The sequence below is a fragment of the Gastrolobium bilobum genome, unplaced genomic scaffold (genome assembly GCF_033153095.1).
Source record: "Gastrolobium bilobum isolate Gb01-03AN ecotype WA unplaced genomic scaffold, APGP_CSIRO_Gbil_v1 utg77129, whole genome shotgun sequence".
Classification (NCBI taxonomy): domain Eukaryota; kingdom Viridiplantae; phylum Streptophyta; class Magnoliopsida; order Fabales; family Fabaceae; genus Gastrolobium; species Gastrolobium bilobum.
Genome location: NW_026895139.1, coordinates 10,626 through 82,714, shown reverse-complemented (window position 1 = coordinate 82,714; position 72,089 = coordinate 10,626). Strand labels below are relative to the sequence as shown.

The 72,089-nt window shown below is 34.2% G+C and overlaps 6 protein-coding genes across 10 annotated transcripts in view; 4 read left to right on the top strand and 2 right to left on the bottom strand.

Moving 5' to 3' along the window:
• LOC133293107 (molybdenum cofactor sulfurase-like) overlaps nucleotides 1-1,720 on the top strand; it is a 2,082-nt gene extending 362 nt beyond the window's left edge. The window contains exons 1-2 of one of the 2 annotated variants that reach the window (XM_061491725.1): nucleotides 1-766; nucleotides 953-1,720. The exon at nucleotides 1-766 is cut by the window's left edge and continues 362 nt beyond it. In XM_061491725.1, coding sequence (XP_061347709.1) covers nucleotides 1-766; nucleotides 953-1,606 — 1,420 coding nt within the window. In that variant the 3' untranslated portion in view covers nucleotides 1,607-1,720. The other variant, XM_061491673.1, reaches the window with a different exon arrangement.
• A 1,605-nt stretch (nucleotides 1,721-3,325) lies between these two features.
• LOC133293317 (pentatricopeptide repeat-containing protein At4g38010) lies at nucleotides 3,326-5,439 on the bottom strand. The gene is made up of 2 exons (XM_061491897.1): nucleotides 3,629-5,439; nucleotides 3,326-3,504 (listed from the first exon to the last, which is right to left on the bottom strand). The coding sequence occupies exon 1, from the start codon at nucleotides 5,425-5,427 to the stop codon at nucleotides 3,637-3,639; it is 1,791 nt and encodes a 596-aa protein (XP_061347881.1). The 5' UTR covers nucleotides 5,428-5,439; the 3' UTR covers nucleotides 3,326-3,504; nucleotides 3,629-3,636.
• A 6,413-nt stretch (nucleotides 5,440-11,852) lies between these two features.
• On the top strand, nucleotides 11,853-13,705 carry LOC133292453 (transcription factor TCP19). 2 transcript variants are annotated; one of them, XM_061490900.1, is made up of 3 exons: nucleotides 11,871-12,089; nucleotides 12,209-12,296; nucleotides 12,446-13,705. In XM_061490900.1, exon 3 carries the CDS (start codon nucleotides 12,447-12,449, stop codon nucleotides 13,542-13,544), a length of 1,098 nt encoding a protein of 365 aa, XP_061346884.1. In that variant the 5' UTR covers nucleotides 11,871-12,089; nucleotides 12,209-12,296; nucleotide 12,446; the 3' UTR covers nucleotides 13,545-13,705. The 2 variants fall into 2 exon arrangements, with proteins under 2 accessions (XP_061346933.1, XP_061346884.1); XM_061490949.1 differs by having other exon boundaries at nucleotides 11,853-13,260; nucleotides 13,408-13,705.
• A 3,965-nt stretch (nucleotides 13,706-17,670) lies between these two features.
• LOC133293243 (peroxidase 66) lies at nucleotides 17,671-19,201 on the top strand. The gene is made up of 3 exons (XM_061491805.1): nucleotides 17,671-17,905; nucleotides 18,027-18,215; nucleotides 18,613-19,201. Exons 1-3 carry the CDS (start codon nucleotides 17,690-17,692, stop codon nucleotides 19,174-19,176), a joined length of 969 nt encoding a protein of 322 aa, XP_061347789.1. The 5' UTR covers nucleotides 17,671-17,689; the 3' UTR covers nucleotides 19,177-19,201.
• Nucleotides 19,202-19,764: 563 nt separating this feature from the next.
• On the bottom strand, nucleotides 19,765-22,725 carry LOC133292964 (uncharacterized). 2 transcript variants are annotated; one of them, XM_061491568.1, is made up of 5 exons: nucleotides 22,574-22,725; nucleotides 21,465-21,712; nucleotides 21,030-21,252; nucleotides 20,731-20,885; nucleotides 19,765-19,889 (listed from the first exon to the last, which is right to left on the bottom strand). In XM_061491568.1, the coding sequence occupies exons 1-4, from the start codon at nucleotides 22,712-22,714 to the stop codon at nucleotides 20,763-20,765; spliced, it is 735 nt and encodes a 244-aa protein (XP_061347552.1). In that variant the 5' UTR covers nucleotides 22,715-22,725; the 3' UTR covers nucleotides 19,765-19,889; nucleotides 20,731-20,762. The 2 variants fall into 2 exon arrangements, with proteins under 2 accessions (XP_061347552.1, XP_061347481.1); XM_061491497.1 differs by lacking the exon at nucleotides 19,765-19,889 and having other exon boundaries at nucleotides 20,261-20,885.
• A 4,039-nt stretch (nucleotides 22,726-26,764) lies between these two features.
• LOC133292592 (MADS-box protein AGL42-like) lies at nucleotides 26,765-64,381 on the top strand. 2 transcript variants are annotated; one of them, XM_061491043.1, is made up of 8 exons: nucleotides 26,765-26,893; nucleotides 27,018-27,068; nucleotides 27,236-27,420; nucleotides 40,955-41,033; nucleotides 63,546-63,607; nucleotides 63,796-63,895; nucleotides 63,978-64,019; nucleotides 64,116-64,381. In XM_061491043.1, the coding sequence occupies exons 3-8, from the start codon at nucleotides 27,239-27,241 to the stop codon at nucleotides 64,167-64,169; spliced, it is 519 nt and encodes a 172-aa protein (XP_061347027.1). In that variant the 5' UTR covers nucleotides 26,765-26,893; nucleotides 27,018-27,068; nucleotides 27,236-27,238; the 3' UTR covers nucleotides 64,170-64,381. The 2 variants fall into 2 exon arrangements, with proteins under 2 accessions (XP_061347027.1, XP_061347101.1); XM_061491117.1 differs by lacking the exons at nucleotides 63,546-63,607; nucleotides 63,796-63,895; nucleotides 63,978-64,019; nucleotides 64,116-64,381 and adding an exon at nucleotides 48,778-49,124.
• Nucleotides 64,382-72,089: the final 7,708 nt, after the last annotated feature.

The following is a 72,089-nucleotide window of genomic DNA, read 5'->3' as shown; positions in this document are numbered from 1 at the left end:
TGGCCTCTTCTCCTACTATCAACGTCAACACCATGATACTTCAAAAACCCAACTTGCTTCTTCTTCAACTCCTCAAACACCTCAATCTCCACCTTTATATTCGGATATTCCCTTCTTTAGCATATCCTATAAGACTGGGAATCTGAAGAATTTATTGCTTCATGGAGGGCAGGGGTCAGAGTTTGAGTCTGCAATGAGGAGAAGATTAATGAGGTTCCATAACATTTCTGAAAATGATTACTCTATGGTTTTCACAGCAAACAGAACATCAGCTTTCAAACTTGTGGCAGATTCATATCCATTCCAATCTAGTAAGAAGCTTCTGACAGTTTATGACTATGAGAGTGAGGCGGTGGAAGCAATGATTAGTTGCTCAGAGAAGAGAGGAGCGAGGGCCATGTCAGCAGAGTTCTCATGGCCAAGACTCAGGATTCAATCAGCGAAGTTGAGGAAGATGATTGTTAATAAAAGGAAGAAGAAAAAAAAGAGGGGTCTTTTTGTGTTCCCACTTCATTCAAGGGTAACAGGAGCCAGATACCCTTATCTGTGGATGAGCATAGCACAGGAGAATGGGTGGCATGTGTTGATTGATGCTTGTGCATTGGGACCCAAAGACATGGATAGCTTCGGCCTCTCTCTCTTTCGCCCAGACTTTCTCATTTGTTCTTTCTATAAGGTTCTGGGAGAAAACCCATCTGGGTTTGGATGCCTTTTTGTCAAGAAATCTGCCATTTCAATTCTGGAATCCTCTTCTTGTGCAGGAGTTGTCAACCTTGTACCAGAAAGGCAGCTACTTCAGCTATCAGAGGATTCTTCTGGTAATGACATAGCAATTGAACAAAAATCAATTCCTAGCTTACAAGAAAAAGAATTATCTTCTTTGAGTTCTTTCTCTGGTCGGATAGAGACCACACAATCTGTAAAAATTGAAGGAGAACCATCTGAGCTTCAGATCACAGTGGTACCTGAAGATTCTGTAACTGTGGAAGAACAAAGGCCAGTTGAGAGACTTCAGAATGAAAATGAACAAGATAGTGAAAACGGGAGCTTTAATATTGAATGCAGGTGTTTGGATCAAGTGGACTCTTTAGGATTGATATTGGTCACCAACAGAGCAAGGTACCTGATAAATTGGCTGGTGAACTCAATGCTGAAGCTAAAGCACCCTAACGCAGAAGGGGTTCCCCTAGTCAAGATTTATGGCCCAAAGATAAAATTTGACAGGGGTCCTGCTTTGGCATTCAATGTGTTTGATTGGAAAGGTGAAAAGGTTGAGCCTGTCCTTGTACAGAAACTTGCTGATAGAAGCAATATTTCTCTCAGCTATGGATTTCTACATCATATCTGGTTTGCAGATAAGTATGCAGCAGAGAAGGGAAGGGTCCTACAAACCAAAGAAGGAAGAGGCCAGGGAATGAATACCAACAAGAAGAAAGATCGAGATAACCTAGGAGTAACAGTGGTTACTGCTGCATTGAGTTTCCTGGCTAATTTTGAAGACATGTATAAACTATGGGCTTTTGTTGCTCGGTTCCTTGATGCAGACTTTGTGGAGAAGGAGAGATGGAGATACACAGCTCTCAATCAGAAAACAGTTGAAGTTTAATCATATATATTTCATTTATTCTTCTGGATTGTGGATCATAGAAGACTCAAGAGTGTGAATTCGGATGAAGATTTTATATAGATTCTCCAATTAATATAGTCAACTTATCGAATCATTTGTCTGATAAGTTCACAAACTATATAGACAAATATATTATTTCCTTTTACTTGTTTCCTGTATTTTGTCACTGCATGCACATTCAGACAGCTCCATAACTCTACACTGGACATTGAAACAAATTACAGCTAGAGAGTGAAATATATAATCTAATTCAAGGAAAAAAAGTCAGGATACCCATATAACTTATCACAGAAGTGTAAGTTCCAGTACTAGTAACTGTGCTTTAATGATACTTCTGGTTGTTTGAGAAAAATCAATCTACGAATAATTAACATCAGTGGCAGAGTCAGGAAAAAGACTCCATCAGCGTCAAAAGAATCAACTAGTAAAATTCAGCTAGTACTAATATTATATTATTTTTAAAAACCTAACCAATACCAAAGCTATACCATAAATTTTAAAGAAAATATGTACCAATTTTTAAAATCAGCCTGTGCCCGTACTAGGAACTAAGTGGCTCCGCCACTGATTAACATGATTTTCAACTATTCCTAACAGGACTAGGCTCTCTGCTAATTTTCCAATGTTACATGTTATTTGAAAGCCCTATTCTGAGCCGAAGATAAGAGTTTTTCTGGGTACTGGAAATAGAGTTATCTGAAAATGATTTGGGCTGCTGTAACCGAGAAGAGCATTACTCCATTGATCACCAAAAATATCGATATTAGCCATACTTGTTCGCTCAAAGAGGTTTGAAATCAATGTTGTATTGGTTGTCTCGGAGAAATTTAAAAAACATTTGACCACGCAAGGAGGTTTTGAAAGGACCAGTCTAGAAAAAAAAGTCATGTCTTTCTGTGTTGTATAAATGCAATGCATGTCTTGTTTGAAAGGTTTGAGTTTGACCAGAAAATCGTTTTTTTTTTAATTGCAATTTGCAAACATCGGAATTTTGATCCTACTAAGATATATGTAAAATAATTCATAACCTTTTTAGCTTGAACACATTGCAAGATCCAGGAATTCAAATATGAGGATACGGTTCTGTTGGTATATTAAATCTACTGTTTAGGAATCTCAATATAATAAACGCGAATTAAATAAAAAAATGAAGCATAAATTGATCGTCATTTCAAAACCCATAATAAGAACAAAATTCTAAATATTATTCTGACAATACCAAATATGGGATTAAGATTGACTTTGATATGTTAGCCTGTTTTTTTCTGACTGGGACTTTGATATCTTAACATTGATTCAAGTCTTGTGTTCCACTTCCCATTATTCAAACACGTGGTATGCAGAAGATTAAGAAGTTTATTCAAACAAGTCCTATTTCTCCACATGAAGTGCTAACCTATAAGAGGTTCACATCATTACTGTTTTTTATTTTCTCGCGTACACATACGAAGAGGCTTTTCATGCTTATTTGATTTCAATGTGAGTAGTAGTCATAAACTCATAATATATATGTAATTGTATAAAAAAATTTAAAGTTATTTCAATGAAAGCAAGACTTTCGGAAAATGACAATGCCAGAGCTTGAGGCACGGTAACTACTCAAAGTTCAGATGACCAATTATCGACCTCGTAATCATAAATATGAAACTTTATTACTGTTACACAAATGCAAGATAAAAATTTTCCCTAGCCCCGAAAAAAAGCACTTATCTACTAAAAAAAAGGCACCTATCTATCCACCCTGTTCCTGAACTGCTTCTCAATGCATAAGCTTTTAATTTGATAAAGAGTGACCCCGGTGCTTTACCCGGAAAAGGGGTGGTCTCTAGTAGTAGTAACTATTAAGCCTATTATGAAACTTTATAACGCATCCCAATCTGTCCATTAATGGAACATCAAAAACAAGTCTAAAATCAATTAGGGGCACAATTTATAGAAAGCGCCATTAGAAATGGTTTAAATCCAAAGACAAACAACGATTGAGCTTAAGGTCAGTCGTACCTATTTGATCAAGAAAGGGTATCAAGATGCCCCTCGAGGTAGATTTGATTGGCAAGGATGTTTAATAGTACGTGAATATCCTCACTTTGGGGATGGCTATTATTATCTCCAACTAAAAATTCATGACTCTTACCATCCACCCTTATAAGGCTAGAACCTGGAGTCTTGCTTATTCCTTTCTCCTTCATCAATCTCCTAACGCTCCTCACTTCAGCCCATTTCTTATTAGTTGCATACAGATTAGATAGAAGCACGTATATGCCACTATCTTGGTATTCAAAATTCTCAAGTGATTTCAACATTTCTTGGGAGAATCCAACATTTCCATATGTATTGCAGGCACTCAAAAGAGCCCCTAGGATCTGCACATCAGGTGGCATGGGCATTGTCTTTATCAACTCCATAGCTTCCCCAACCAATCCAGCCCTGCAAAGTAAATCAACCATACATCCATAGTGTTCTAACCAGGGAGTAAGATTGTAGCGGGGACTTGTCATCTGATTGAAATACCTACGGCCTTCATCAACCAAGCCAGAATGGCTGCAAGCCGTAAAAACAGCTAGAAATGTCACCTCATTAGGCCTTGTGCCAGATTCAATCAATTCTCCAAATTGTTTCAATGCTTCTTGCCCATGTCCATTTATTGCCAAACCACCTATATAGGCATTCCAAGAACGGATATTCTTAGAAGGCATTTCATTGAAGATATGCTGCGCCATCTCTATACAACCACATTTTGCATACATGTCAACCAATGCTGTTCCAATATGAACATCCCATTTGATGCGGCTACTATCAATGTATTCATGGACCCATCTGCCAAAATCAAGAAGCCCAAGACTGGCACAAGCAGAAAGCACACTGGTCAGTATAATCCCATCAGGCACAAAACCTAAGCCCTGCATTTCACAGAACAAGTCCAGTGATTCCTTGGGACACTCACATTGCACTAATCCGCCTATAATACTAGTCCAAGAAATAATGTCTTTTTCAGGGATCTCATCAAACATTTTCCTTGCATCAGTCACAGACTCACACTTCATATACATATCCAACACTGCATTGCTTACCACCAACTCCACCCCATACGGACATTTTAAAGCCAACCCATGAATCCCCTTCCCTAAATTTAGATAACACAATTTCCCACAAGCCCCAAGTATGCTAACGAAAGTTGCAACATTAGGCTCCACATCCATTCTCAAAAACAATGCAATGGCATCATGAAACAACCCTGCCTTCACATACCCAGATATCAAACCAGTCCAAGAGACCACGTCTCTCACAAGTATGTCATCAAACACCTTACCCGCACCAACATTGTCCCCAGAAATGCTATAAACATGGACAAGAGTATTTTGCACATAAATGTCACACCACAAGCCAGTCTTAACAGCAACCGAATGAAACTGTCTAACCTCTGCAATCCCAGAAAACTTAGAACATGATTTCAAAACAGCTGGGACAGTGTACACATCAGGCACAAACCCATTCCTTATAGCCCATCTATAAATCAGGATTGCAGCCCAGGGTAACTGGCCAGCAGCATAGCCAGAAATCAGCAAATTACAAGGGAAAGAGCTCAAGCTCCAATCAAATTGCTTCAAGAAATTGCAAGGGTAATGAACATCAGTGACATGTTTCCCAAAAAAGCTTGCAGCTTTGGTGACGACCAAATCATTGGCAACAAGGGCTGAAGTCAATAGATGTGCATGAATTTGCTTGAAGGATCTCAAGTCATTGCACCTATGAATGAAATCCAAGAGAACCCATTTCAGAGAATCTCTAGCCTTATTCATGCCAGGGACCAAATGCTCAAAAATCCATGCAAAATATTTGATTATTTATTTCTGGGCATCGCCACGTAAAAAAACATATAATGAGTCTGGTGAAGTGTAGCTCTAATCATAGCCATAGAGACCAAAACGAAGAGTGAAATGAGTCGCATTTGCCAAGTGTAGTGTTTGCGGGTAAACTAAAAAGAAACTTGAGGTCACCACCCCAAAAGCCGCCTCAAGAGGGAGAGTCCAAGACCTTATAAACTCCACATTAATTGTTCATACAACCAATGTGAGACTATATTCTCAACACGCCCCCTCACACGAGAGCTCATTGGGCTTGAAGAGTGGACAATGCAACAGACCCAGTCTATCTGTGCTAAGAAACGCCACAAGAGAAAGTGGGGGGCGGCGAGGCTTTGATACTATGTTAAGAACCTTGAGGTCACCACCCAAAAGCTAGCTCAAGAGGTGGTGGGAGTGCCCAAGGCCTTATAAAAGTCATATTAGTTGTCTATCCAATCAATGCGGGACTATATATTTCAACACTTGGGATACACCACCCCAAAAGCTAGCTCAAAGGGTGGGAGTGCCCAAGACCTTATAAACTCCACATTAGTTGCACATACAACTAATGTGGGACTATATTCTCAACAAATCCATCCATATATTGTAATCTTCTATTTTCAAATCAAATCATTTTTTTTATTAGTTTTTCATTGAAAGGAATTTCTTTTCTTAATTTCCTTAAGCAATGCTTAAATTTTTTATTTTTTGGTAATCTAAGGGGGTTAACAACAACATCCCAAAGAGATCAATTCAATAAAATCGTTCTGAAATTAAAAGACAAAGATAAATCAGCCCAATACAAAGGCCAAATACCAGGGAGAAGGTTTGAAAAAACAAAGATTATTCTCAACAGTATAGTCTAAAGGAAATTTAGAGAGTTAATCTGCACAACTATTTCCTTCTCTAAAAAACATGAACCAGGTGAACTTTCCAATTCTCTTGTAACCATGTTCGAATCCGAGTCACTAAGAGAGACTCTCGAGCTGCTCTTCCATTGCTAGAGAGCAAAGTGATAACAGAGCTTGAATCACTTTATAGGATGCAGCGTCTCCAACTTCTAGTCCAAGCAAATTCGAGACCCTTGAGGACGCTTCATAATTCTGCAAAACAATGGCCAATATAGTAAGCAAACCCTTCTTTTCAATAACCATTTTCATCTCTTATAATTCCTCCACAAGCATCCCTGCCATCACTCCTGGCTGCACCATCCGTGTTTAATTTCATTCAACCTGTGTCCGGACGTAACCATCTAATAGGAACAGAAAAGTAATTCTTGTTCAGCTTTGTCCCCTTGGAAGTTATCCAGGCTTAAGTATACTCACGGACCAGACTCTCAACGGACTGCACCTTATATGCTTTCCCGTTATTTTACACACCATGCACCTGATTGATTCTCCACTGCCAAGCTAACCAAACAGTAACAGCAAAAACCAACGACCAGGGGCATCAAAGCACAAAATAAATACATTTTGAATATTCAAGGAAAGCTAAGAATCTAAATCAGTATCAAAGAAATCATTTATCAAATTTGGCCTCAAAAGATCAGAGTAAACTTTTTTAATCTTAGGACAGTCACGTGCCATATGAATAATGGATTCTTCATGAAAATTACAAATAGAACAACTAGGAGGACACAATTTAAACTTAGCTAGGAAGCTCCTAGTTGATAGAAGATGATGAACAGTCTTCCAAAGGAACAAACTTATCCGATTGGGCCCTTTTAAATTCCAAATGGGTGACTAGAATTTTCTATCAATACCATTAGAACTATTCTGATTTAACAATGTAAAATAAATATTTTTCACAGAAACTTCATCTGATCCAGCTAAATTCCACCATTTTTTATCCATACCATTAGATTCATGAAGAGGCAACATGCTTCTAATAATTTGAACACAATCATCAGGAAGAAAATTAGATATATTCTCGCAATCCCAAGTTCCATCACGAGTAACATAATCAATTACTCTCTTACCAGCCTCTATTGGGAAAATTTGAACAATAGTTCTATTTGCAAGTTTATCTTTTGCCCAGTGGTCCTCCAAAAATTTCTTTAATCAATTAGATATTTACAAATAAAAAATCATTTCTATTTTTATTACTGAAAAAAAAAAATCGCACTCAGAAGTGAGTGAGTGAGTTTCAATGTAAAGAAAAAAAAATATTGATATGACTCGTTCGCTTTTAGGTGAGTGTGTCAAAGGAATTTTTTCTACAAAAACACTAAATTATAAAAAAAATTATAAAGATTAAATCATTTTTTTTTAAATTAAAATTTTCACACGTCTGTATATTTTTATTTAATTTTTTATTACCAATAAAATAATATTTTTTCAATTGAATTAATTTTTTATTGATTTCTAAATTTATGGTTTAATATTTTATTTTTACTTAAAAATATTTAAATTATGAATGAGACATTTATTAGTATAATATTAAGGATTTAATATTTTTTCCTATAAGAAGTAATTAACTTTTTCTTTTTTATTTCCTCACACGAATCCACCCACACTTAAATATACATAGAAGAAATATTAATTCCAAATTAATTACTAACTATTAATAAATTACAATGGTCAAATGCACAAAAACCAATAATTGGGATAGAGAATAATTTTTTTTTATTCCTCTTTCATTAGAGACAGACACATTCTTGACGTTGTAGCTTCGGCCATTGAGACATGCGGTGTTTAAGAATATACAATGATAATGCCTTCTTCATTACGAATCATCGCTGTTATTCCCCAAGAACCATCTGGAAAAATTGCAGTATCTTATAAGTATCTATAGGTCGAAGCTGCAATGAATTTCTTACATATATGTTTGAATTCGGTTCTCAAATACAGTTTTTTAATGTTTAAAAATAGAAAAAAAAAGTATGTTTTGATAACGGTCTTTTGTAAAAATAGTTTTAAGAATTGAGAAAGGATATTGTAACAACCAACTACTGTTACTACCAATCAATTTTATCGTTAGATCGATTATGTTGATTCAACGGTTATATTTATTTCTATTTTTGTATGATTATGATTCTCCGAATTTAATATTTTATATTTATTTTCATCTTTGTATAGTTATGATTTCCCATATTTAATGATTTCACATTAAATTTGGTGAATCATAACCATACAAAGATTGAAATAAATATAATCGTTGGATCAACATAATCGATCTAACGGTAAAATTAATTGATAGTAACATTGATAGTAACATTGATAGTAACATTAGTTGGTTGTTACAATATCTTATCCCTTAAAAATTATATCTATCTTTTAGATTTTAGAATCAAATTTAAAAAACATGTTTCGATTTCTATTTTCTATTTTGACTGTTAACTGTCCAAACCAAAAAAATAAAAATAAAAAATAAATTTTTTATTAAATATTAGTCTATTATACACCAATTTTATTAACTGCCCTATGTTTCTATCTAAACTGTTGTTAGGCATGTTATCCAAAAATAAAAGAAACTGTTGTTAGGCAGTACGTAGAAAGTGCTCGTGCCACCGATTTAATGAGAACGTCACGACCTTTTGGCCCGAAATATGTTACAATATATAAGATTATAAGTGATGTCTTATTATTGTTGATTCAATAATTTAATTGAACCGAGCTGACCTAGCCCAAAACCGTTCTGCCTGGTAAGGCCCATTTGGCCCTTTCACATAGCAATAAAATTATTAACTTTTTTCCAATAATTTAATAAATTAATTGATTATTAATTCGTAATAAATTATAATGATAAGATATACAAAAATTAATGGTTATTTTTTAGACTAAAGTCAAAAGATCCTTCTCAATTTTAGTTTTCATTGTATTTCCAAAAAAAAAAAAAGATCCTTCTCAATTTTAAATTAATACTTTTAAATTGTACTAAATTAACTATGCATATGTCTTTTATTTATATTTTAAAATTTATTTTAATATAAAATACTCATACAATACGCGAAATACTTTCTAATAGTATAAATTAATTGTTTGTTGCTAATATAAAATTCTTTTTATACTAACAATCTTCCATATTACCTCTTCATATTCAGTGACATGTATAATTATTATGTAAAGCACAAACTGCAAGTTTACCAAAAAAAAAAAAAGTACAAACTACACGAGTGGAACTACTTAACTTCCCTGGTTAACATTTTGTTCCAAGAGAATGATTTGAGAACGTCCGTTTAACAATTTGATTTGTTTTGTTCTAAGCATTGATAAGTAGTAATTGCTCACACAAAATTAATCTTCCAATTGTTGATGGAGGTATTGTTATTAAAATCGGACTGGCCCCTATCGATTGATCCGGTTCCAACAACAAATACAACACTTATCACTACGTTATATCTAATTGGGGATCGAATCCTTGTTTGGAGAATATAAATTATAACACTTACCATCAGGCTACAATGAGTTATTGATTATATTACACTATTAAAAATATTTATTATATATTTGAGTATAAATTATAAATTTATATACATTTATCTGGATCATACGGTTGAATCAGTGACTCACTAACTCGATATCCTGATCGAGTCGACGACCGGTCCGGGTTTAATAATATTGGGTGGAGGTATTCTAATTATAAATTATTAATGGGAGAAAAAAGAATATACCACTCAATTCCAATGTAATTTCTTTTTTTATATATATAAAAAAATGGGCATCTTTATTATAATTATAATTTTTTTTTTGGTAATCTTATTATAATTATAATTTACTATGGCTTAATATGAACAGATTTTAAAACTTCAGTTCAAGTCTCCATTGTAGGACAAAAATGATGTACTGTCTTTTGAATTTAAACATGTTTATTCATGCAACTCAGAACCGCATAATGACATTTAAACATTTCGTCGTTATATAATGAAATGCACCTAATGACAAATTTTATTTAATAGGAATAACTTCATGTTGACAATTTATAGAACACCAAAATAAATAATTAAATTGGTCACTATTCAACTCAATCGCTATTAATTAAGTTAGTATAAAAAATACTAAATAGTTTATGAAAATTATTAGAATTGGTGTTAATACAAATAAGTATTATTAATAATTTCATGATAAATAAGTAACTTTTATCTATTTAACTTAGAAATACATTTGAGTTTTGACAAATATGTTATTTTTTTTATTTTTTTTTTGAATTACGTTAGTGTGACCCTTATTTTATCTTTTATGGATAAATTATATTTATTTTTATCTTTTATGAACAATTTATCTTTATCAACCACCAAGTCAAGAGAAAAAAAAAAAAAGACTTTATAAGTGATTATGAGAAAGTTTAATTAATAACATTTATCAAAATGCTTTGGGTAGACATAAAATTAAAGACATAGACTCATGTGTAAAGATTTTTTATCAATATAATTCTTAACAAATCACCTTTACCATTTGATCAGCTATACAATGATCCGGTGGTAGAATTTGTTTCTTCGTATTCACAGCACTCTCATTCCTACTAGATAGAGCATTGGTATATTTGCTCCACTAGCTACCACCAACATCTAGAGAACAAAACAGATAGGATTGACTGAGAATATTCCACAGCACATATAATCTCCTTTCCTCTTTAGCCAATAAAAGAGCTCAACTCAAATATTAAATAAAAAATAAAAAATTCACCATCCTTCATTCTTAATTTCTTATGGCTTCCATAAAAAAATGTTTATATATAATATTCATTGCATAGCTACTACTCTAGTGCTTTAACACTACTCATCTGCAATATTTAATATTTAGATGAGAACTCAATAAATTAAAGAACTAAGCTCAAATGAAAAAGAATTCACCATTCTCCACTCTTATTACTTCCTTACCTTTTTACCAAACAAATGCATTTTACACATAAAAAATACTTATTTAATATATTTTTCAAAAGATATTTTAAACTGACACAATCAATTCTGCACATTAATTGTACGAGACAAGTTTTTCTTATCAATAATATGAGACTTAATGTTAGTACGTAAGTCTTGCATATTTGCCATATAGGACTGTCGCGTTAGTATTAAGTCCTATAAGATCGATATACGAGACTAAAAAAATTTCAAACAGTCAACATATGAAATTTTCACATTAATATTAAGTCTTGTATTGTTGATATGCAGAATTTATCCAATATGATTAATATACGGAATTGATCACATTGATTTGAAATATCTTTTAAAAAATAAATTAAATAAGTAGTGTTGGTTGCCAAAGTTTTATACTTCACCGACGTTTATCATTAACATACTCTTAAATAAAAAAGGGATTTATAATTAAAAAACAACTTTTTAGATATGAATGTTTCTTTCTTCTTAAAAACTTTTCAACTAATAAAATATTAATTATCATTAAAAAGTGTAATAACTTTCCCCGTTACCTAGCAACACATTTGGAAATTTTTTTTTTTTTTTTTTTATGGAATATGGCAAATTGTTATCAATTAGGCAAAAAATCTACAAGAGGAACAGTAATCCGCACTAAAGATGGGGCTCACATCCTAGTGGCCCATCTGATGTGTAGAGTGTATCCAGCCGTTGATTCTATTTAACCGTGCAAATAAATACAGACCTGAGCCTGAGGGACCCTCTCATCTAATGCGGTTAAGTGGGGCTCTCTTCCATTGTTAGGGTTTGTTTCTCTGTGTTTCTTGTTGTCTCCTATTTTATTTTATTTTTACGTATAATTTTTTAATTAGAATAACCACTCTTCCAATTCTCAATTAGTCTTTCTAATCCTTTGGAGTGCAGGAAAGCTTCATTGCTTCAAAGCACAGTCAACGTATCAAAACTCTGCTTCTCTGTTGTTCTTGATTTCTGCCCCTGCAAAACACACACAGTAGCCCCTCCAAAATAGATTTGAATTTTTACTGCTTCTTAAATTCATAAATTTAAAATCTTTTCCCTGTTTATTATATGGGTTTTGATCATACTTTTCTGGGTCTTTTTTAATTTAAGAATTTCTGGGAATTTTTTTTTTTCACTAAGGATGGAAGCGAATCCTACCCGTGATGGCCATTTCAGCGAAGAAGAGGACACCCACAGTGTCGATGTCTCTCCCTCCGAGACGGCGACGCCAATGGTGGTGGAGCCGCCGGAGCAACCGCCGATGGCTGCACTGAAAGAAGAGGTCACGGACACGGAGCAAAGCCTGGAAGAGCCTCTTCCGGTGAGCGTTATTCCGATGCCGTTGACTACGTCAACGCTGGCGGTGGCGAGGAAACCGTCGAAGGACCGCCACACGAAGGTGGAGGGCCGCGGCCGGAGAATCCGAATGCCGGCGACGTGCGCCGCCAGGATCTTCCAGCTGACCCGGGAGCTGGGCCACAAGTCCGACGGGGAAACAATCCGGTGGTTGCTTGAGCAAGCTGAACCGGCGATTATAGAAGCCACCGGTACCGGAACGATCCCGGCCATCGCTGTGTCCGTCGGCGGCACCCTAAAGATTCCAACATCATCGCCAGCGAGGCCAGATGGAGAAGATACCCCGAGGAAGCGAAGGAGAAGAGCATCGAACAGTGAGTTCATTGATGTGAACGATCAAGTTTCAGTGTCTTCAGGGCTTGCACCAATTGCACAAACCGCATACGGTGGTGGTGGTGGTAATGGTGGCGGCGGCGCACTAGTCCCTTTGTGGCCTGTGGGTGGCGGCGGTGGGTCTAATGGTACAGGGCCTTTCTTAATGTTCCCGAATGGTGGAAACCAGCCTCAGTACTGGGCCATTCCTGCAACTGCAGCACCGTTTTTTAATGTACAAGCAAGACCCATTTCGGATTTTGTTTCTGCTATGCAGATGCAACATGGTGACCAATTAGGTCAGGTGATGGTGAAGCCTTCTTCCGGGTCCACTTCAAATGGTGCCTCTGCCTCTGCCTCTGCATTGGGTTCTGCTAACTCTTCATCCACTTTGGCTCCTAGTTTGAGCTCAGGAACTACTACTAGTACTACAGTTACCTCATCCTCCAGTGCTACCACCACTCAGACGCTCAGGGATTTCTCTTTGGAAATCTATGACAAGAAAGAGCTTCAATTCTTGGGTCGCTCTGCTTCAAATTCAGAACCACTACCTCCCACTTCAAAGGCTTGAGAATTGTAGCACTAGCAGCATGTGGGAGGAAAAAGGTTTTGACTTTAGGGTTTTTTTTTTTTTTTTTTTTTTTTTAATATTTGGGAACTAAAGGACAGAGATAGTTTCTGCCATCTGTGTTTTGTTTGTTTTTGGTTAATGCTTAGGAACATATTTCAAGACTCTTTATTTAGGCCTCCTTTGTCTCCAAACTCTTGATTTGCATTAATTTCCATTTTTATTTTTATTCTTTTATCTTTTAATCTTGTTATTGGGAATAAATAACTGGACGAGAAGCGAAAGAAAATTGGACTTTTGAGCTCAAAAAAGTGGGGTCGTGCGGGGTCGAGTATGCACGTGCTAGGTGGGTTAAGTGTTAACCGATAACTCGTGGGAGGGTGAGGTTAGCGGTGTGGGGGTACTAGCTGACCCTTAAGTATATGCATCAACGAGAGAAGTGGGGTCCATGAAGTGGTTTTGATGTTGTTTGTGCACGTGTTATGCAGTGGGGCCCATAAATGTGGATGGGAAAAGTAAGGTGGTCCGTGTAGCATGGTGAGTGGTTGAAGTTGGGCCACGAGATTCGGTCATGTGATTGTTATTTTTGAGGCACGTGTCCCTAGGATTTTGTGGGACCCTCTCTTATGGGTAGAATAGGATGCCCCTCTACACGTGTCGATCTGTGGGGGGAGTTTAGTGGTTGGTCCACACGTGTACCCACGCTTTACTGACCACAACGCGTCCTTCTCAAGGTACCTATTATGAATGAAAATTTTTTGTTATAAAAAAAGGGACTGAATTAGATCCGAAATGATAATAAAGGTATACCGTGACCATCGTATAGTATAAGTTTATATAGTAGGATCTCTTTATACATTAAAATGATGTATAACTTAATCAAGTCTAAGGGTGTAGAGTTAGGCCTGATAAGGGGTTGATGTATTAATGTTGCTTAAAAGTGCAATTTTCAAGAACTAATATATCATTTCAATATTAATATATCAAAATAATTTTTTTTAATATATTAATTTTTAAAATATTGAAGGATATTATCTTATACAATACCATACTAAATGTAGGATAGTATTAAAATTTAATCAAGTCTTATACTATGAAACTTTATTCTGTACTATGTACCAAACATGCCCTGAGAACCAAATTGAATGAACATGCGATAGAATGAAAAATAAAATATCACGCGAGTGTGAATATAGAAAATATTCGTAAGAGCAAAAAATAGGAAATAACAGTTCAAAACAACTAATTTAGCAGTTCAAAAAATGCTAACTGCACGATTTGTAACATTTGGTTGAAGAAATCCACCTTCTATGGACCAACTAAAGAACTGATTTATTAAATACTAGGGGTTTGTTCTGAATATTTTGCGATTCCTTTGTACAAATATTTCACATGGGAGTTGATGTGAACGAAGCTAAAATGGAGTATTTAAATTTACAAAAAAAAAAATTGGAGTATTTAATGTTGACGGAGGGTAAATCACATTTTGTATTTAAAGAGATTTAAATTACACTGTATTTCTTTGAAAATTACACTCGTTTAATCTTTGCTATACTTTAGTTTATGGGTTTTATTATTATAATGTTACATGATATAAGAACATTTTTCTATCCTTACAATAAAAAAAAGAGAGAAGGTGGAATCATGAAAGAGAACAAAAAAATATGTGGACCTCACCTCTTAATTGTGTGTGTAGAAAAATTTTCTTAGATTATGTAACATGATAATAATAAAACCCTTAGCTTATTATACTGTAAACGAACCTATTAATAACGGAGAGTAATTATAAACTAGTTTCACTTGTGTAATTTTTCTTTCTACAGAATTACCAGTGTCACTAACAGTTATTTTTGAACACCTTAATATCAACTTTAAATCTCTACTATTGACTTTAGGACTTTATCCTAAAAACTGTATTTTATTTTCGAAAGTCCCAAAATCGATATTAAACATTTAATACTAGCCATGGATGACACTGAAATTTGCAAACAAATAAAAATTATCCCTAAGTTCATTTAGTTAAAATAAACTAAGGGTTTTGATTTTATCATGCAGTAGGAGATAGATATCTCATGCTATAATACTTTTTATGGGGGGCCACATTTATTAAAAAAATAAAAAAACAAAAAAAATATTGCACAAAAATCGAAGGGTAGCTGATAAGAGAGAACAACTCTTCTATAACATGAGAAAATATTATATATATAAATATTATATATATATATATATATATATATATATATATATATATATATATGAGGCAGGATCCTTTGACACCGGTGTAAAATTTGAAGTTTGACACCTCATCTGATAACCGTTAGATCAAAAAATATCAATGGTGTCACATGATTACAAATAAGAGTCGTTGATCTTTTTTTTATCTAACGGCTCTCAAATGAGGTGTCAAAGGATCCCGCCTATATATGAGGTAGGATCCTTTGACACCAGTGTCAAATTTGAAATGTGACACCTCATCTGAGAGCCATTAGATAAAAAAATATCAATGGTGTCACATGCTTACAAATCAGAGTCGTTAATCATTTTTGATCCAACGACTCTTAGATGAGTGTCAAACTTCAAATTTGACACCGGTGTCAAAGGATCCTGCCTCTATATATATATATATATATATATATATATATATATATATATATATATATATGATGTGGACCGGGCCTGGGTTGGGCTTATTTTTGGTCGGGTTGGACTCAGTCAACAATTAAAATTGCTGCTTTGTTATTGGGCTACACGACCACGAAACTTTTTTTTAGAGTTCTGTCGGTGCTTTTTGATAATAAAATTTTTAGTTTTTCATCACAATTTTTTCACATGAAGCTCTCTTTTATTCTCGGATTTAATTTATTTTTTTAAAAAAACTCATCTTTAGAAATTTTATTTTTTATTTTTACTGTGTTAATAATTTCAATTAAAAACAAAGTTTATGTAAGTTATTTTATCAAATGATTCATTTTAAATTTAAATTTTAAATAATGTTTACCTACAATTTTTATAAAATCACCGAATAGCTTTGAGTTTTAATCTTTGAGCTTTTATCTACTGTTAACTTTTAGCTTTAAAAAAAATATTGCGCTAAACATGATCATATCTATTTATTAAAAAGTCATATATAGGTTGGATAACTTTAATAATTTTTTATACATCTTAATGAATTAATAATGTTTTTATCATCCCTTGTGATCCAATTTGAAGTTCATCCTTTCTATATATTTGTCAGTCCTACAATATCTTATAATAATCCTTCCATCCTTGTGCTACTTATAGACTTTTCCATCAACCTGCTTTACTAAGATCAACTTTTTATTAACGCAAGCCGAATGAAGATTTTGATTTTCCTAGTACTAACATGATACAAATTTAATAGTTCAAATATTGAATAATATACATAATTTAAATAAATTTTTTTGAGTGTTGTACATTTTCAAATACCAAAAATAACCATATTATTTAAAAAACTATATGTTTAAATAACTGAGCTAAACCAAATAATCAACGGCAAAACAATATATTTGCATAATTTTTTTTTAATTCATTGCTGTTATTAGCATGTCATTTATAACTAAGAATAGTCTCAATATCTTCAATGATTCAAGCGGAAAAATGAATGTTCAAAAAATATTCCTTTCGATTAATTCTGATTTCCTTTGTAATTACCCGAACATCAGATAAAAGGAAACTTCCCGCATAAAGGAGGCAATTTGTTAGTGCAGAATTTTGTACTCCATCTCTCATCAACTTTATAGCTTAACTGAACTAACCTGAAAGGTATACACCAACAGAACAACTAAGGAAGTAGTATGTTACCTAACAATGATGTACTTTCATGCGGTACACCTGAATAAGGAAAAACCTATTCTTACAAGGAAAACAAAACCATAACATCCCCTTAATCAATTATCAAAGATGTGTCTAGGTGGATTGATATACTAGTCTTAAAGCAGAACAAAAGGTGAGTCAAAAGTCTGTACTTCTAGGCTAATATTCCAACCTTGAGTGGCTTCAAAGTAGAATAATTCAGAAATAAGCATGTGTTTGCTAAAATCGTTCACTTCTATTCTATATATATCTTTTCATGAAGTTCTCATCTAATCAACATTTTCTAATTCTCGAGTTCTAATCTGATTTATCATATGGCTCCTCTGCCAGCAAAAAACATCTTTCCAATCGTTTTCCTCCTCTTGACAATATTTTCTGTATCCAAAGCTGAACTTCATGCTCATTACTATGACCAAACATGTCCACAATTGGAAAAAGTAATTTCAGAGACGGTTCTCAATGCTTCTATGCATGACCCAAAAGTCCCAGCTCGTATCTTGAGGATGTTCTTCCATGACTGTTTCATAAGGGTATGATCTCTCAATCTCAAAAACACACACACACATACACACAATGTTCATGCTGGTTAAGTATTTTGATGGCCAATGGGTGTGTAATCATCCTCTTGTTATGATTAATGTTCAATGATAGGGATGTGATGCATCAATATTGCTGGACTCAACTGCCACTAACCAAGCAGAGAAAGACGGCCCTCCTAATATCTCAGTTCGATCGTTCTATGTGATTGATGATGCTAAAGCTAAGCTTGAATTGGCTTGCCCACGCACTGTTTCTTGTGCTGATATAATTGCCATTTCAGCTAGAGATGTAGTAGCCATGGTAACACACCCAAGTCTCCAAACTAGTTTAGACCTGCTATAATCTTGGTATTTTTTTATGAGTCATTTTATCCAATAACTGTATCTTAGATGCCCGACTAAGAATACACATATTTGGTGGTCTCATAAAATATTCCATTAAAAGAATCCAAGTCACTTAATAATTTTGGATAATACCCAAAGGCATGCTGCATGAAATATCAGAAATTTCTATATGTACTCTGATCACTCGTTCAGAATCTTGAATAGCATATAAATTATAATCCAAGATATTCAGCATGTTAGATATTGATCTCTATTTTTGCATAATAATCCCTCCATGGAACATTAGCATATCTTGAGACAAGTGAATGTAAGTTACTTATTACAAGGTCAATTTTTCTTATTTACTTTGACAGTCTGGAGGTCCATATTGGAATGTACTAAAAGGAAGGAAAGATGGAAGGGTGTCAATGGCATCTGATACCATCAACTTACCCGGTCCAACCTCCAATGTGAGCCAACTCATTCAGAGCTTCGCCAAGAGAGGGTTGGGAGTTAAAGATATGGTTACTTTATCTGGAGGTCACACTCTAGGCTTTTCACATTGTTCTTCCTTTGAGGCTCGTCTTCGTAATTTTAGTTCATTGCATGACAGTGATCCAAGTATGAAAACTGAGTTTGCACTAGACCTAAGAAAGAAATGTCCAAAACCGAACAACAACCACAGCGCAGGACAGTTCCTCGACTCAACAGCATCAGTGTTTGACAATGACTATTACAAACAACTGTTGGTCGGAAAAGGTGTGTTTTCTTCTGATCAATCACTTTTTGGTGATTACAGAACTAGGTGGATTGTTGAAGCATTTGCAAAAGACCAGAGTTTGTTCTTCAAAGAGTTTGCAACTTCAATGATTAAACTTGGAAATTTGAGAGGCTCTGAAGATGGAGAAGTGAGAGTTAATTGCAGGATTGCGAATTGAGAGAAACAGAGATTAGAGACTAATTTGCCCTGATTTTCCCCTACTTTGTCACCATTTTCGTCATTATACTACTCATGTTTAAATAAATGTCATTATGCTTATATACCTCATTTTATGAATGGCAAAAGAAAAATGTTTATTGTGCACACAAGCACGAGGTTGTCTAATGATATCTTTTGATAATTACACGTACATCCAATTTATGATACTTTTTTATGCTTAATAGGGGTTGTAATCTTGTAACTAAGCCTTCCGTTCCATGTTGATGGACCCCAAGCCTCTTTCATTCTACATATGCTTAAGGTGTACAACGTACAGACAAATTTTTAGTCCAAAAGCTAAAAGAATATGCAGCAATCATACAAAATGTGAATTTCAAACCGCAAACAAGATCATGAGAAGCACTAGTTAAGGCTCAGCTTAATGATGTCTTACACTCAATAAGTCTGATTAAAAATGTTTGCAATGGTTTAAAATTTTACAGGAATTTCATGTCGGAAAATGTCTTCTAGTATTTAGGATATGATAACAACACAAAAACGTGCATCAACTTTAACCTAAACAGAACACAAGAGGCACCATCTTTAGAAATTTAACCTAAACATCTCAAAAGATCATCAGGAAAATGCTTCCCCAGGCCCACTACTAAACAGTGCAGTCACATTAAAGAACCAGAAATCGTGGATTGGATAGATCAACAGAAGCCAAAAAAACTACAAACAGATATCCAGAAATTAGGAATTATCATCAGAATTCTTCAATGGGGTAAAAAATATAATACTTTCCCATAATATTCAACTTCAAGTATCCAAAAAATTATTCCTCATTTCTGGAAAAACATATAGATAATCATATAGTATTCCAGTAGCAGAAGCTTTATAATATAGTACCAGGCTGCCCTTTTTTTATAAGGTTCTGAGTAGGTAGCTGATTTAATTAACCATATTTTCCCACCTCTATGACTTTTTCAAAATGATTTTGATAAGGACTTCTACTCAAATACAGAAATAACACAAAGAACAATGACTTTGGTATGAATAATCAGATTTTTTATATAATAAGCAAAAGACAATTACAGAGACACTGAGCAAGACACATTACAGAGACAAACAGTAAAGGATAATTCTAGAGGAATTCTAGAGCCCCAAATCTCTCCCAAATCACCCTAAGGTGTCCAAGGTTCCAAATCCCAAAAGATACTTCCATCCACCTACTATCTCCTATTTATTCTAACAGCTCAGCAGTAACAACTTGACCACGTTTACTAACCAATTCCCACTCACAAATTTGGGAATATTCTCCCATAACTGATTTGATGACTCAGCATGTATTGATCCAAGCATGAATTGATCCCCTGTATATACTTCTAGAATTCAACCATAAGTTTGGTATCGTATTTCCCTAGATTTCCCTATTTTGTTCACATTTGACAATAAATTATATGTGGCATAAGTTTCCATATACAGAAAATATTACCAACATTGAAAATCAAAATAATACAAAAAAATTTAAGTGATAACTAACGAAGAGAAAGCCTACAGGAGAAGAATATACCAGATTATTTGGTACAATACATGAACCATTCTTCAAACAAACACTACATCCGAACGAAGCACATATTTGACACCCTTAGTGACATTTCTGGCTTCATGCAACAAGCATTTATCTCCATGAAGATGCAGGAGTGCCATCCCCTCAGTAGGAGCCACCTGTAAAATTGATATTTTAGCAACCCCAAAGCAATAGCATATAGCCAAATTCCAAAATTTGCATTAAGTAAAAATTCAAACTTATTTTAAAGAAAATGAAATATTATCAACCCATATTTCACTAAAATTAAATCAATAATCCACCTCAGCTACAGTGCTATTTCTTGGACCATAGAAGACTGTTTCTCCTCCAACTAAAGGATCAAAAGAAGAATCTGTGGGGTTGCTGGAATCATTTTTGGGCTTTGATTTAAGTTCACCAGGACCACCACTTAAATACACTAGCAAAGTATAGTAAGTGTGTTTTCCATCTCCAAGATCAACACTTTCATCAATATGTCGTCCAAAGCGTTGACCAACCTTGTACCTGAAAATGCAGAAGTGCAAAGTCATTAGTGAAGGTAATGCATTTGAAGCATCTACATTTTTCTCAGAACCAAATTTAAAGAAATCAGAGGTGTTTTCCATTAGCATGAATGAAAATGCAATGTCACAAGAACAGCTTTAGCAAAATGAAAAATTATACTAACTTCTCTGCAAGAAACTTTTGTCTAAGAGATAGAGGGAAAAAAAACCAACCTATAGAATCTAATATTTGGATTCAGACCTACAGCAGCCTTCCCTCGAATTCTTATATCAGAGAATAGTTTGCTAAGTCCAGACTCCCAAATTGCATCTGCAAGGACAGCATCATTCACTGAGATTCGATCATTATCTCTGTAAGCTTCACCTTTAGCTGGACCCAGACTCCCTTGATGAGCAAAACCAATTGCCTCAGCTGTTTTAATGAATGCCTTTGATTCAGCAGAGGTAAAAAAATTCTGGACCTGAATTCTTAAATCAAAAAGTTATTAAAATAAGAATTATTGGAGAATAATATAAAGCACATGTCTACATTTCAAATAAGCAGACATTACCTATTGTGACACAGTATAATTTTTGTTTTGGAACATTAAAATATTGTCAATCCACCTTAGTTAAAAACTTCAGGAGCATAAGCAAGATAGATCCCTCAGTTAACAAAGAATTAAGAATCCCTATTTCATCTATGCCCAATCTTACCGTCACACTCTACCAAGCTGCGTGCTAGTAAACAAATTTTCTTACAATATGTCATGTTATACATACTACATCTAATGAGATTTTCCTCCTTCTTGAGACTTTCCTTAAGCCAATTTAAGTTTTATAACTGAGACTTCTCCAATTTGAGTTCCTAAAGAGTCCGCAAAAAAATTTAAAAATTTCAACTGACTTCGAATCAATCATCAATAATCTGAATCTACGGTGAAAACCCCATGTTAAAATTAGCTTTAAAGAAAGCATCTGTTAACACTTTTCATTTGAAGGCCACAAAAAAATAAAAAATGGGTAGTGCACTTTCTAGAGTATAGGTTAGAACAAACAACAAAATAAAGTGGAAGCAAGGCATTTATTTACCCTTACAAGTTACAATTACTCCATTATAGATAAGGTTGATAGAAGTCATGCATCGAACATAACTAAGCCAAAACTTTTAATTTCTTATGAAGAGTCAAAGTGGGTATCTTTTCAAAACTGAATTGGAAGAAGCACAGTTCACATTTCACCATTGTTTCATTGCAATCCAATCAAATGATAATAATCCCGTTATCAAGTTAGAGATTTATTAAAAAAAAAAAAAACCAGAAAGAGAGGGATGGAATTGGAACCGTGAAGAGATCGATATCTCGGAAGCGGGTAGTCTGAAGATTCTTTTTGGGTTTGATTTGAGGCCATTTTGTCGCAGGTTTCTTTGGAATTTTCTCCTTTCTGTCCCCCATTTTTCTCTTCCTCGTTGACCCCTCGATCATTGGTGCCCCAATGTTTCTGTTACAACTTTATATGTTGAAGTATAGGTTCCGGGAGTATATACTTACTGCCCCTTTTTTATACAATTAAATTTTAATCGTTAATTTTTGTTAATCAATAGTTATAATTTATGGATCATATTTATTAATTAATTATTAATTTTTAAGAAATTATGACTATTAGATTGTCAAAAATTAATGGTTAAGATTTGAGAGTAAGAGGTAGTAAAAAAATAAAGTAGTAAGTATAACCTTTCCCGGGTTCCGGGGAGGTTATACTTACTACCTCTTACTACTAAATCTTAACTTCCCCCGTAATCATACATGAGATAGGATCTTATAACAACCAATTAGAGTTATATTTATTTTTATTTTTGTATGATTATATTTATGTTACAACCAATCAATTTTACCGTTAGATCGATTATATTGATCCAACAGATATATTTATTTTCAATTTTGTATGTTTATGATTTCTCATATTTAATGTGAAAGCATTAAATATGGAAAATTATAGCTATACAAAGGTAAAAATAAATATAAAGTATTAAATGTGGGGAATCATAACCATATAAAGATGGAAATAAATATAACCGTTGAATCAATATAATCGTTCTAACGGTGAAATTAATTGGTAGTAAGTAGTAACCCTAATTGGTTGTTACAATATCTTCCTCCATTATATATTACAGAGTAGTATATAATTATAGGGATATGATATTGTTACTACCAAATAATGTTATTATCAATGTTAGTATCATATCTTAACCGTTAATTTTCACCAATCAACGGTTATTATTTTCACAAATTAAACTCATTAATTAATTATTAATTCGTAATAAATGATAACCGCTTATTGACAGAATCAACGGTTAAGATATTGTAATAACATTGGTAGTAACATTATTTGGTAGTAACAATATCTTATCTCATAGTTCCTGTTTTTGCAGTCACTGCAGATAAGTTATCTGCAGTAAGTCCAATACGACGTCGTTTTGGGACGAAAATCTTGATATCTTTGTAATTTTATTTTATTTCAGGGTTATTCTAGTTCTTATAATTATAAATTTTTAATATTTTAATACCCAAACGACGTCGTTTTGGGAGTAAATACAAATAACTTATCTGCAGTAACTGCAGGAATATTTTTCTGTAATTATAATGGTAAAATTATTATTTTTTCTCTGTCACCTGACTGATAATTGAGGAGAGATATTTTTTTTAATATTATAACTATGTATTACACGGGAGAGATTTCTTCCCGTAACATATAATAATGATTTCCCTTATGTATAAGGCGAAAATAATTTGGTTCGTCGGGAGCACGATATTCTTTTTTATTAAGAAATAATTGTTTTTCTCTCTTTTTTCGTATGTATTTTTTTATATTTTCCTTGAAGTCTTAAATTTTTTCATTTTTAGTAAAAGAAAACACCCTGGTGCACCAAATTTTTTCCTCGTAAACCCAATTTCTGTTCATACCATGGCTTATGTGTTTGATTGTATTTGGATTTTTTTTTATTAAAATTGTTTTTCAGAATAGTTATGGAATCAAGTATTTTTTGTATTTTAAAATTTAAAAAGTCAAAATACAAAACAAAAATAATTTAGACTTGATCTTTAAATTTGATTTTAAAAAATAAAAGTAATTATAATTTTTAGAACTATTTTTAAAAAACAAACTTTATCAAACATATTTTTTATTCTAAAAAAATTATTTTTGAAAATAGAATTCGACCTTAATTCCACTTCACGTAATTCCAGTTTGGAACACAAATATTAATTTATTTTATGACAAGTAACAAAATAATTTAGTTTAATTATTGATGGTGAGATTTTATTGAGGGGTGTTTGGTAGGGGAAATTTTTAGAAATTCCCAATAAAGTAGTAGTGGCAATCCTATTTATTCAAGTTTGGTATAAAATTTCTGAATTTTTTTTTGGAATTTTGTTTTGTGTACAATTTTTTTTTCAAAATGTCTCCTAAAGGGATGGTATTTTTGGAAAAAAAATTCCCCTAATATTTTTGCTTATCAAATAATTTTTTGATACCATTTTTAAAAATATAACTTTCTCGCTATATTTTTGAAAATCATGATTTACGGGCATGAATAAATTCATCTCTATTAAACGTCCCGCGGAGAAAATTGCTCAAAATAAGTTATCCATTTTATTATTTTTTGTCTCCCCACGAGGGTTAATTTACACTCTTTAAGAAGAATAAAAAACATAAATTTAATTTCTATTTTAGGCCAATCACATAAAGGTGATACAATTGAGTAGACTTAACGCAAGAATCATGTCCCCTCTCAGCCCGATTCTAAAAGAATAATAAAATAAAATCATTTATTTTTCTCGTAAAGATGATAGAATGCAATCATTCACCTCCATATATTCGATCATGCAATCACATGCATCTAATTTCTCTCGGTTCTCATGCATTATCAAAGGTGCATTCTTGCACCGTTAGTACCGAATAAGCACCGCCACTTCACTTGCATGGGTTAAAAAATTATGTATAATGATAACTTATTTGATGTATGAGAGCTAAATAAGTGAGGTGAGTATGTATTCAATTTTCTTTAGGAGAGATTTAAAGTCTTAATTATGAAACTGTCCTAAACAATATTACTTCCTGTGAAAGATATCGGTAGTTTATCAAAAAAATAAATAAATTACATACATTAGTATTTTAAATTAGGTAAAATTTAACAAGTATATATTAAAGACAAGTTATTTGAAATTATAAAGGATATATATATATATATATATATAATTCAAGTAGAAGTCAATAAAGAAGCAATGGATAATTAATTTTCAGAAAGTTTGAATTTAAAATTTAAAAGAATTTAAAAATGCTATGTATCAATGTTTAAAGGGGAGTAAAATAAATGATCAAGTTGGTTCTAAGATAATCTATTCAAATTTATTATACAGAAGTGGAGCAAATAAATTCGAGGAGAAAAAAATTGAAGCGAATAAATTTGAGAGAATTACATTGAGATTTGGAAAAAAATTCAAAGTGATTATTTTAAGAATATAAATAATGAGAAAAATGTGTTTTATTTTAAAGAACACAAAGTTGTGTCATTTTAAGTAAGAGAAAGAGATAGATTATGGGAGAGAGTGTGTGTGAATTTTCTTTTAATGATATGAGTCCCATCTTTTTGTGAGAGTGAAAAATATAAAATGTGTCATTTAAAATAATACATATTTTTTCCGTAAATAATTTCTGAAGAATTATTTTAATATAAAATTAAACGATGACAAAATAATTTATCCCAAGAAGAAAAATAGTATATAGGTACTTTCCAAAAAAATATAGTGCAAAGATATCCCACTCTTTTTTTTTTATTATATTAAAGTAAATGATGTGATTGTTTACAGAAAAAGAAACAGTAGATGATGTGATTTATATAAAATAAGAGAAAGTAATGAATCAATAACGAACTGCTGGCTAAATAAATTAATTTAATTAATTTTAAACTTAACTAATTATGAACTAATCACAATAGGTGGAAATAGCCTTCAAGAAATTGTAGATGAGTTTGATGTATTAAATTTGATATTATTCATGTTATTAGAGATAATTTTATCTCCAACACATACATAAAAATATACGAGTCATGTAGAGTCATATAAAGAGAAAAAAAAAATGTGGAACTTACACATTTTTATGTGTAAGTAAGAAATAATTTTATCTCCTATAACCTAAGAAACATTAACCACAGAAAGAGACGGGGTGATGTTTATGTCATTGTTGCTAATTGTTTTATGAAATTTTATTCTTTATGTTATTGGAAATAAATATCTCTTACCATATACACATGATGTAATAAGTACCTATTAAAAAAAAGTGATGGCTTTATCTAACAAAAACACAAAATAATTATTTTTATGTAAAATGAAATAATAATTTCTCTTCTTTTATTCAAATACAAAAAAAAGGAAGAACTTAGAACAAATTATTTTGCCATAAATAATTGTTTCTCAATTTTACCAAAACAAGACAGACACTCAGGTGTTAAGAGCATTTTAAAACAAAGATTCTTTCTCCAATATACTTGACCTGTGCTGAAAGCTTGAAACACCGTACGTGATCTCTCTCTCTCTCTGTTCGTACGTGAGCTCTCTCTCTCTCTGTTCGCACCCGATTGTTAAGCTCTTCAACCATTCTGAGTGGTGAATATTTACAACCAGATTTGATCTTTAAGCTTATTTCTAATATAAGTGAATCTTCTTTTATGTTCTTCTATTGCTAGTTCTGCTAGATTATGGGCTAACTGTTTGTTTCAAAATCTTACAGTACTTCTAGCTTTAGATAGAGCACAAAGGAAGCGTTTCTTGCTAATTTCTGGTAATATTTTGTTTCGTACCCTTTATTTTTGTTTTTGTTCCTCTCGTAGTATCAGTGCTTCTTTGTTTTTGTTCCATCTAGGGCTTGACTAAAATTTTAACCTTTCTCCTTTTTTTTTTCTTTTTTTTTTTTTAAAAAAAAAACGTTTTGTTGACTTTTATGTATAGGAGATGGGTAGGGGAAAGATTCAAATGAAAAAAATTGAGAAAGAAAGCAGCCGTCAAGTTACCTTTTCAAAGCGTCGAGGTGGTCTTCTGAAGAAAGCTTCCGAGCTATCTGTTCTTTGTGACGCCCAAGTAGCCGTGATAATCTTCTCACAGAAAGGAAGGCTCTATGAATTCTCAAGTTCTGAGTACGTTGTCCTTGACTCTCCATTAGCTCTTCAATACTTTATTGCTTTGCTTAAGAAGTAGTCCAATAATAATATTGATAAATAATATTGATACCTCAATTGATCTTAGGGAATTGAACAGCTAAGAGCGAGAGTATGTGTTTGATTTTCTCCATTGTTATTTTAGGAGAAGTTTAAAGACTTAATCTCAAAATCTATTCCGAATCAGACTAATCGCAAAGCGACGTATTTATTAAAATATCTCAAAAAACAAGAAAAGAAAAAAATAGTCTGATAGATATGATATGGAAAAAAAGGGTACTATAACCTGCTTTTCTAGAGACTAGCTATTGTACGATCAATGCGTTTTCTGGCTGGTTCCATGGGTAATCTTTGTTTTTCTACGGGAGTATCAACTATTTATATATTTTTTATCAAATATGTTCATTTACATTATTTTTCATTTTTATGGTTATTTCTTTTCATATATATATATATTTTTTAGTAAAGTAGTAGATACATCCCTAGCATTAAAAATGTACTCGTATATATGGCTTCCACTGTGGGGTTCTTCTAGTGCTCTCTAATCCAGTACATAAACAATAATTGAAGATTTCACTTGAGATTGCATGACCAGAATTTCAAGTCATAACTGGCGTACGGACTATATAAAGTGTTTTAAAACCTGACTCGGACCGGCCGGGTTGACTCGGTGACCCGGTGGGTTACCTGGTTTGAGTGGGTAGTTGGATCGCTTCTGCAGTCAACCCGGATTGGATCGGTTGACCCGGCCGAAACCCGGCGACCAGGTGACCCGGTTGACCCGGGTTAGACCGGTTATTCTTATTTTTTTTGTTAATTTTTTTTTATTGTTGTTAAGAACCCTTGAATTAAATCATATTCATATTTTATGATAATATGATTAAAAGTAAGGTGAAAATAATAAGGTATTTTAGATTAGTGCAGTTCGTTTATGTAATTTAGTTGCATCTTATAATGATCTCATGAAGTTAAGTGATGATAAACACTGATGGTCTCATGATCTCATCTCAAAGGTGGACATCTTTTTTAGTGTATATTTCATGCATACTATTTGTTATCATGATAACGGTGACACTTTTTTCTTAGTGTATATTTCATGCATACTATTTGTTATCATGATTTAATTTATCCGTATCATGTCAAGCACAAAAGGTGCATTTAACTTATATTACAATTTTAATCCAATATTAGGATATGGTCTAGAGCTAGAAGCTTACAAGTATATAATATTTGCTATCATTGAAAATCAATTTATTTTTTGAAGCTCATTGATAGTTTTCTTATGTGAATTTTTATTAATATAAGTAATATTTTTATATTTTTAATACGTGAACAGTAAATCCGGTTCAACCCGGTTGAACCAGTGATCCAGTGACCCAGTACCTCGACCGGTTCGATGACCAATCCGAGTTTTAAAACACTGACTATATATCATTAAGCCTAACTAGCACAACGAAATTTTTTAACAACAATAACTTAAATTATAATAAAATATAAGATTTATCAAGTTTACAACTGCTTCCAAAAATAATGAAGTAACTACAACTTAATAAGCATTCAAAGTGCATAATAATAACTTAGGGTAAAATGTGTATCATTTTAAAGGATGTAAAGTTGTGTCATTTTAAGTGAGAGAAAAAGATAGATAAATGAAGAAAGAGAATGGACAAAAAAATATAAAGGTGTGGGTCCCACCTCTTTGTGAGAGTGAAATGACATAAGTTGTGTCATTTAAAAGGACAAACACTTTTCCCAATAACTTATTACTTAAACTTTTGTCTACATGAACAAAGTTTAGGCTCACCATTGGTTAGCAATAAAATTTGCTTGATCAATATAGATGAGTGGACTCAAAAGTTATCTCTTTGTCTTTATCTGAAAATATAAAACCATAATTTGGATGAGTTGCAATGCAATCCAGTGAGCAAATAATGATAACTATACCATGCGGGACTTGAAAACATAGCATATCTCAAAAACATAAATCATAGTATATACATTTCTTAAGGCTAAATCAACTATAGACATATCTCAATTTCATAAATCAATTCATTAATATTGCAATGTTTCTCAAGTATTCAAACACAAAATTATATAAAATTCACAAAATCCGTAATATACTTTCATAGCATTTCTCAATACCATATAAATCAAGATATTTATCAAATATTACCATAACCAATATAAATGTTATAAAAACCATTAAACAAAGTAAGTGTTGTGCAATTCGCAATCAAAATAATAATCACACAAATATGCAAGTGCATATGTCACAAGTATTAAGGGGATGTGTGAGTCAAGTATCGTTCCTGCGGAGATGATTTCTAAAGCCAGATTACTCAAGCAAAGAAATTTGAAAAGGAATAATCTTTATGGGTGGTTTTGTAAAATAAGAGACAATTAAAGTAAACTAATTAATTGTCTCCCGAAAATAGCAAACTAAACTAATTGATTGAAGTGATGCATGTGAAACAATTTAGGTTCAATTTTCCTGATGCAGCAATCCTGTAGCGATGTTATAACTATGCTCTATCAATGCTTAATTAGTAACTGAACACTAATGTATGTTGGGACTCTCGCCAACCTAACATATCTATCCAATAACTAATTACCACATTTCTATGGCTAAATTAATTAGTGAATTTATTAAGTTCAAGTTCTAAGGTTACGTGGTGTGAATAATCTCTCTACCCATAACTTAATTAAGTTACTTTCTTTTCACCTAATTAACCCAATTAAGTTACTTTCTTTTTATCTAATCGATCCACACAATTAACAAGGGTCTGGATTCAGAAATCTCCAGGCCCTAGCCTTCTCTATATTATATATGCATCTCTTGATATGCACACATGAATAAGAATAAGCAAATTCGTTGAATAACTAATTAAACATTCATAAAACAAAGTTTAGACACCTATTACAGTGTTACAACTTCGGCAAGTGCACCGATCGTAAAAGTAATAAAGTACATTGAGTAGTGAGTACAAGATCGTTACCACGAGGATTAAAATTTCAATCACTAATTCGCTATTTATGCTTAAGTTGGACAATCAATTAAGAGAGTTGAATGAAATTTGATCACAAATATTGTACGAAAACCAAACTAAATAACAAGGCAAGAAGGTAAAATTTGGATTACTTGTCAATCAAGAAATGTAGTTAGGATTTCGATTTCCCCCAATCTCCCCTTTATGTTCTGAATTAAAACCTTAATTAATCGCCCTTTTTATATTACCCATCAATTCCTCTAAATTAGTTAAAACGCAATCCCTTGACATTCTAACCCTTTACTCCCTTAAGAGAACCCTAATTCCTTAGTGTTTCTAAAAAAGATTTAAGCATTAATATCAAGAATCATAAAACCCAATGCATATGTCTATTCCTAAAGTCATACAACTTGATGATGAATGAGTCAAACCAAATTCATATACAACCATCCCTATTGTCATATACGAATCCTATTTCAATATACAAGAACAACTCATAGAAGGCATTAAGGAAAGACACATTCATTCAATATAAAAAGGGAAAGTTATATTAAAGATTAATCCAGAAACATAAAGATTCAATTGAATTCCATAAAGCCCTAACTACAAAGAAAATATAGCCTAACATGGTGGAATCAAGAACACACGAAAACAAGAAATATTTCCCAAACTCTATTAATGTGATGACACGGTGAATTTTTAATGTTTCCAGCGTAATCCTGACTCTCAAAGCATGAAAGACTCGCTCCTCCGATGAAAAATACCCTCCCGGTGTCAAGTTTTGTCAAAGATTCATGAAGAATAGTTTAAATAGGTGTAGGAATCCTTGTTTTAGGTGAAAACCACGTAATGGGCCTTAATTGGGTCACAACTGGGAATCAAACGTGTTGGAAATCGACAATCACACACAAATCGCAAGCGAAAAGAGAAAGAAAGAGAGAATTGACACTGTGAATTATCCTGGTTCACCCAATGTAGGCTACGTTTAGTTTCTCTGTACTATATTCACCTCATTGCCACTCGTTACTAGTCACTCGGGACCCCAGTTGCCTTTCTTCTGACCCCGACAACAAGGGCTCTCATCAGCATGCGCAATATGAGTCATACCCAACATTCTCCCACTTGGTGAATGCTTCGTATGTTTCTTCAATCCCAATGCGCTCTGTACACCATTCAAACTTCTCTGAAGTCACTGCCTTGGTCAGAAAATCAACACTGTTGACCTTTATGTTAACCTTTTCCAGCAATACAACCTTGTATTCAATCTTTTCTCTGATGAAATGGTACTGTATTCCGATATGCTTAGTCCTCGCATGGAAACCTGGGTTCTTAGCCAAGAAAATAGCGCCTTGACTGTCACACCCAACGATCATCTCTCCTTGTGCAAAGCCAAGCTCTTTGCACAATCTCTGCAACCAAATAGCTTTTTTAACAGTATGTGTCAAGGCCATGTGCTCAACCTTTATGGTAGATAAAGTAGCAGTGCTCTGTCTTTTACTCATCCAAGTGATAGCTCCACCGAATGAGGAAATAATATATCCACTTGTAGATCTTCTACTATCAATGTCACCTCCCCAATCAGCATCTACAAAGTATCTCAGCTCTAATAATGCCTGTCCCCTTGAGCCCTTCATGCCTTCATAGCATAACCCAAGGTTAGACGTACCATGAAGATAGTGGAACACAACACACGCTTCACCGCCTTCCAATGCTTTTTTCCTGGCTTGGACATATACCTGCTCAATACTCCCACTGCTTGAGCGATATCAGGCCGAGTACAAATCATGGCATACATCAGACTCCTAACTGCACTAGCATAAGGAACTGACGCCATCTCCTCCTCTTCTTCTTCAGTCTTGGGACACTGGTAAGCCGATAACTTAGAACCAATAGACATAGGAGTCAAAACAGGTTTGTAGTCAATCATCTTGAATTTCTTCAGAACATCCTCTATATACTTCTGCTAACTCAACCATAATCTTCCTTTGTCACGCTCCCTCTTAATTTGCATACCCAACATCATATTTGCAGCGCCTAGATCTTTAATTTCAAACTGCTTTGCCAGCAGTCCTTTCACAGTGATGATCATCTTCAAACTGTTTCCAATGAGTAACATGTCGTCAACATACAAAGTTATAATAACAAAGTCACTTTCTAATCTTTTCACATGAATACAGTGATTAGCATCACAGCGGTCAAAGCCAAGCTTCACCACATAAGTGTCGAACTTCATGTACCGCATCCTGGGGAACTGCTTTAGGTCATGCAGAGATTTATTCAGCTTGCAAACTAGATCCTTTTTGCCTCTTACTATGAACCCCTCTAGTTGCTTCACGTAAATAACCTCCTCCAAATCACCATGAAGGAAAGTCATCTTCACATCCAACTGCTCCGCCTCTAGGTCATATGCAGCTGCTATAAACAAAACCAGCCTTATGAAATTTAATTTTACAACAGGTGAAAACACCTCACCATAATCAACCCCTTCTGTCTGTGAATATCCCTTCGCAACCAACCGAGCCTTGTAGCGCTGAATCTCCCCATTGGCACCAACCTTTTTCTTAAACACCCCACTTGCAACTAACGTCTTTCGGTCTGCAATAGTTTCTCCAAACTCCAAGTTTGATTTTTCATCAGAGACTTTATGTCATCTTTTATTGCTTCCTACCACTATTTGGCATTCTCCGAGTTCATAGCTTGTCTTATAGTGATTGGATCATCACCTATAATATTTAGGGCACAACTATTATCACTAGCACATGGAATATAGTTTTCCGGTGTATACCTCTAAGATGGTTTTCTTTCCCTTGTGGACCTTCTCGGCATTGGTGCTTCAACTTCAGCCTCAGTTTCAGAATCTTCATCTTGAACCTCATTATGTTCAGCAGCTTCAGAATTTGAACTTTCAACACCAACCTATGAATTTACTGCATCCTCTTTCAAACCCACATCTAACTCCACAGTATGTGGCTCTTTAGGAGCTTTTGGAAAAATCTCATTCGGCCTAGATGCCCTGAACACAACGTCTCTGCTATAAGTTATACTTCGAGTATCAGGATTCCATATCTTGTACTCTTTGATGCCATCCTTGTTCCCAATAAAGATACACTTTTTAACCTGTCATGTGGGTTCTGGAGGAGCCCGTGGCGGGGGACTACCACCAATGGGCTAAGCTAGGCGAACCACACCAAGTGGGTTCGACACCATGCCTCAACTCAAAACCTTAAGGCATTGGGTTCATGGATTCATTCACTTATATTCGCTTCACTTAGCCCATTACCAACCCATGTGAGACTCATCACACTTGAATAACCTAACAATCTCCCTCTCAATTGAGTTCCCAGGCTCAAAGTACTCAACCCGCCTCCTAGCCAAATACCTGGCTAGACTGAGCACAACCCGGCTCTGATACCACTGTCAGGCTGGTTCCGGAGGAGCCCGTGGCGGGGGACCACCACCAATGGACTAAGCTAGGCGAACCACATTAAGTGGGTCCAATACCATGTTTCAACTCAAAATCTTAAGGCATTGGGTTCATGGGTCCATCCACTTATATGCATTTCACTTAGCCCATTATCAACCAATGTGAGACTCGTCACATTTGAATAACCCAACAAAACGGGCTGGAGCGCTTTAAAACGCGTAAAATGTTCTATTTTAATAACAAAAATGTGGTTTTGTATTTTGGCCATAACTTGAGCTATACTCGTCCAATTGATATGATCTTGGTCTCGTTGAAAAGATAAAAAAGAGATCTACAACTTCTATGAAGAACACGAGATCTAAATCCATCATCTTGGATACGAAAAATTGGCCGAAATACAGTTTTAGAGAGATTTTCACTAAATGGCTGCTCTTCATTTATTGCTTTAAGTTCTTCAAGCTTAACCATTGCTACAATTCAACTCAATTGTCTGGAAAACAAGACAAAATCATTCACATAAGTCAATAATTCAAACTCCATGCTTTTTAGCCAAATAACTCCAAGTTTTCATGCTTTTGACTAGATATAAAAGTGATTTTAGTGGGGAAAAAGTGATTTTAGTCTTTAAAAACATTATAAACTATGGGTTTATCAGTACTTTATCACCCAACCTAAGGAGCAATTTAGCTCATGATAGAATAAAAAACAACAGAGGAAAAGAAGTAAGAATTCGTGGAGAAATAGAAAAGTAAACTAAAACATGTTACCTAAGACTTTGGCCATAGCCTTGCTCCAGTAATGCTCCAGAAGCTCGCCTTCCTTCGAGAATCACTCTCTCTAGGGGTTCTTCCCTCTCGAGCTTGAACCCCTCCACTATCTCTCGATTAGTGGGGGGAAAACTAAGTGTGAAGTTTGAATGTGATCCGCTATGTTTATGCCTTCATGAGCACTTATATTTATAAACTTGGGTAACTTGGGCTCTAAGTTTGGGCTTGAGTTTGAATTTCTAGTGCTACAGCTCGATCTTTTAGTTTAATTTGATAATAAATCTTGTTAATCTGATCTTCCTGACTGTTTTGGATGTGGATAAGGCGTTATCTTTAGTTTAGTTGAGAGTTTATCTTCATAATAGCCTTATCTCATCCTTATCTTTCGTGATACCTTTGATTTGTATTCAAATTTTGCACTTATCAGCTTATCTAGTCTGTTAGAATCCAAATCGCAGTGTTTCATTAATTGTCCATTGCTATAGCACTACTGCGACATCAACCTACAAAATAAAACACAAAGCCAATTATCTGTTCCAGCATCAAAATTATACCGAAAACCATCAATTTAACATATAATCATCTCAAAACACTTAATATCATATTCATGCATATTAAGCTCAAATTATCATGCTTCAAGACAATTTTATGTCAAATATTGCAACAATTTAGTATTAAAAAACACAAAATTAACTCTCTCTTGGAGATTTAACAGTAAGCTACCTATTTTTGTTTTATGTTACCTTGCCCCCCTTAAAAACGATTAAGTAAATAACATTGTACCTTTTCATTCATAAAACATTTGTATAACAAAATGAAAACTAAAATAGAAATATTTATAATAGAATTTAATAATGAAATTTGGACTTGGTATAATCCCCGCTATTCACTCATCTAAATATTGAGCGAAGTAGGAGTCAAGATTGTCAATTGGTGTGAAATTCTTAATTGCTAAGCTCTTTCTTCCAATCTCCTAATATTCCCTTCTCTCTCTATCTTTCTATTTCTTTCAACTCTCTCCAAAAATTTTCTACTCCAACTTTTACTAAAACTTAACCTATTTATAGGCATTCTTCCTTTAGACATAGATACATTGATAATACCACGACTTCTGAATCATTTTTCCTTATTAATGCTTTTACATCTTCCTTTAGGTATTTTTCACTGATATTGTTTTATTATTGTTTCTACAACTAATTATCTTGTCACTACCATTTGATAATTCTCAATGAGGTTGCTTTATTATTATTTTCATAACTAATCACCTTGTTATCATCATTTGGTGTTTTTCAATGATATTTCTCTAACTTGGACCTTTTTTTTCTTCATAATTATTTTTACAATTAGTCACTTTTATCACCACCATTTTGTGTTTTTCAATAATATCATATCTTATATTTTCATTTTCTATTCGTGTCGTGTCAACGATTTATGTTGAAAATTAACACCCGTACTAATACTTGTTTGAATTTTGTTTTATCTTCGTCTGACTACCAAAAACTTAGTCAAATTAAGGTGGTCCATATCCTTATCCCTATCTTCAGTAACCACCTTTAGTAACTGCCACTAACAATGCATATCCATAACTGATTCTACGATGGATATTGTGTTATAATGGATGTGTATTCATTCCACGATCTTTAAACTCTCTCTTGCATTCAGACGTATACACTATCTAAGGGCAAGAGGAAGAGTTTAGATGCACCATAAAAAGCCAATTTCAAAAGCACGGTGGAAACCCAAACTATGAATTGATCAAATGAAAATGGTGAGAGGTATATTTTGATCCTCTATATTTTTTCTCGTTGATCTAATTGTTTGTTTATGAAAAGCATGATTAGATCATTTTATGTTTTATCTAACAGTTGGTATGAGAGTCATATATGCATAGGTTAGAAATCATAGGTATATTAGATTTCTAGCGTTTCCTAAAGGATTTGAGCACTAGAGGTGGTAAAGAGGTCAGCACGTCACGAACCCGCCAAAAACGGGGCGGGTCGTGTTGACCTGTCTCGTAAAAGTGGGTTGAAAATATTAACCTGCCCTGTTTATGACGGGTCGGCAGGTAAACCAGTTTAAAAAATAAAAAAATAAAAATTTTAAAAAAATCTTATTTTATGATTTTTATAGTATTATTTAATTTATTTCACACTCCCATTAACTGTTTTCAATCATAAACCTAAATGTATGTTAGTATTCAGTCTAAGAGTCTTTAGGAACTCATCTTTGTCTCTATATATAAATAACCTTTGTCATAAATAAAATGTTTCCTTCTCTATCTTTTATTGACGTATACTTAGATAAAATTTTTGGATATCACAAAAGCTTGACATGACAAATAAAATATTACTTGATACTAAAAAAAACTAACCCGATGGGTGCACGACAGGTTGAACCCCTTTGACCCGCCACGTGGCCGATGAACTGTTTATTTTGTACATTTCTTTCGTATTTCTTAATTAATTAGTCTATTTCTTAAAGCTTTTAACAATTCGATTTCATCACTAATAACCATGCATACTGTTGAGATATATAGTCTCACATTTGTTGTATGTGCAACTAATGTGGAGTTTATAATATCTTGGGCACTCCCACCTTTTGAGCTAGCTTTTGGGGTGGTGACCTCAAGGTTCTTAATCTCACCGCCTCCCACTTTGTAGTGGAATTTCCACATGTAGGTGGGCTTGTATGTTGTCCACCCTTCAAGCCCAGTGGGCTCTCGTGTGAGGGGGCGTGTTGAGAAATATAGTCCCACATTAGTTGTATGGGCAACTAATGTGAGGCTTATAAGGCCTTGGGCACTCCCACCCTTTGAGCTAGCTTTTGGGGTGGTGTATCCCAAAGTTCTTTACATGGTATCAGAGCCTCGCTGCCCCCCACTTTCTCTTGTGGCGTTTCTTAGCACAGGTAGGCTGGGCCTGTTGCATTGTCCACTCTTCAAGCCCAATGTGCTCTGGTGTGAGGGGGCGTATTGAGATATATACTCCCACATTGGTTGTATGTGCAACTAATGTGGAGTTTATAAGATCTCGGGCACTCCCACTCTTGGAGCTAGCTTTTGGGGTGGTGTATCCCAATGTTCTTTACACATACATATGTTGTGTGTCAAATAAAAGATGGCTCGATCATAAGTAGCTTATATATCGATAGCCATTAGCTTGGGTTAATTTCTATTTAACGCTACTATGGCAAGATGACAAATCGAACAACGACAGATGATTCTAAAGCCAACAGAAAAAATTCCAATCCTTGGGTTTAACATTTACTATTTGCTAACATTTTCACATTTGGACGAGAATAAGGGTGTAAATGAGTCAGGTCAAGTCCGACTTTAGGTTAAATGAGCTAGGGTAATGTAAATTATTTCAAACATGAATTGATTTGTTAGTCTGATACAAGCCAAATTATATTTTTGGCCTGACTTGTTTTTTAAAAATGCAAGGCTTGGCCTGGCCTATCAAACCTTCAAAAATAATATATTGCACTATGCAAATTATAGGTTACAATTACTTTGTATAATAGCTTAACACAACTTAAAATATTTACAATTTAACTACGTTGTTGAAAATAAAAAACAATCAATCGAATTGAATTGTATTATTTTTAATTGTAAAATTAAATTTTAATTTAATTTAAAATAAATTAAAGTTTATATGCGCATGCACGCATGTGTACACACACATATATTTGTGTGTGATATTGAGCAAAAAAGAAAGATTTACATTTAGTGTTTATAGATCTTGAGAAGGCATACGATATGGTCCTAAGAAAAGTTTTATGGTGGGTTCTTGAAAAGAAAAAAGCACCATCAAAGTATGTAAATGCAATCAAATATATGTATGATGGGGCTACTACATGTGTAAAAGCTTGTAATGGAACATCAAGTTATTTTACTATTATAGTAAATGTACACCAAGATTTGGCTCAGAGTCCTTATCTCTTTGCCTTAGTGATGGATGAACTAACAAAAGATATTCAAGAGGAAGTGTCGTGGTGTATGCTTTTTGCAGATGATATTGTGCTTATTGATGAGACCAAAAACGGTGTTAATAGGAAACTTGAATTGTGTAGAAACACTTTGGAGTCTAAAGATTTCACGTTAAGCCGGAGCAAAACTGAGTATATGATGTGTGAGTTTTTTCTGGTAATAGATGGAGATCAAGACCACGTGCATCTACTTGGTCAAGAGGTACCCAAGAAAGATGCTTTTAGATACCTGGGATCAATTTTGCAAAAAAGTGATGAGATTGATGAGGATGTAAATTATAGAATCAGAGCAAGATGGATGAATGGCGTAGTGCATCTGGGTTTTTGTGTGACCGCAAAATTCTCCTTAAGCTAAAAGGAAAATTCTATAGAACAAAAGTAAGGCCTGCAATGTTATATGAAGCTGAATGTTGGCTAAGACATAGGCAACACAAGCATAAAATGGGAATAACAGAAATAAGGATGTTAAGGTGGATGTGTGGTTATACGAGGATGGATAAGAAAATAAATGAAGATATTCGAAGAAAGGTAGAAGTAGTACCGGTACCTGAAAAGATGAGAGAACATAGATTGGTGTGGTTTGGGTACGTAATGAGACGACCCTTGGATGCTCCTGTAAGAACAAAAGTTTGTTACCAAGAGCTCGACACAAAGAGAGGTAGAGGTAGATCAAAATTTACTTGGGAAAAGGTAGTTAAACAAGACTTAATGCAGTGAGATATAGATTGACGGATGGTGTGCCTTAGGACGAAATGGAGAAAACCTATAAGCAGGGTGAAAGGTTAAAGCCGATGTTATTCCTATGTTTCAGATAGTTTATTTTTAGTCCTTTTCCTCTTCTTGTCTTTTATCTTATTTCTCCCTTCCTCAATTTTTTATTTTTATTTTTGTATTTATTTTTGTATTTATTTTATTTCATTTTCATTTTCATTTTCATTTTATTTTATTTATTTATTTAGTTTTTTTTATTTTTTATTTTTATTTTTTTTATTTTCATTTTTTTTATCTTATTTTATTTAGTTATTTTTATCTTATTTTATTTTATTTTATTTTATTTTCATTTTTTATTTCTATTTTATTTTATTTATTTATTTAGTTTTTTTATTTTATTTATTTATTTAGTTATTTTTATTTTATTTTTTAATCTCCTCTTATTTATCATTGGTTCATCTACTACCGACTCCAATTAGCTTGGTTTAAAGGTGTTGTTTATATTGATGTTGATATGTATGTGTGTGAATAAAAAATGATTACAAAATATTTATTTTAATACTAAACAACCATGATATTTAAACATAAAAGAAGAAATTACTAAACAAGTGAAATCAAATCAAATTAGACTGATAAATTTCAACCAAAAAAAAAAATAGACTAATAAAAAGAATTTTCCAACAAAAAATAATTAAAAAAATAAAGAGAAACAAATAAAAAAAATCACACAGATAAACACATGCCTAACAAACAAGAGCAATATATGTAGATTGTTTATTTACTTAGGGGGTAAATGTTAAAAAAACTTTAAGTCAGGGGGTAAATGATTCAAAATTTTAGGAAGGGGGTAAATGATTATGAGAAAAGTTACAGGGGATTTTTTGAAATTTTCTCTTATTTGGGAAAACTTCAAAAAAAACCCCTATGATTTTTTGAAGTTTTCTTAATTTCTTTGATTTTATTTATTTATTTATTCTTTTTTTTTTTGTCTTATTTTTATTTAATTTTTTATTGCTATTTTTTAATTTCTAGTGTTTTTTATTTTATTTTTATCCCTTTTTTGATTTTTTTTCTTTCAATCTTTTTACACTTTTATTTGGGTTTATTTGCCATTAATTTCAATTAATTTGCGATAAATATGTTGTTAATGTTAATATTGATGTATTAAGGTCGTTCAAAATATAAGCCATCGTGTAATGCCCTGCCCTTTAAATCCTATTATCAGATTCATCATTCCTCATGTCTATACTACTAAAAACAATCTCGGATCAGATAGCACTAAGTTGCAGTAGTTGAACCAAGATTCCATAGGTGGATAATTTTGAAATTCCATAGTAATTTACTTTTCAATGCAATATGTACTTTTAGTAAATGATCAAAAACAAAATCTAATGGTGAAATTTTGGATAAATTTTTTTATATGTTATTAACTAAAGGGGCAAAAATGGGTTCAGAGCCATTTAAGTAAATATCTAGTTATTATACTTTTACAATTTAGGTTTCCATCATATTATTACATGTCTGCAATTGTAAAATGACTACTGAGTTTTCTGTCTGATTGAGTATTTAATTGCAAAGTTTTGTAGAATACTTATATATATATAAAATTTGATAACATTTTGTTTTAAATACTTCAGCATCACAAAGATTTTGGAACGGTACCAAAAATATACCAAAGATTTTTCCGCCAGTAAGTTTGGGGAAGATTATATCCAGGTTTGACTCTCATCTTACAAATTTCGAAAACTTCATAATTATGGAAGAAATTATTAATATTTGCTTAACTCTAATGTTATGTTTGTAGTGATCATAATAATGCCAAAGTTGATTTGCACTTGATTCGAAAATTTGTTTCTCCTTTTCCAATACGTTTCTTATTTTTCAAAGATATTCATAATAACAAGTATTGAGAGAAAAAAAATTATGCAAAATAATGTCTGAGAAACTATAAAAAAAAGGTCTCAGGAAAAACCGTACATAATGTATTAGACCTATATTTCAATCTTAATTAGGTTATCTTTATGAATTCCAGAAACTTTTTCTAATTTATCAGCAAATGTCTGTTAAAATGTTTTCCCAGTAGAATGAAAACTATCCCACTATCTATATATGTAGCTTCTGGTGGAAATTTAACCCTATTCAACTATGTGAGGTGGTTCTATAGTAAAGGAAATTAGATGTGTTGATACCCAGCCTGTTAATGGTGATAATCATTTTCTTAAATGGTATACTTCAGATTTTGAAGGACATAATGCAAATGTCTGGGCTGGGCCTACTGATAGAGAGGATGATATTCTTAAGACTCGTTAGATTCCTAATATTTTTGTGAATGCATAAATTCACAGAGAGTCAATTTCTAGATAAGCAAGTAATGATATTTGCACTCTTAAGTTTAAAGTAGAAGCATTCGTTTGATGGAGGAATTTATCAATACTTACTTGTCCACAATAAGGCCCAAGCATAGTTATCAGTATCGTATGATACACGATACGATTCACAAACACGATGATACGTATCGTAAGGTGTATCAAAAATACGATACGTATCATGTATCATACGATATAAAAATTATTTGTATCGAACGATAAGATGCTATATCGTATGATACGATACGTATCATGTATCATACGATATAAAAATTAAATCAAATTTTTTAATATTTAATACAAAAAAAGAAATAAAGATTTGATTTGTGATTTAAACTCAAAAATCAATCTGAAAATTCTGTATTAATAGAGAAAATAATTAAATCAACATCAACAAAACATTTATCCCAAATTAATTGCAATCGATGGTAGATGAATCCAAATGAAAAGTACGAAGAGATACAAATAAAAAGAAGTAAAATAGAAATAATAATAATATATATAAATATAAAAGTAATGGGGAAGGGGGAAAAGAGATAAGGGAAAAGAAGGGAAAAGAAGAAGTGGGGGAGATGAAAAGGAAAAGGACTAAAAGGGACCATCAGGAATATAGGAATAACAATGGGTCTAACTCTCCATCATGCTAATAGCTATTATCCATTCCGTCCTAAGGCACACCGTTCGCTAATCTATATCCCACTCCATTAAGTCTTGTTTTACTACCTTCCCCCAAGTAAGTTTTGGTCTACCTCTACCTTTCTTTGTGTTGAGCTCTTGGTAACAAAGTTTTGTTCTTACGGGAGCCTTCTCATTACGTGCCCAAACCATCTAAATCTATGTTCTCTCATCTTTTCAGCCACCGATAGTACTCCTACCTTACGTCGAATATCTTCATTTCTTATCTTATCCTTCATCGTATAACCACACATCCACCTTAACATCCTCATCTCCGCTACTCTCATTTTATGTTCATGTTGCCTATGCGCTGGCTAACATTCAGCTCCATATAACATTGCAGGTCTTACTGTTATTCTATAGAATTTTTCTTTTAGCTTAAGGGGAATTTTGTGGTCACACAAAAATCCAGAAGCACTACACCATTTCATTCATCCTGCTCTGATTCTATGATTTACATCCTCATCAATCTCTATGCCTTTTTGCAAAATGGATTCCAGGTATCTAAAAGCATATTTCTTGGGTACCTCTTGTCCAAGTAGATGCACAAGATCTTGTTGGACAAGTGGCTTCAATACTCAAGAGGGGGTGAATTGAGTTTTATAAAATCTTTTCGCAAAGTGCCTCTTTTGATAATTTAAAGAGTGTTTCTTCAATAAAATAACTTAACAAGGAAAAATCTAAGTGTAGGAGCAAGTGTGTGATCAATAAAGTAAGCAAGTGAATATATGAACACAATCTAAAATTGCAATTTCAAGACTAAAGTGAGGAGTTTAAGGTTAGAAAAATTGCAAACTAGATGTATCCTGGTTAGGTCACCACCACCGTGACCTACGCCTAGATTGAAGTCACTCGATCAAACTTTTTCACTAGCTATCAAGCTTAAGGGTGCTTGATAAACCGTTACAATATTCTCCAAGACTTCGATCTCTTGGTGACAAACACTTTTCTTTCAATTAGAAAAGGGTTCACTCCTCTCTCAATTCAAGAAATCAAAAAGAGGTGTTTAATAATGGTTAAGTACTCTCAAAGTACAGATTATACAAATTGAAGAGCTAATAAGTGTATAACTTTAAATGAAAGATGAGCTCAAGTGTATGCAATGATCAAAGTATGTAATCAATGAGCAATGATTGGTTAAAATAAGTAATAAATATTCAATAATTGATCTATGGTTATGTACTGTTCATTACTGTTGATGTAAGTATTTATATTGACATCTCCTATGAAAACTAGCCGTTTATAGCCTTTGTGATCTGTACATATCCAGATATTTCTCGGGCCCATATCCGGATATTGATATCCGGATATTCAAAGTACAATATCCGGATATTTCATGGCAGCACCCTTTTTGCACGATATCTTGATTTCTTTCCTTTCAAAATGGTTTCTATTACTTGGAATACATGTAATTGGTTATGGAAACTATCTATAAGTGTTCAGACCATGTAAATTCCTTTCCAAACCAATTTTGACATATTAAACCATTCATTTTGACATTTTTAATGCTTAGTATTAAAGATGCATTCTTTTAACTTCAAATGAGTGATTAAGATTGTGAACATGTGTGATTACATTGTGCAAGGCTGCTCAAGTGCTTAAATTATGTTAAAAGCCTTTTGATGCATTTTTGACTTATTAAACCAAAATTTTTAAGCACTTTATGATTAGTAACTATATGTATGACTTGAGCTCATACAATGCTAGAATTTATACACCTTTACATATCTTTCCTAAGTCCCAATTGAGTGTACCAATGATATCTTGGACTTAGCTTCATGCTTTGAGACTTGATGCTTGACTTGCATTGCTTTCACATAGGCTTGAATTCTTTTGGATGTTGCTTCATTCAAGGATCTTGAGCATCCTTCTTTAAGTTTGTTTGTTATCATCAAAACCATGTTGACGTGGCATCATCAAGTGTATAAACTTTGAGTACGTGGCAACCACATCATCACTTTGATTCTTCAGATCTTAGTCTATATCTCTTACCAGAGAAAACTCACACTTCATATACTCAGTCTTGCTCCGGATTAACGTGAATCTTTTAGACTCCAACATGCTTCTCCATAATTCGAGTTTTCTATTAACACCGTCTTTGGTCTCATCAATAAACACAATATCATCTGCAAAAAGCATACACCATGACACTTCCTCTTGGATATCTTTTGTTAGTTCATCCATAACTAAGGCAAAGAGATAAGAACTTAGAGCCGAACCTTGGTGTACACCTATTGTGATAGAAAAATAACTTGATGTTCCATTACAAGCTTTCACACATGTAATAGCCTCATCATACATATCCACGATTGACTTTGCATACTTTGATAGTACTTTTTTCTTCTCAAGAACTCACTATAAAACTTTTCTTGGGACCTTATCGTATGCTTTCTCGAGATCTATGAACACCATATGTAAGTCCTTCTTCTTTTCTCGATATTTTTCCATTAATTGTCGCATCAAGAAAATAGCTTCCATGGTACATCTTCCTGGCATAAATCCAAATTGATTTACAGAAACTTTGGTCTCTCCCCTCAAGCGATGTTTAATAACTCTCTCCCACAACTTCATAGTATGGCTCATTAGCTTAATGCCTCTATAGTTAGAACAATTATGAATATCTCCCTTGTTTTTGTAAATAGGCACAATCATACTTTTCCTCCATGCATCATGCATCTTATTTGTCTGAAGAATCTTATTGAAAAGATTGGTCAACTATTTTATTGCCACATCCCCCAGGTCTTTCCACACTTACAATAGGGACACCATCGGATCTCAAGGCTTTATTAGTTTTCATCCTCTTTAAAGCCTCCTTAACTTCATGTGTATTGATTCTGCGCATAAATCTTCTATTCAAATCATCATAAGCATCCTCCAAGCAACAAAAGGTTGTGTAAACAAAAAGCAAAAAAAAATACATTTTCAAAATATCTTTACCGACTTTGCTTTAACTTTACGAAGTCAAAAAGTTTTCAGCAAGAAAGATTTTATTTTTGAAAACCATTTACAGATTATAAGCTTCCAGCAAATCCAACCACAAAGGCTGATAAGGGAAAATGGCCTTAGATTGTTAAACAAGAAATGGGAGATAAGGCAAATGACTACCCTAATGAAGAGGATGATGGATAAGTTATGTCACTGATAGATGCTGATAATGATAACAATGATAATATTAGTCTTAATGATTGATGAGTAGGAGAATAACTGGTTTTCATTTTAGTTACTTGTGTATTTTGCTTATTGTATACTTTTTGAAAGTTTGATTTATATGATATTAATTATATTATATATTTTAAAATTACTTTTTATTATGTTTATATATCTTACGTTTCGATACGATTCACGATACAAAAAATTGGTCGAACGATACACGATACGTATTGCGATTCAACAACCTTGGGGCTAAGAACTTGGTATAATATAAAGGGTTTGTTGAAACAAAGATTCTTCCCTCCTTATTGCAAAACAAATCTATTACAGTATCACTCATCAACTACAGATTCACGAGACAATTCTGCGTTCTGGTGTTACCTTACTACTGGGAGTGACTTGTGGTTTATAGTTTTTTGAGGGTAGACAAATGTGCGATCCATACCACAATAAGTGGATTTAACGCCATATCTAAATCCAAAATCTTATTGCATTGGACTTATGAGTCCTTTCATTTATATGTTCCTTACTTAGTCCATTCCTAACCGATATGGTGATAAAAACTAGCAGTGGAAGCAATGAAACTTCTCCTAGAATAACAATCTGAAAGGAACCCAATACTAGTATAACAACACATGCAGAAGCAAAAATCATAGTAGAATTGAAATGTAAAACACCAAAATTAATATGGCAAAAAAACTCCTCAATGTAAGAGAGTTAAAAGAATCTACGAGACTTTAAAATTTTCACTACAAAAATAGAGGCACAAAGAGTCTTACAACCAATAGATGAACATATACAACTCTTCCACAATATCACAAGTTCACCCACAATGGCCCAAAGACATCAACAAGATGAAAAACATGAAAAGAAGAGTTCAAAAAAAGTCATAAGAAATAACCTCTACTCACGAACATTTTGCGATTTCTGTAGAACTCAGGTTGCATATTCCACTATTTGAAGAACTATGAGTAAGGAATCTCTCGAAAAAATTTCAATTCAGTCGGACGTCGTTTGACCTTCCAATCTCTCATTTGATGAAAATTGCTCAATGCTAGAAAAAAAGTTGCTACCCTCTCTTTCTTCTTCAATTTTGCCAAATATTCCCTCTTAATTCTCTCACCCTATTGGCAACCCTAATTAGGGTGAAAGTAAAGTTAGGCTTAAGCCTCAATAGAAGAGATCAATCAAAAAAATCTCCCCCTCCGCAACTAGATGTAGGCCATCACCATTCCAGCAATCAAGCAACATGTTTCAAGCTTCTTTCTTAACAATGTTGTTGTCATCATTTCAGCACCATTATCATCGGTATGAATCTTCTCTAATTCCAACAATTTAGAATTTTACACATCTTGTATCTAGGGATACCTAACATTAATATGCTTAGTCCTTGAATGAAAAGTAGAATTCTTACCTATGTTACAGCTAAAAGAATTCATAATAATAAAATCATAGCAACAGAAGAAAGAATTTTAGAAACAGAGTATGTTTATTGATTTTGAAAAAGGAACGGGAATGTTACAAAAGACTAGCTCTTCAATAAGGGAAATATTCTCTTCACAATTGGACTCTCCTTATGAGACTGACAAAATACTCAACAACCCTTTCGAATCACACACAAGTCTATTTTATACAAAAAAACCCAACTATTATCCTTCTTTCTAACTAATTACCTTCCATAACTTTAAACAATAAGCTCTCCAAACAACCAGATAGCTTTTCTTAGGAACTACATCCTCTAATTCTGTAACAATACCTCCCCCTAGGGAAACAACCATTTTTCCCAAGGTTGAAGTCTGGAAATTGTTGTTTAATGGTTGCAACTTCTTCTCAAGTTGCCTCTTCAATGAGGGTGTTGCGTAAAATCGGCAAGTGCACCGATCGTACCAAGTAATACAAAGTGAGTAAGAATATCGTCCCACGAGGATTGAGGCACCAGATTTAATTTTAACTATTCCTTTCTTAATTGGATCAACAAAAGTTGATTTGTGAAGTAATTGTGTTGTGACAATTGTGAACTATTTAATATTTCGTAAACAATTCAAAAAGAAGTTTGAGAGCTTAAAGTAAAAGATTGAGAGTTTGAGAAAAATATAAAGAAAAACTATTGCAGTAAAGGACTCCAACACCTTTCCGATCCCCACCTTGTAATCTTGATTAATATTTATATTTAATTACCCAATTGATCAAACAATTCACCATCTATAATTAATTAGTTAAGCTCTAATACCTTAGTGATCTTAACCTTATTAACCCTATTAGAATCCTAATCCCGTAGAAATCCTATTTCAAGTTAATCTTTTAGCCCAGTGAATTTTCCACATTTGCAGTTCATATAGCCTATCCCTAGTGCATACATGAACATTTATCTTACCCTTTGTCAGGAACTAGAATCCCAATATTCCTATTGAAAACCCTAACCCTCGCAATCCTAATAGAGTCGCGAATTCTAAAAGAATTATTGATGAAGAACAGAGTAAAATAAATTGAATTGAATAATTAACCATAAACTTAACCAAAATACAAGGGGTTCACACCAAGGGTTGTGACCCTTACCACAATATAAAAGACTAGCCAGACATATTCATGTCTGACAAAACAAGATATTCAAAAGAATTCATAAAACGAAAATTAACCGGAAAGAATGGAAGAAGAAATCTTGATTCTTCAGGCACCGAAAGCTCGCTCTGATTCCTATTGCTCGCAATTTCTCCCGTGCAAAAGTGTTGTTTTTCTCTTGAGGTCTGAGTCTCTATTTATAGAGTCTTTGACCTGGTGGAGAAGCTTGATCTAATCTTTTCCGCATCTCACTGTAATCTTGTCTCTGATTTGAAAAGGATTTAATGCTGATTGTCCGCACCTCCCACGCTACTAGCGTGGTTCCCACGTTGTGAGCTTGGGAGTTTTCTTCATAATCTTGGACCACGCTGCAAGCGTGGGCTTTTTGAGGGTCTGGCGCTACTAGCGTGGTAGCTTCTGCCTGAATTTGATCTCTGGCGCTACTCGCGTGGTTCCCACGCCAGTAGCGTGGTAGCTTCTGCCTGAAAGGCTCCCTTCACGCTATGAGCGTCATATCCACGCTGTGACCACGCTGTGAGCGTGGGGCCTTCAGTTTAACTTTTCCTCTTTAGCTCCAATTTTTTCATTTTTTCCTACGAAATCAACACAAAATCAGTATGCAATCTCTGATTAAGATTTTGACAGATCAACGGTGATTATTGCCCTTTTTGCTTAAGATTTAATCAACATTCTTTTTCTTTTTGGCTTAGATTTCCTTATATGCTGAACGCATATCAGGGGGCGTTGCTGCCACTGAAGGAGAATCTGATCAACAGGAGCCTATTGTTGCACAACAATTCGTTTCCTCAAAATCATTGCTGGAACATATAATGCTGATTCAAGCTGCAAACCCTCTGGCAAAAATGGATCCACTGCTCATTTTAACTGAGACACATGAAACACAGGATGTACTCTAGCTACCGGAGGGAGTTGAACTTGAAATGCTACAGCACCAATCTGCTTAGTGACAAGGAACTATCCATAATGACATGCTGCCAATTTTGGATTTAGCTTAAAGGTGATTGAAAGTTGAGAATTGGGATGAAGCTTCAAGTAAACCCAGTGACCAACCTGGATAGGAGATGTGGAACGATGGACATTATGCCTTTTTCTACCACAACAGTTACTTTACAAAATGATTTCTTGACATATATTGATATTGCACATGTGAGGTCTTTTTAGCATGAGTATGATGTATCTTACTCTTTTCATAGCCTAGACCATAGGTGACATGTGTAGCTCTTTGATTACCAAGTATAACATTTAAATTTTTCCTAGCACATGTAAATTTCTCTATATCATCATTTAACCTCTTTATTTCATCCTTGAATTTTTTACAAGTAGTGCAAGAAATAGAGGAGGAAAAAGCACTATTAGCTCTAGATAAACAAATTAAGCATGTAGCACTAGCATCAATTAGTTTCAAAGTTTCATTTTCATTTTCATTTTTCAAGTCATCAATCTTCTTACTAAGTGATGTAATTTGTTTAAGCAAATCTTCATTATGCTTTCTAGTCATCCTAAGGTTCTTAGTGTAATTCACAGGTCCTCTAATGGTGTTTCTCTCAAACACCCAAACACACAAGTTTTACACACGAGGAATTCTTTTTCTCTGATCAATACCTCTTTCTATTACTGTATATGTCAAGTCCAATTTGAAATGGTTTACATAGTGCTATTTAATAGCAAATGACTAAAAGAATTAAAAGGGTACCTAGTAACTCTAAGCATATTAATTGTCCACTAACAAATTCCTAGGGACACACCTCTTCATAACATAAACCCTTCATTTCCTATTTTTAATTACTTTATTTATTAAAGTTTAAACCCAACAAAACTCCCCCTTAAACTTTAATATCTCTACCGTCCTTCATTCCAATCTTCTTCTTGCAATTCTCAAACAACAACGTCGGCAGGGGTTTCGTGAAAATATCTGCAACTTGATCTCGGCTTGCCACATGACTGAGCTCCACCTTTCCTTCTTTGACCTGATCCCGGATGAAATGAAATCTGACATCAATATGCTTGCTTCTTTCATGGTTGACCGGGTTCTTTGCTAACTCGATCGCTGATTTGTTGTAAACCTGAATCTCAGTTGAACCGACTTGCTCTTGCTCCAACTTGCTCAATAAATTTCTCAGCCAAATTGCATGGTGCTGGATGGTTTGCTGATGGTGGAAAATATAAGTTCTGATAGGGGACGTTCCTCTGTTCTTGCAGAACACAGATTCGTCCCTTAGTTCCAACCCAAGTGCGCAAGTGCACGCATCAAGTAATAAAGGGAGTATTAATGCCCAAATTATCGTTCCCACGAGGATAGAGTGCTAATTATTGTTTTATCACTGTTTATAAAGAGTGAAAATAAGAAGAAAAGTTAGTAAATGAACTGTCGGGTCAAACGTTCCCTACTGTCTTGACAACGTTCCTCAGGAACAATAGATTCAATCTGATGGCAAACATTTGCTCGCTGCGTTATGTATGTGATCCTTCCTGTTTAAAAGAAAGTGAGATAACAATCATTGGAGTTTTTATAAGTACTAAATGAAATAAAATAAAACTACTAAAACAGAAATAACTATAATCCAGAGACAACAGGTTGGTGGTTAAAACAGTTTAACAGAATGAACGGATTCACTGCTTCACTATTAAAGGGGCTGTTTTCTCTGCTAAAGACTTAGCACATTTTGGCTTTGTCCCAGTTTCTTTGCCTGCCAACTCTGATTCCTTAGCTCATGGTCTAGTGGCTCACAAGTTTCCATATTCCTATGGCTCCCTTGGCTCCAACAGGTACTTAGTTCAGAACCTTAAAATGGACGAGTTGGCCCCTTATTCCTAAGGTGACCAGTAGCATTTTTGCCATGACATCTACCTTCCCCCAATGGCTAAGCTGTCTGAAATCCCTTCCTTATGGAAGTTCCTTTCTCAGTATGTACCCAATTTCCATTGACGCACAATGAATATAGCTTACTTAGCCAAAGAAATACAAAAAGCTTCGGTCAAGAGTTTTGAAAACATTTCTTTAAGAGTTTCACAGTTTACCCGTTCCACAGATAGTTCAGCTCATGACTGATAGTTTAAACATAATTATTCTCAACTGAGATCACATAAACCCGAGATTCAGTCAAGAGATAACGATTGGAACGAAGAGAAAAACACTTATATTAATTTAAAAGACAGTTTACAAAAAGAAACAGAAAATGGAGAAAGATGGGTATTTGCTCGTGAGGAGTCTTGATGGTTGTTTACAGAGAAGAGAAAAGGGGTTGTCGCTTAACTATAGTTACAACCGAAAATTAAACTAAGTTACTAACTACTACTACTACTAGGTGATCTTCTTCCTTCTGGACTTCAATCCCTCCAGAATCCGATGATGTTTTTGTATGAGGGTGGTCTTATTTATAGATGGAAGGAAAGTGGCAAGCTTGTAAATCCTTTGGAGCAAGTTGCTTGAATGAGGGGACGGGTCGGTGGCAGCAGAGTATGGAAGCTGCGCAAATTGCTGGATGGAACAAGGTTTGGTGATGATTAGCCGTAGTTTGCAGGCCTTCCCATGTTTTGCTTCTGTTTTCAGCCAATGAGAACTCTTGATTCCCTGCTCTTCACGTTTCCAGCTGCTCAGTTGGTGCACCGCCTTGCTTTTTAGAAGTCTTTAACTCTACGTTACCTGCAAAGTGTACAGAAGCATTAAATGAATGGAGCAGGTGCATTAAATGCGTCTCAGTTCGTTCCCCTTTTAATATATTTTAAAGGAATACGTTACCATTCGTTCCCCCACTGTGTTTTTGTCACAAATGTTGAAAAAAGTGATTTTCATGCTGAAGTTGCTCATCAGATGAGGGAACGTATGGTATTTTGCCATCAAAATGGGCTTAGATGAGAACGAATTTACGTCCCATCACATGGGACACGCACCACGAAGCAGCTACGTACTCGGCTTCGCATGTAGATAGAGTTACAATGGGTTCCTTCTTCGATATCCAAGTAAACGCCGTATTCCCCATAAAAAATACATAGCTAGCCGTGCTCTTTCTGTCATCCACATCTCCGCACCAATCACTATCCGAGTAGCCTGTCAGCTTGTACTTGTCCGACTTCGAGTAAAGAAGTCCTTGAGAAATTGTTCTTTTCACATATCTTAGAATTCTCTTTGCCGCCTTCCAATGAGTATACTTCGGTTCTTCCATAAATCGGCTTATTATTCCAACACTTAGACACAGATCCGGCCTCGTACACGTCAAGTACCTCATACTTCCAACTAGACTACGATAAACACTCGGATCTACCTTTTCTCCTCCATCATATCTTGAAAGTTTAACGTCGGGTTCCATGGGGGTTGAAACCGGGTTGCAATCACTCATTTTGAACTTCTCTAAAATTCCTTTTGCATAGGCTTCTTGAGAGACGAAGATCCCGGATTCGTCTTGCCTAACCTCCAAACCAAGAAAGTATCTCATCAGACCAAGATCCGTCATCTCGAACTCCTTCGTCATTTTCTTCTTAAAATCTTGAATCATTCCTTCATCATTACCCAAGAAAATCAGATCATCAACATATAGAGCAACAAGTAGAATTTTACCTCCTTTCTTCTTTATGTAGATTGCGTGTTCATACGGACATTGTTCAAGTCCATCCTTCTTGAAGTAATTGTCAATTCTCGTGTTCCAGGCTCTTGGGGCCTGCTTCAACCCATACAAAGCTTTCTTCAGTCTCAACACTTTTCTTTCTTGTCAGGCTTTCATGAATCCCGAAGGTTGTTCCAAATACACCTCCTCCTCGAGTACTCCATTTAAGAATGCCGACTTCACGTCCATCTGATAGATCGGACATCCGAACTGAGCTGCTTGAGAAATTAACAGCCTGATTGTCTCCATTCTTGCCACGGGCGCGAACACCTCGTCATAGTCAATGCCGGCCTTCTGCTTATACCCTTTCGCCACCAGCCGGACTTTATATCTTTCGATCTCCCCCTTAGCGTTCATTTTCTTCTTGTACACCCATTTCACACCAATGGGCCGACTTTCTTTGGGCAGCTCGGCTAATTCCCACGTCTTGTACTTTTCTATTGGTTTAATCTCCTCCTCCATGGCTGATCGCCATTTCTCATCTCGGATTGCTTCTTCAAAACTCACTTCTTCAGAATCTGCCAACAAACATACCAAGTGTGCTTCACTGGTGGAATCATACAGATCTTGTAGACTCCTCAACCTTGGTTGTCTCAACTCTTCTTCACTATCAGAATCATTTGGATTTTCTGGAATGCGGGTCGAGGTTTGTCCGATATCAATTGTCATTTTCCCGGGTTCAACATTCACCTCGGATGGACTACTCCAGTCCCAAGCATCTTCTTCATTCACCTTCACATCTCGGCTAACCAGTACTTTTCTATTGACAGGATCTAGCAACTTATATCCCTTAGTCTTCTCATCATAACCAATGAACACAAACTTCTTGCTCTTATCTTCTAGCTTTGTCCTCAACTGATCCGGTATGTGTGCATACGCAACACTCCCAAAGACTTTAAAGTGACCCACTGAGGGCTTCAAACCATTCCATGCTTCCTGCGGAGTCTTGTCATTCAAACTTGAATGTGCACATCTGTTCTGCACGTACACTGCACATTGTACGGCCTCTCCCCAGAACTCTTTCGGCATGTTCTTTGTCTTCAACATGGATCGGACCATATCCAGGATAGTCCGGTTCTTTCTCTCAGCTACTCCATTCTGCTGGGGTGAGTACGGTGCGGTCAGGAACCGCCTTATCCCATGTTCTTCACAATACTTCTTGAAAGCTGTCGACACGTACTCCCCACCTCGGTCTGAACGGACCGATTTGATGTACCTCCCAGTACCATTCTCTATCATTACTTTAAACCTTTTAAATGCCTCTAGCACCTCGGATTTTTCCTTCAGAAAATACACCCAAGTCTTTCGACTAAAATCATCAATAAAAGTCACAAAATACTTCTTACCATTGAAGGACCCCAGAGTAATGGGTCCACACAGGTCGGTATGGATCAAATCAAGAGGCTGCCTAGTTCGGTATCTCGCCATCCTTTGAAACGGGCTCCTCGCATGTTTTCCCAATACGCAGTTCTCACAAAATTTTCCTTCAGAGTTAATCTTTGGTAGTCCCACTACCATGTTCTTCTTCATCATCTCGGTCAGACCACAATAATGAAGGTGTCCAAATCGTTTATGCCACAATTCCATCTTATCCTCGATTCCGGCTTGCAAACACCCGTCCTCCAAGCTGCTCAAGCACAACTTATACATTCTATTCTTCTTCATCTGAACTCGGGCTATCAGACGCCCTTGTTTGTCTTTCAACAGCAGAACTCGGTCTGTCATAAGAACCGAGTAGCCCTTTTCCATCAATTGTCCAATGCTCAGAATATTGCTTTTGAGCTCAGGCACGTAATACACGTCCCAAATTGTACCAACTCTTTCGTCCTTTTGCAAGAAACAGATGGTACCTCGGCCTTTTACATCTATCTTCGATGCATCTCCGAAAGACACATGTTTTGCTTCCAACGTTCTTAATTCTTTAAATAAATGTTTGTGACCACACATGTGGTTACTGGCACCAGAGTCCAGGTACCACTCTGTCTCATTCTTTGAACTTGTTTCACCATGGGCTAGCATAAGAACTCCTCCATCTCTTGTTTCTCCTTCTGCACCGAAGTTTGAAGTCTCGTCAAACTTTTTCTCATCACGGCAATCTTTAGCAAAATGCCCAACTCGGCCACAGTTATAGCATCTGTCCGAGTTGCAATCTCTTGAGTAATGTCCATACTTCCTACATTTGTAACATTCCACGTTTGATTGGTTTGTCCATCGGCCTCTTCCACCTCGGCCTCGTCCTCTACCTCTCCAGTTTAATGACTAGACTCAGCTTTCTCCTCATGTCTCGTCTCCTGACCTTGGCCACGACCACCTCGGCCATTCCCTCGTCCATTTCTTCCACGACCTCTACCTCGGGCATTCTGAGAGTAGAGCGCCTTTTCTTCCTTGATATTTGCTTTTGATTGGAGTGCTTGCTCCAGTGTCTCTTCCTTCTTCTTTTTCTTGCGTTGTTCATGCGCCTCAAGAGAACCTGCTAGCTCATCAACAGATAGCGTAGACAAGTCCTTAGATTCTTCAATCACACACACCACGTTTTCAAAGTCGTCTGTCAACGATCTCAATATCTTCTCCACCACTCTGGAGTCTGGCAGGGCCTCTCCATTCCGCTTTAGCTGATTTACCATGGTCTGAATCCGGGTGATAAAATCTGGCACTCCTTCAGTCTCCTTCATTTTCATGCCTTCCAACTCTCCTCGTAGAGTTTGAAGTCTGACCTGCTTCACACGATCAGCTCCTTTGTAAACCGTCTCCAAAATATCCCAAGCCTCCTTTGCTGTTGCCGCCTCTCCTATCTTCTCAAGGCCACGAATTTCTTCAACAGCTTGAAACATTATATAAAGTGCAGCCGCATCCTTTGTCTTTGATGCCTTCAACTGTCTGATTTGATTCGCTGAATATCCTACTGTCGATTCTGGTTCTACGAACCCATCTTGCACCAATTCCCAACTATCGTGGGCTCTTAGAAGAGCTTTCATTTGGATGCTCCAATTTTCATAGTTCGTCTTTGTCAGACGGGGCACTGGCAGACTGTTCCTCTCCATTGGTTCAAGCTCTGATACCAATTTGTAATTCACAGGTCCTCTAATGGTGTTTCTCTCAAACACTCAAACACACAAGTTTTACACACGAGGAGTTCTTTTTCTCTGATCAATACCTCTTTCTATTACTGTATATGCCAAGTCGAATTTGAAATGGTTTACATAGTGCTATTTAATAGCAAATGACTAAAACAATTAAAAGGTTACCTAGTAACTCTAAGCATAATAATTGTCCACTAACAAATTTCTAGGGACACACCTCTTCATAACATAAACCCTTCATTTCCTATTTTTAATTACTTTATTTATTAAAGTTTAAACCCAACACTTAGCAAGTGCCATGGCTTCCTCATAAATTTCACTAAATGCAACTTTCAATTCATCATAAGAAGGATCAAAAGATAAAGCAATGGACTCTACCTCGTATTCTTCCTTGTCTTCTTTAACCATCAAGCAAATGTTGATTTCTTCTTCACTTGATGAAGGGCTATCACTTGAGGAGTTTTCATCCTATGCCATATAAGCTTTCTTCCCTTTTTTTCTTGCCTTTACTTGACTTTTTTTTTATCACTTTTTCTCTTAGATTGGATCCTAAGACAATCATTCTTGTAGTGACCTTGCTTTCCATGTTCAAAACAGGTGATTTGAGTATTGGATGAGGTTGATCTCCTTTTAATTTGGCTTGGACAGTAGCTACCTTGTTCCTTTGGAGGTTTTCCTTTTTGAAAAACTTGTCATATTTCTTGATGAAGAGTTCCATTTCATCTAGATCAATTTCCTCCTCATTTGGTTCATCATTTTCATGCTCTTTAGAGGTAATGGACTTGAGAGAACCCTTTGACCTTTTTCTTGAATTAATCTCTCAAAGCATGTCTCTTCATTTCAAATTCATATTCTTGGAGCTTTCCATATAGAGTGACAATTTGCATTGTGTCTGACTCATATATAGCCGAAACTTTAGCATCTCACTCTTTGGTCATGCACCTCAAGATTTTGTTGACAAGTTGCTTATTATAGTGGATATCTAAGGCGTTCAACCTTGGAATAATGTGAGTAAAATACTTTTGTAAATCATAAACACTTTCATCATCAAGCATTTCAAAAGTTTTAAAATTTCTAGTGAGCGCATTTCGTTTAGACCTTTTGACCTCATTACTGCCTTCATCGATAATTTCTAACACTTTCCACATTTCTTTAGCAGTCTTACAAGAGAAAATCTTAAAGTACTCATCTTTCCCTATAGCATTAGTTTTTAGGTTTTTAGACTTAGCATTCCATTGAGCTTTTTTAAACTCTAACTCATTATAATTTTTAACCTTATTGGGAATTCTATTATTATTATTATCATCTAAAATGGTAGGAAATTCATATCTCTCTTCAACACTACTCCAAACCCTCAAATCTACTGATTCTAGAAATATTTACATCCTAGATTTTCAATCGAGATAATCTGTTCCATTGAAATAAGGTAGCTTATTGGTTGAACTAATTTCTGAGGGAAAATCATTGTTTAAATCTTTATCTCTAGGTGATTAAACCTAAAAATAGAGAACCTAAGCTCTAAGGCCAATTGTAAAGAAAGAATGACTAATAATACCATAAAAAGGGGTTGAATTATGGTTAATTTCTTTTCCAAGAAACTTAGTTTTTCAAACCTTTCTCTCAAGAAACCTCAATAAAACATGGTAGAATAGAAATCAAACACTTACCAACCCAAAAATAGAATTAAAGCAATGTAATTAACGCCAAAAATAGATAATTAACAACAAAAATTAAAAAGATAAGGTAAGGAAGATCAAACACTAAGATTTATTCTGATTCACCCTCAAACCACTAGAAGGCTACATCCAGACTGAGGTCGATCATCCACTAAGCTTAGAACTTCCAACCGGTGCCTAAGAAACCGATGTATAATTGGAATTTACAAGACCTTTGATCAACCTTGATCAAACTCAATCTAACACCTATAGGATCACTCCAATTGATCAAATCCAAAATTTCAGCAATCAAACAACTTAAAATAGATGCAGAGCATCCTCTTTGTGTTCCCAATTACAAAAGAAATCAGAGAAAAAGATGAAGAATAGAAGTGTATTGTGCTTTTCCCTCAAAGTATGCAAAATAAGCCTAAATGAGTATGATTCTTGAGTTTTCTAAGTTTTTGCATTTTTCTCTCTTTGATTCTAATTAGAAACCCTAATTTTATGTTTATGTAGGTGTCCAATCGAGTTACTAGTCGTTGGACATCAATTTGGGTCATTAACTTCGTCTTTAAGCAACTTGACATGATGTAATCAGTTAGATCACGTTTCTGTAATCGGTTATATGTTCTTGACAGCAAGTAATCGATTACTTCACCCTAGTAATCAATTACTTCATGTAATCTGCTACATGGTTATATGGTAATCGATTAACAGCAAAGTAGATGCACCATTTTTTCACTGTTTTCTATCCAAATCAACTCTAAATGATTTCTAATGATCTCTAACACATCTATGAATGTTTCTAACATCAATCTAACAACTTTACATGCGTATGTGATCTTGAATGCATGATTCAAGCATGCATGTCCTTAAAATGTGAGTTTATGACTTATAATGCAATACTTAAAGATAAAGCTCAATATACTCATTCTCTTAAGTTTCTAATACTCAAAACAATATTTCTAACTGTGAGAGACTATGTGAGTCTTTGTCTTCACTTGAATTCTTTGGTCTTCATCCTTTGAGCCTTTTAGAGCATTGTTTAAGTTGAAAACTTTGACTTGGAGGTTGACTTTTTCACTTTGAGCTATGCCTTCACTTTTGCATGTTGTCTTGGTCTTCTAACTCCATTTGGGACTTGTTGCACTATTCTCTAAGTTGTGCTTACATGTTGAGTTTGTATGTGCTTTATTATCATCAAAACTCAAGTACTTAACCTTTGTAGCCTTAGGGTCCAACACTTTTGTTAGAATAGGAAGTTTTGAATTTGAAATATTGTTGAAAATGTATTTTTGAATTACTGTTTGTAACAAAAGAGTTTGTTTAGAGAACTGTTAGAGGATTTTTAGGCTTGAGATTTATTCTGTTATAGATGACTTATGTATAAATACACCTCAATTGAAGAGGAAAAATATGAATGAATAGAAAGTATTTTTGGTATTCAGATTGTTGACATGGTATCAGAGCACCTTACCTCTTGCGCCTCTCCTCCCTGCCTCCACCGTCGCTGATATTGTCCAGACCCACTCCTCCATGGCCCGCATGCGACTGTATATTTTCTTGTGTGGATTAGACTCAGACTTTGCTCAGGTCCGAGGGGAAATACTTCGAAAGGATCCCAAATTGGATCTTGAAGGAGCTTATGCCTTCCTACGCCGTGAATATCAACGACGACTCACAATGAGTCGACCAACCTCTACAACGGATTCTTCTGCTCTGGTCTCCCAAGTTTCTCGCTTCTCCACCACTACCCCTGCTCAAAAAACCCGCAAGGATACATCCACCAGCAAACCATTTCTTTGCAGTCACTGTGGAGATTCTGGACACTCCAAGAGCCGCTGCTACGAACTCATTGGATATCCCGACTGGTGGGATTTCAATAAGAAACCACGAAGGAAAATTCTGAACAAAGCACTGCGTCCCTCCTCTGATACAGGGCCTCCTCCTACAGCAAATGCAGTCTACGAAGGAATTCTAGGTAAGTCTCATGCTTTCTCTACATTATCTGACTTTGATACATGGATAATTGACACTGGTGCATCCGATCATATGATTCGGCATCCTTATCTTCTCTCTAATTTTTCCCCTTCCCCTAAAACTGTAATTTCTACAGCTAATGGTGGAACCTCTACCATTGTTGGGCAGGGTTCCATCTCTCTTTCCAATCGGTTACACCTTCACTCTGTGTTAGTTGTTCCCTCCCTTGATTTTAATCTCTTCTCAGTTAGTCAACTAACCTCTGCACTGAATTGTTCTGTGATTTTTTCCCAAATAAATGTATTTTCCAGGACAACCAAACACAGGAGACCCTTGGTTATGGTGTTAAAAAAGGCAAGTTGTACTTCTTGGATGCTCCATCTCGTAGCAGTGACCCCTCTCTTTGTGCGTCTTCTACTTCGGTTGTGGCTTCAGAAAAAAATAATATTTGGTTATGGCATAGGAGATTAGGCCACCTCTCTTTTAGTTATTTGAAAAAATTATTTCCCAATTTCTTTTCTGATGTAAGTGTTAGTGATTTTCATTGTTCCGTTTGTGAATTGGCCAAGAGCCATAGGATTCCTTTTTATCCAAGTTTGAATAAAAGTATTATTCCCTTTCAAGTGATTCACTCTGATGTCTGGGGCCCTGCCAAAGTCCCTTCCTTCTCTAAATCCTTGTATTATGTAACATTCATTGATGAATGTACTCGCATGTGTTGGGTGAGTCTTCTCAAAAATAAAGGACAAGTCTTTTCTGTGTTTAAATTTTTTTTCAACATGGTTCAAAATCAATTTAAGACCACCATTGAAATTCTGCAATCAGATAATGGAATGGAATATATGTCCGGAGACTTTTCTGAATTTCTGTCCTCCCATGGCATCAAACACCTTACCTCTTGCTCCTATACTCCACAGCAAAACGGATTGGCAGAAAGAATGAATCGAACACTTTTGGAAGTAGTTAGAGCTTCCTTGTTTGAGATGAATGTCTCTTCCTCCTATTGGGGGGAGGCTGTAACTTCAGCAGGTTACCTTATTAATAGGACCCCTTCTAGTGTCCTTAATTTTAAAACACCTTACCAAGCCCTTACTTCTCACTTCCCTGTCCCTCATCCCTCTAACCTTGAACCCAGAAATTTTGGCTGCACTACCTATGTCCATATTCCAAAAAATCAGCGATCTAAATTAGATCCTTGTGCATAAAAATGCATTTTTGTTGGTTATTCAGATGTCCAGAAAGGTTATCGCTGCTTTGTCCCTCTTTCTCATAAAATCTATGTCACCTTAGAAGTCACCTTCCAGTAGAATGAACCTTACTACTCAGGGGGAGTCTCTACTTCTCCTTCTCAGGGGGAGAATCCAGCACCAATAAACAGAGAAGAAGAAGTCTGGCTTAGTACTCATGTAATACCTCTCCACTCCAATCCTTCATCAGATGCAGCACAAAATGATGAAGCTGCAGCAACACCAAATACTCCATCAAATGCAACACAAAATGATGAAACCGAATCTGCACCACAACATCATCAACCTTGTTTAACACACATAACCGAGGATCCTTTGGTGGCTGTCCCAGAATCTCAACCTGCAATCCAACCTGAACAAAGCTCAGAGGTAATTCCTATCCCTCCTTCTAATGAAATTCAAACACAGACCAGAAAATCCTCTAGGATTAACAAAGGTATCCCAAAAACCTTCTATGAACCTGATCCCAAAGTAAAAGCAAAATACCCTCTTAGCAACTATGTATCTACCCAACACTTATCTGAATCGTATGCATTAATTGTTAATCAATTATCTAGTGTGTCAATTCCAAATAGTGTACAAGAAGCATTAGATGATCCCAAATGGAAGGAAGCAATGAATGTATAAATGGAAGCACTCCAAAATAACTCAACTTGGGAGTTAACATCTTTACCGAACGGAAAAAAGACAATTGGGTGCAAATGGGTGTTCACTGTAAAATTAAAGGCAGATGGAAGCATAGACCGATACAAAGCAAGACTTGTGGACAAAGGATATACACAGAAGTATGGAATAGACTACCAACAGACGTTTGCTCTGGTAGCTAAGCTTAATACTATAAGGATATTAATTTCTTTAGCAGCTAACAGAGATTTGCCACTGAAACAGTTTGACGTAAAGAATGCATTCTTAAATGATGACCTAGAAGAAGAAGCTTACATGGATGTACCACCAGGAGTGCAACTAACTCAGAATAATGGAGGTCTGGTCTGCAAACTGAAAAAAGCGTTGTACGGACTCAAGCAATCTCCAAGGGCATGGTTTGGACGCTTCTCGTTAGCAATGACAAGATTCAGATACAATCCAAAGTAATTGTGACCATACTCTGTTTTATAAACACAGAAAGGAGAAGATAACTATTTTAATAGTTTATGTAGATGATATGGTGCTAACTGGAGATGACATTGAAGAAATGAAGTCCCTTGAACATCACTTAGCAACAGAGTTTGAAATGAAGGATTTAGGGCTCTTAAAATATTTTCTTGGGATAGAAATTGCAAGATCTCAAAAAGGCATTTTTTTAACCCAAAGAAAGTATACCCTTGATCTTCTGTCAGAAACTGGAATGTTGGCATGTAAACCAGCTGAGAACCCCATTGAAATGAATCATACTCTTGGCATTTACCCGAATCAAGTGGAAGCCGAAATTGGAAGATATCAAAGGCTAGTAGGAAGACTTATTTATCTTTCACATACTCGGCCAGACATTGCTTATGCAGTTGGGATAGTGAGTAGGTTCATGCATTCCCCTAGTGAAGAGCACATGAAAGCTGTATACTGGATTTTGAGGTACTTAAAAGGGACACCTGGAAAAGGTATTCTTTTTTCAAAAACCAGCAAGAAAGGCATTGAAGGGTTCACCGATTCTGATTGGGCTGGAGACAAGACTACTAGACAATCCACCTCAGGCTATTTTACTCTAGTAGAAGACAACTTAGTCACATGGAGAAGTAAAAAACAAAAGGTTGTGGCAAGATCTTTTGCTGAGGCAGAATTTAGAGGTATGGCATATTGTATTTGTGAACTCCTATGGATTAAGAACATTCTGAATGATTTAGGCATCAAGTATGATATTCCTATGAATCTGTATTGTGATAATAAAGCGTCCATTGAAATTGCTCATAATCCGGTTCAGCATGATAGAACAAAACATGTTGAAGTGGATAGACATTTTATAAAAGAGAAATTGGATCATAAGATCATCACAACTCCTTTCATCAGATCTGAAGATCAGCTTGCGGATGTATTAACAAAGGCAGTTTCTGGAAGGGTTCTAAAAGATACAATTGACAAGTTGGGCATGATTGATATCCATGCACCAACTTGAGGGGGAGTGTTAGAATAGGAAGTTTTGAATTTGAAATATTGTTGAAAATGTATTTTTGAATTACTGTTTGTAACAAAAGAGTTTGTTTAGAGAACTGTTAGGATTTTTAGGCTTGAGATTTATTCTGTTATAGATGACTTATGTATAAATACACCTCAATTGAAGAGGAAAAATATGAATGAATAGAAAGTATTTTTGGTATTCAGATTGTTGACAACTTTCCACTATGAAAACTGAGGTACAAAGAATCTTCCAAGATACAGAAGAACATATACAACTCTTCAATAACATCAAAAGGTTACTACAAAGGCCCAAAGACATCAACAAAATGAAAACATCAAAGAAGAATTCAAAAAAGGTCACAAGAGAAACAACCTTTGTTGGTGAAATTTTTACAAATTCCATAGAACTCAAATTGCAAATTCCACCATACACTTTGAAGAACTACGAGGGAGGAATCTAAAAAAATTTCAACTCAATCGCATGTTGTTTGACCCATTTGATGAAAAATGCTCTAATGCTGAAAAAAAAAAAGAGTTGTGGCCCTCTTTCTTCTTCTTCTTCAATTTTGCCAAATATTCACTTTTAATTCTCTCACCTTATTGACAACCCTAGTTAAGGTGAAAATAAAGTTGGGATTGTGTCTCAATAGGAGAGAACCAACCCATCACGTGGTACTTAATTACTCACTCACACTAAGTTATATCAGTTTTATGACAGTATAAGTGATATACTACGAGCTTTCTGTAATATATATATACTATATATTTTTTTTTACATGCAGCAACTGAAGTTTGACTTTGCAAGCATGGCAAAGAAGATTGAGCTTCTTGAACTTTCTAAAAGGTCACTCTTTAGTTAGCTCCATTGCCTTGCCAATAGTTCATTGTATTCAAATATTTTTATCTCTCAGTGTGTGCCGGCACTGGTAGTTTTACATTACAATACCGTATATAGCTGATTTTTTATTTAAGTTGTTGTCTGAAATGAGCTGCACTGCCTACAGTTTTTAGTTAATTATTTGAATTTCTTAGGAAGATGCTGGGACACAACTTGAGTTCATGTTCTTATGATGAACTCCAAGGAATTGAGGACCAGCTTGAGAGAAGTTTGCAAAGCGTCAGGCTGCGAAAGGTAAGTTACAAAAATGCTCTAGTTGCCTTCTAAATTAATGAAGAGAGGACAGAACTGAGAGATTTTAACCTTGTTTATTCAGGATCAACTGTTTAAGGAGCATATCGAACAACAACAAAGCCAGGTATATAAACTCAGCTTCAGTGCAAATTAAATGGAAACGCTTACTAGTGTTATAGAAATCCTCTACGCCTGACACATTTTTCCACTCTAAATTCAGGAGAGAAACTTGCTCAAAGAGAATGCCAAATTAAGTGCAATGGTGAGATTATGATCTTTCCCATGTATATAGTTGATTATCCATGATATTTTATCAGCCAAAAACAAACGAAATAAAAAGATCGATATTAGTTTTCATAACGAGAAAGTTTAGATGTGTTTTGTTAGATACATCATTGGTTGACGCATGGCTTTGACTAACTGAGTGGAAGTGAGTATATATATAAATTTTTTTTTTAGTACATAATAATAAACAAATTTTAGATTGTGGAGCATGTATATCAGAAAATAATAAAACGAAAGCCAAGGGATCAATTAGGCTATAATTGTGGCCAAATGCTGGTTACACTTGATCATTAATGACCAAATTCTCATTCTTGTCTCGCCTTATCTATTGTAGTGAAGGAAGGGATGAATTACGATATAGGGTGTGTGTTTGGTTTTCATAATTGAAAAAATGAAATCTCATCACTTGTTTTATATATATATATATATATATATATATATATATATATATATAAGTTTCTCCTAATTATGAGTACTAACCCCTAACTTAAAAGACACGGAGAATATTCAAATTTATTCCTATATATCAAATCAGATTTGTTTCTAAGATAGTTATATAAGATAGTTTCGTTTTTAATGGTCATGTGGCTTCTAGCTTCTACGTTAAGAGCCCGTTTGGATGAGCTTTTTTTTTCTTTAAAAGTTGTTTTTTTTAAGAAAAAAAAACACTTCTCGAAAAAAGTCTGTTTGGATGTTTGCTTTTAAAATAAGCAGAAGTCATAAAAAAAGCCAAAAATCTACTTTTTTCGGAAGCTAAAAATTTTAGCTTTTAAAAAAAGCAGAAGTCAAAAGCTAAATATTTTTTTTAAAAATCAAATATTTTTTTAAAAATCTAAATAGCCGTAACTTTTATAGAAAATACTTTTAAAATAAGGAAGTGATAAAAAAGACTTTCTTGAAAAGGCAATACAAACGAGCCCTAAGTACCTATTTTTTTCAATCAATTTATTTTATTTCATGTATTATCAAATTTTTTAAAATATTTTCATACCATTATTACTTTAACAATTTACATTTTTTTAAAAATATTTTAAAAGTATATCATCCACTCATCTCACCTAAAAATTTAAAACTTTTGACTGATACAGCAAAAGAACCGAAAAGAAGAAGGAAAACTACCATTATATATGAGTTTTATAAGAATTATGTTATAGGAAAAGTGATTGTGTAATGTTATAGAGATTCGTTTTGCGTGCCATAATTTCTCTTTTTTCTTTTTTTTTCAAAAAGTGTGGGCTCCACAAAATGTTGTGTGTGTAGGAAAGTTTGTTGTGTCATGTTAAATGACAAATGCAAACCCCATTATATATTGAACTAGAGTTTATTCTATTGAAAGTGACTTAATTTCTTACTCTACTCTTTCTTAAAACTTTGAAATAATTATGCATATATTTATTATAATTTTAGATATTTTTTAATCTATATATGTTAGATTCTATCTTTAATTAATTATGTATATCTCTTTTATAATTTTAATTTTTATCTTAAATATTTATTATTTTAATTTATAATTTATACTTTATATCTTACTGGTTGTATTTAGTGAAGGAGTATATTTCTTAATTGTGCTAATTAAATAAGAAATGTACAATTAAATTGATGAAGTATGGTGATAAAAGAGAAAAGGTTAAATAGATGATCGAACAATCTTGTACAATTTTTATTCAGAACCGCATAAGCCAACCTGTTTGGTACAAGCCCAATGTTACAACCCATTTGTACAGTTGAGCTCTGATCAAGTTAAAATTTCTCTTTTCCCGGGTCAGCTAGATAGCAGGACCAAACCCAAGCCCACTTTACTACATCCTCCGTTACTAATTGATAGATAGCATGTAGATTATTTAAATTCGATATGAAAAATGATACACGTTAGAGATTAAAAAAAAAAATACCTAATGAAGAGTTATTTTATGACTTAATATCAGAACTTTAATGATTAGTTGTTTAGAGTTCTACCTCGTTGTCCTTCTTTTTAAATAAAAAAAATGAAAACAAGATAAGTGAAATTGTATACAATTAATGCACTTCAAATGTAAACAAACTATTGCGTGAGTAATGCTTTAGAAATATTATAAAAATATATCTAATAGTTCATATACAGTGATTTGGACACTACTTTTTACTACGTCAGAATCACTTTTCCATGTTTAGTCAGGAGCTTTCTAAGTCATCTTATATAAGAAATGTGGGAATTTGATGATGTGAAAATACTATTTCCTTATCGATTGATTACATTTCTATGGCACAAAAATCAAAATTAGGATTTCCTTATCAGTTTTATTCTTTTTGATTTATCTAGAAACTTAATAGTTCACTGCAAAATAATCAAAAGCATTACGCCGAAGCACATGAATCTTTGCTTGAGGTGTATTTCACCGTATGATATAAGCCATTAATGTATGGCGATGTTATCTATCTATTTGGTCTAGATAGATCGTGTTTTCTACCATCATATGTAAGGAAGTGTAAAGAAACAATTAACCTAAAAGTTTAAGTTGTTAGGTGAATGTCATATTAATAGTTTTATATTATTTATTTTCTTAACATGTCTTTTTATTCAAGAGTCCATTGAGTTTGAAAGGTAGATAATGTACAAGCTCTGTCTATTTATGTTAAGAAATTCTATAATATTTAATTATTTATTAATAACATGGTGCAGTAAAGATTGAACTCATGACTACTTAAACACATAGATTCTGATACTATGTAAAGAATTATTCTAACACAAAAGATCAAGCTATTGATTGTAAGCCATATTAAAAGTTTTATATTATATTTCTCTAATACAAAACTAAAACTTCTCCAAATATATAAAGAACAACATTGGGAAGCTAATAAAGTAGACAACAATTGAAACAAATGGGCTTTGTTCGAAAAAAAGAATAGAATTAAAGGGGTTGCTCTAAAACAAATACGACATTAAGAGTTGGGAAATGATGATGAACAACTCCCAACTTTAGGGAACTCTGCAGTGGAAAAGTAGCGAAAAGGTCGCAGAGGATGAAACCATTCTGATACCATATAAAGAAAAACCAAAAAACATACATTATTATATGAAGGCTGTAACGCCCCAATTTAATAATCAGATTGTTAACTACATGTGGTTATACTATTCGCATCTAACTAAATTAAAGTAGCGAAATACTTAATAAAATTTCTAATTACCCGATGTAATTTTGCAGTATGACTTTTTCTTTTTAATTAATTCCAATGCATTGCTATAACTATAATATATTTCTTATTTCAATAAACTGTACCTGTACAGAATTCCAAATTAAATTCCAAGTGACCATAATCAATGACTAATCACTATCCGAATATGATAATTTATACCAATCTGTATAGAGTCTAACGGACATCATAACCGCTGTAAATCGGGCTATACCAGGGATTAAGTCTCATCGTCTTATCCTGTTCTTGATATACAGAAAAGTCTAACCAATATATATATATATATATATATATATATATATATATATACACACTGACTATGACTCATTGCCAATATAATATCAAATTATTTGACTTGATAATACACACGTAGGCAAACATATGCCTCTCAAAATGATTATCAACTATATACATGCATGATGATATACTTCATACACTAACAAAACATGTCTACATAGACATTCAAAATAGCTAAGTGTCCACTCCTTTAGAGTCCTTTATCCTCACTAAATTGGTCCTTTGCCCTTTGTGAGTTCTCCTGTTGCTGATGTACCAGTAGTTTAAATTACAGCCCCACGACGGGGTGAGAAATGAATCCCAATAAGACTCTGAGTTTATGGAGTAGTCTCCACCCAAGAGTTCACTCTATGCATGAAAGATCAGATATAAAACATATAAAACAACATGTAATTTTATTAGTATATCCTGCTAATTATATATCACTAACTATATCTCACTGACTGTATATCACCGACAATATCTCACTGACTTGTTTCGAAAGCCTTTATACTCCCCTATATCCCCCTGCTTTATATTACGAAATATTTATACTTCCCTGATTAATGATAATATGGAAGATTTATACTTCCCTTCTCATATATAATTTAATATTAATATATTATATAGCTAATTAGGAACATATTTTTACGTCTTTATTACTCGATCACCTTTCTACGTCTTGATTACTTGATAATCTTAATACTACGGAAGATTTATACTTCTGCTATCCCTCTTTGTACTTGTCTACGCGCATTATATCATAACACAATATCAATGTATATAAATTAAACACATCATCAATGTATCTGTGTATATAAATGCACATGTATGCATCTATATTGAATATCTCCCTGTCAAACATATATACAATTTAACCATCATCTTTAATGGACTTTGGTGGAACTACAAAGACGGAGAAAAACTCCTAACCAAGAGCTTACCTGTCAGTGCTTTTATATCACGATTACTTGGTATACAAGTAATTTTTACAAAATTTACAGAATCCTGACTTGGAATCACCGTATTACCTGCTACACATTACAATATTTGTTCACTAACTACACTTGATAATTTCATGCCATACCACAAGTCAAACCTAAATACCCACAACTTGACCTATATTTACATAATATAAAACCTACTTAATCATATTACCAATTAAAGGTTCATCATACTAATTTTACTTGATACATCCCTCAAATTCATTTCTAAGTTCCATCATTAAATAACTTGATTTTTAACCCAATAAACCACTAAGTGGCCGAAATATGTCCCATTAATTCATATTTTTCAAGCTTAATGCTTGTAACTTTGAGTGTCATTACACTTTAATACAAACCAATAACACCAAACACTAATTAATTATACAAAACAGTCCATAAAGCTGAATTTTTAAGCATGAACAGTCTGCACTATAAAATACACGTAAAATCCATTTTAAATCCAATTGCTATGAATTTTTTATATTTTAAACTAGACATGTATGCCTTTGATTTTAAACAAACTTCACTCAATTTGGAGTTCTACAACTCCATATATAAACTTTTGAAAACAGGGCCAGATTTGAGGTCTATAGGGTTTCACTAATTTTTTAAACTTCCAATGATTCAAACTTAATCCAATCAACTCCATACTCAACAAATACCATGAATATACATCAAAACACAACATATACACATGATTTAACATCATACATAACAGTCCCCTTTTCATGAAAACCTAAGTTGACAACATAAAATCCAACCATTAGAAGTATAGTTTGTTACCTCCAATGAGTTCCTCACAAGTAGAGATGATTTCCTAAGCTTTAAACACCTTAAGGATTCATTTTTTCGTGCATGAACAGTAACAGGAAAGCAAGCTTGATGGAGGAAAAACCAAAGATTGAAAGCTCTAATAATGAAACAAAAGAGATGGATGTGTTTGCAAGGTCAAAACCTTGAACTTTTGTGAAGAACTCTATGTCTAAAAGTTCCTAAAATCCATTGAACCAACCTTGTTCTTATCTCCTATGTTCTCCACGATTTTGAGAGGAAAATGTGCAGATTTTTGGCCTTCCAAATAAGAAAGAACTGATGGTATACTTAAAGAAAGGCTAAGTTACATAAAATATACTTTAACTTTACTTTATTGACTTTTGTTTGTTTTTAACCAATAACATTCAATGACTTGTTACACCACCCTTCTTCCTTCATGATGTGCACATCCCTAGTGACTAAGGAATGAGAAGAAATCATATTTTTATTCACAAAATGTCTTTATAACATATTAATTAGTTAGCTTTTAAATTAACTAAGTTATCTTTAATTCCATTGGCTAATTAACTCCATACTTTGTCATATTTTTAACAATTAATCTAAACATCTCCTAATTAATCTAAAGATACCTTCACTCAATGAAATTTACCACTCAATTTAATTATGTCATCTAATTCAAGTTTAAGATTAATTTTGCTTACTTTTAAGTCACATTGAATTATGTTCATTCTTATTGGGTGATTTTCTTAAACTTTGACTTATTTTTAATTATTAATCTATTCATCATTAGACTAATCCAAGATCATATTGAACCCATTAAATTCTCTAAAGAATTTAATGATTACATCCAATTCAAGTTTTGACCACATATAGTCTACTTTCCAAGTAGTTCATGACTTTCTCTACAATGACTGTTGTGACTCGACAAGTGCACTGGTCGTTAAGTAATAAAGTGTACCGGAGTACGAGATCGTTTCCACGAGGATTGATTTCAAACACTAGTTCACTAAACGCGGCTTAGTTGGACAAACAAGATTGAGATGAAGAGAATTTAAATCTAAAAACAATCAATAACATGTAAATTCAGAATTAAAAAGCAATTAAAAAGATGAGTTGTTTAATTATCAAAAACAAGCGTAGTTATGGTTTAGACTTCCCCCAATATCCTCTTTATTGTATGAATTAAACAGTTAAGAATCTGCTCTTAATATAATGCCAATCAATTCTTTCTAAATTAATTAAGGTTCAATTCCTTGTTTCTCTAAATTTATGTGATCTTAGAAGAACCCTAGTTCCCCGGTTATTCCCAAAGAAAACATGCATTAAGATCAAGAATTCAAATATTGCACAATTGCCTTATGTCTATCCCTAAATCACAAGGATTATGATGAATTTATTAAATCAGGGTTCATGCACCAACATTCTTATTGTCATACAATTCCCCTAAATCAATCTATAAGGAGCAAACTCATAGAAAGCATTAAAAACAGATAAATTCATTCAAATATAAAAAGAGAAGAATTCAAAGACAATTTAATTCATAACACAAGATTCAATTGGGTTCCATCTATCCCTAACTACATAAAAACTTAGCCTAGCATATTGAATTTAAAAACAATTGGAAAGAAAATAATTCCCCAAGACTCCATTGACGTGATGTTGTCTTGACGCTTTAGTGCTTCCGTGCTCCGCAACAGGATTCCTCTTCTTAATTCTTCAACCGTTCTCCGTTCAATAATCTCAATTAACCCCAAGCTCCTTATTTATAACCATGAAACCATATCTTCTAATTCTCTACAGGATCTCCCAACGAATTTCAACCAAGTCTTGCTCATATCTTTTTAGTCCAAGATTCTATAGATTGGGCTCGCATTGGGCACTCAAGCGCGCTACAGGGCGCTTAAGCGCGCTTCCTCGTCTAAAACTTCTGAAATCCTCTGCCTTAACGCGATCAAACGTCCATCTAGGCGCTCGAGCTTGCCCCTCGATAGGAATTTTTCCTGTCTTTAGAGCGCTTGAGCGCTCTGCCTAGAGCTCGAGCGCGCTCTCTTGAACTTGGATTGCTTGCTCTTGCTCTAGATTGACTAGAACTGAGCTCTAACTTCGTTTTCTACGTTCCTTATGAGCACCACTTATTATCAAAATTTACCTTCCAAACAACCAATTAGCAATATGTTAGCCTAAATCAATTCTTCAACGTTTCTCAACGAAAACCCAAGTTTACATGTAATTAACTATGTTATCCTTCCATAATTGAGTCTTGAAGCATGGTAAACCATAGGTTTATCAATGACATATACGTCTTGAATTCTCTTCATACATATGTTTATGTACTATATGACTTGGTTGGCATGAAATATATCCCTGTGTATCTCATTCTCTCAATTTCATAATCAATGGATCATTACTTGACATAACTGATCACTAAACACCACTTGATCTACTGAACTCTTGTTTTATTTCCTTATTTAACCTAACTTGGTAATGAGGGTTTTTATATTCACCCCACCTTTTTAAGATTTGGCCCACAAAATCAAACACACAAATATCAGATAACTCATCCATCACGAGTTCCTGTATGAAATTCTCATTAATCAACCCTATTCCGATACATCTTTTGTGGATAATTCACTCAATGCTCTTATGAACTTTATAATCTAATCAATCCAATCTTGTTTACCTTGTATACACTCTAACTGATC

Excerpts from the sequence above, each read along its gene's own strand:
- LOC133293317 (XM_061491897.1), bottom strand. The coding sequence starts at position 5,427 with ATGAATAAGGCTAGAGATTCTCTGAAATGGGTTCTCTTGGATTTCATT.
- LOC133292453 (XM_061490900.1), top strand. The coding sequence starts at position 12,447 with ATGGAAGCGAATCCTACCCGTGATGGCCATTTCAGCGAAGAAGAGGAC.
- LOC133293243 (XM_061491805.1), top strand. The coding sequence starts at position 17,690 with ATGGCTCCTCTGCCAGCAAAAAACATCTTTCCAATCGTTTTCCTCCTC. Across the intron at positions 17,906-18,026 it reads TCCATGACTGTTTCATAAGG|GGATGTGATGCATCAATATT; the intron begins GTATGATCTCTC and ends GTTCAATGATAG. Across the intron at positions 18,216-18,612 it reads CTAGAGATGTAGTAGCCATG|TCTGGAGGTCCATATTGGAA; the intron begins GTAACACACCCA and ends TTACTTTGACAG.
- LOC133292964 (XM_061491568.1), bottom strand. The coding sequence starts at position 22,714 with ATGATCGAGGGGTCAACGAGGAAGAGAAAAATGGGGGACAGAAAGGAG. Across the intron at positions 21,713-22,573 it reads GAGATATCGATCTCTTCACG|GTCCAGAATTTTTTTACCTC; the intron begins GTTCCAATTCCA and ends TTAAGAATTCAG. Across the intron at positions 20,886-21,029 it reads GAAATAGCACTGTAGCTGAG|GTGGCTCCTACTGAGGGGAT; the intron begins GTGGATTATTGA and ends TCAATTTTACAG.
- LOC133292592 (XM_061491043.1), top strand. The coding sequence starts at position 27,239 with ATGGGTAGGGGAAAGATTCAAATGAAAAAAATTGAGAAAGAAAGCAGC. Across the intron at positions 27,421-40,954 it reads TATGAATTCTCAAGTTCTGA|CATCACAAAGATTTTGGAAC; the intron begins GTACGTTGTCCT and ends TAAATACTTCAG. Across the intron at positions 63,608-63,795 it reads CTTCTTGAACTTTCTAAAAG|GAAGATGCTGGGACACAACT; the intron begins GTCACTCTTTAG and ends TGAATTTCTTAG.